This window comes from Oreochromis niloticus, linkage group LG18 (assembly GCF_001858045.2).
Source record: "Oreochromis niloticus isolate F11D_XX linkage group LG18, O_niloticus_UMD_NMBU, whole genome shotgun sequence".
NCBI classification, from domain to species: Eukaryota; Metazoa; Chordata; class Actinopteri; order Cichliformes; family Cichlidae; genus Oreochromis; species Oreochromis niloticus.
Genome location: NC_031982.2, coordinates 18,035,732 through 18,092,202, shown reverse-complemented (window position 1 = coordinate 18,092,202; position 56,471 = coordinate 18,035,732). Strand labels below are relative to the sequence as shown.

The 56,471-nt window shown below is 40.2% G+C and overlaps 3 protein-coding genes and 3 long non-coding RNA genes across 10 annotated transcripts; 4 read left to right on the top strand and 2 right to left on the bottom strand.

The window, feature by feature from the left end:
* Positions 1–2,905: 2,905 nt before the first annotated feature.
* Positions 2,906–26,132, bottom strand: LOC112842952 (uncharacterized). 2 transcript variants are annotated; one of them, XR_003215038.1, is made up of 4 exons: positions 26,041–26,132; positions 16,597–16,731; positions 5,572–5,611; positions 2,906–4,462 (listed from the first exon to the last, which is right to left on the bottom strand). It is a non-coding gene; the product is annotated as an uncharacterized LOC112842952 (long non-coding RNA). The 2 variants fall into 2 exon arrangements; XR_003215037.1 differs by lacking the exon at positions 16,597–16,731 and having other exon boundaries at positions 25,909–26,126.
* Positions 26,133–26,844: 712 nt separating this feature from the next.
* LOC112842951 (uncharacterized) lies at positions 26,845–29,449 on the top strand. The gene is made up of 3 exons (XR_003215036.1): positions 26,845–26,998; positions 27,097–27,164; positions 27,426–29,449. It is a non-coding gene; the product is annotated as an uncharacterized LOC112842951 (long non-coding RNA).
* Positions 29,450–30,085: 636 nt separating this feature from the next.
* LOC109195355 (uncharacterized) lies at positions 30,086–33,486 on the bottom strand. The gene is made up of 5 exons (XR_002056984.2): positions 33,014–33,486; positions 32,214–32,292; positions 31,468–31,625; positions 31,016–31,102; positions 30,086–30,632 (listed from the first exon to the last, which is right to left on the bottom strand). It is a non-coding gene; the product is annotated as an uncharacterized LOC109195355 (long non-coding RNA).
* Positions 33,487–35,340: 1,854 nt separating this feature from the next.
* On the top strand, positions 35,341–47,683 carry prkacbb (protein kinase, cAMP-dependent, catalytic, beta b). Of its 2 annotated transcripts, XM_025900595.1 has the most exons (11): positions 35,341–35,811; positions 39,209–39,217; positions 39,842–39,903; positions 39,982–40,110; positions 40,394–40,492; positions 40,590–40,672; positions 40,787–40,913; positions 41,003–41,098; positions 42,719–42,841; positions 42,980–43,144; positions 46,275–47,683. In XM_025900595.1, the coding sequence occupies exons 1-11, from the start codon at positions 35,766–35,768 to the stop codon at positions 46,398–46,400; spliced, it is 1,065 nt and encodes a 354-aa protein (XP_025756380.1). In that variant the 5' UTR covers positions 35,341–35,765; the 3' UTR covers positions 46,401–47,683. The 2 variants fall into 2 exon arrangements, with proteins under 2 accessions (XP_025756380.1, XP_003438161.1); XM_003438113.5 differs by lacking the exon at positions 39,209–39,217 and having other exon boundaries at positions 35,346–35,811.
* A 711-nt stretch (positions 47,684–48,394) lies between these two features.
* On the top strand, positions 48,395–50,286 carry exosc4 (exosome component 4). The gene is made up of 3 exons (XM_003438114.5): positions 48,395–48,649; positions 49,454–49,660; positions 49,760–50,286. Exons 1-3 carry the CDS (start codon positions 48,479–48,481, stop codon positions 50,117–50,119), a joined length of 738 nt encoding a protein of 245 aa, XP_003438162.1. The 5' UTR covers positions 48,395–48,478; the 3' UTR covers positions 50,120–50,286.
* Positions 50,287–50,885: 599 nt separating this feature from the next.
* gpaa1 (glycosylphosphatidylinositol anchor attachment 1) lies at positions 50,886–55,614 on the top strand. Of its 3 annotated transcripts, none has more exons than XM_005476381.2 (13): positions 50,886–51,010; positions 51,358–51,478; positions 51,571–51,750; positions 51,890–52,001; positions 52,117–52,264; positions 52,356–52,457; positions 52,546–52,742; positions 52,851–53,047; positions 53,154–53,307; positions 53,420–53,491; positions 53,594–53,790; positions 54,417–54,587; positions 54,676–55,614. In XM_005476381.2, the coding sequence occupies exons 2-13, from the start codon at positions 51,405–51,407 to the stop codon at positions 54,917–54,919; spliced, it is 1,848 nt and encodes a 615-aa protein (XP_005476438.1). In that variant the 5' UTR covers positions 50,886–51,010; positions 51,358–51,404; the 3' UTR covers positions 54,920–55,614. The 3 variants fall into 3 exon arrangements, with proteins under 3 accessions (XP_005476438.1, XP_003437924.1, XP_005476439.1); XM_003437876.3 differs by having other exon boundaries at positions 50,895–51,010; positions 53,597–53,790; XM_005476382.4 differs by lacking the exon at positions 50,886–51,010 and adding an exon at positions 51,108–51,259.
* The last annotated feature ends 857 nt before the right edge of the window (positions 55,615–56,471 follow it).

Below are 56,471 nucleotides of genomic sequence, written 5' to 3'. Positions count from 1 at the left end.
AGTTGATGACCTGCTCGCGGTTCACCGGGAACGAGTCCGCACCCTCTGCGAAAGCCGTCTTATGATAAACGCCGGAGAACCGACGTGACGAGCTCGCAGCGGGACTTCACACGAGACGAACCCTTAGGGACAGGCACGCGTGATGCAACTGCGAGGATGGCTTCCCCGCCTGTGTTTCATAACAGGCGAAATTGAGATGAATGGGTGTGCTGAGCTCCCTTTGCCAAGCATAAGGCTCAGTTTTGCATGATGCATATATATTGGTTCATTATCACTAAGTCACCTGTGCTCTGCATTAGCTCTCTCACCCCATTATCTTAAGGAACATTGGATTTTGAAATAGAACAATATATAAATGATCCTGTACTTTCAGGCTGTTTGTGCTTGTGTGCCTGCATGTGTTGGGGTGGGGTGTGGGGGGGTGTTCTTTATACAAAGATCAGCATTTCCCGGGCACTCCTTATCCTGCTGCGATGATTTCCGACCATTCATCCTCTTCAAAGATATTCCTTCCACCTTTGACTTTTCATTGAGCTGCTGACATTACCATCTCTCATTATCTGATTATATTATGATGCAGCGTATTAGCCATGCAGTGTTTGTGTTGCAAATGAAAAAGTTGTCAAAGTTTGTTGGAGATGAAAGTGCTTCATTTATCAACTCATCTTTTATCTGTTCGTAGTCAAAGCCCAGCTTCCATGGGGCAGTGGCAAATGAAGGCGCAATAAGGCTCAGTCCGAGAAGACATTACCGTGTTTTCATTTGGAACTGTTTGATGTTCCAGCCTCTGGTGATTTGGACATTATTTCATGTCCATCATCAAAAAGACATCAAACAAGATGCTGCATTCAAAATCAGATCACAGAGCCTCAGCCGAAATATGGTGTGCTTGTGTGTGTGTGTGTGTGCACTGGCTGCCTATATACTGTATATTGTGTGAGTACTTAGAAATGAGGTACATTTTTTTTCTTAACAAATTCCCCCCAAAACCTTTCTCAGAGCTAACATGAATAGGATGTTTACAGAGCCAGCTTTTTTGACCCGCTCCACCAAAGTCTGTCTTTTGGAAAGGAGGGGGAAAAAAGCATTATTATTAAAATTAAAACACATTCTTGCAGACAATGTTTATATTCTTGGATAGCAATCTTTGTTCTTTAGCTAGTGCAGAAACTATGCATGATTATATTATCGCAACCACAATGCAGGAGGAGAGTTGTGTGTCCTCGGGGCCTCTGTAAATGTACAGCTTGCATTCCTCCACATTTCACTGCTCTGCAGCATGAAGATAAAGAACATCTGAACCGCTCCTGCTTCTGCTGCCACCCATCCCACCGAACAGCGCCGCACCGCCTTGGCTCACTCAGCTTCTCTGTGTGACACAAACCTGCCTGCAAAACAAGGCAAAATCAAGCTGCCTTGCATTTTTATGCTGGTGGAGGATAGATGTGAAAGGTGTGTTGAATAAGAGTGGAAAAAAAAGAAAAATCTGTTTTTCCTGTGCAGTTTATGGCACTTTAACCTGTGATTAAGCTGTGATTCTCTTTTTAAAATTTTTTTATTTTAGCCTCTTGACATTTCTAGCTTGTTGTTTTAAAGCTTGTTAGAAAATTACCACAACTAGCCCTCATCAGTCCCAGCAGAGGCCCATTTAAATGAAATATGGACTTTCACTCAACTTTAACAAATAAAAGCTATTATGAGAGATTAAGACTTTTGGCTTAAAATATGCTCAAGAGTCCCTTTTCCTGGGTCTGGCTCAGAAAGCCTGTATATAATTTGCAGGGAAGGAAAGAAATGGAGTGTGTTTCAGACCGAGTCAGGGAGGCTGAAGAGGAGAAAGCGAAGGGGAGCGATGGTGAGACAGACGGCGAGCAGCAGCAGTCTAACATGTCAGAAACAATCTGAGTCTGAGCCCCGCAGTTGTAAAACTGTCATACCTCGTAGGAAACACCAGCAGTGACCTCAGAATTGGGCTAAGGTAGCCTGTCACACCCATTATATAGTAAACACTCTGTAGAGGGCTGTGTTTTTGTTGGGTTGTCTCCCTTAAAGTAATATCAATACATTCCCGGGAGGCACAAACACAACACACGACTGCCATTAATCAAACAGTCAAGAAAGGAATTTTCCCATATTTAAGCAATTGGTCCCACATTTTTTGGCCATTTGAGACAAAACATAATGATTGTAATTATTTTTTATCTTTCTGTTTTTTTCTTTTTTAAATCTAGGACTAGAAAGGTGAATGTGTGAGAAAGCATATCTCGCTGGAGTTCAGACGTGAAAAAAATAAACACATTTTTGAAGATAAAATGTAGCCGATTCTGCTGTGTGTCCCAGTTCAAAGTGTCGTTTGATTTGGCAATTCAGAGAAACAGTATTTTCAAAAGACAGCACAGAGAGTATGGAGGACCAAATCTGCCAAAATCTCAACCGAATAAAATGCTTGAAAAATAAAAATGCGAGTGTGAGTTTGTGAACAACTGGCACAAGGTTTACCCTTTAATGCACTGTGAAGGACAACCATGCATGAATAGGTCCGAGGGAAACCATATAGGTGAAAGTATAAAGAAAAAATAATCGATTAGGAGAACTGAAAAAATAAATAAAATAGAAAAATGCAGGAAAATTAATGCAAAGGTAAATAATGCAGAGGCATATTTTATGTTATAAATGACAATAAAGACAAGATTTTATTAATGCATACAGTTATTTTAAAATAGATTTGTTTTTAATTATTAAATAATAAATATAATTCATGTAATAATTTCTACATTAATTTGTTTAATTAAATAAAATTTTTTACATCATGTTTAAGTCAAAATTAACAGCTTATTATCTCAAAATGTCAACTTCATAACTCAAGATTTTTAAATACTAATTTGAAATTTCAACTTACATTTTTTAATTTCTTTTTTTTTTCCAGTGGCAAATATAAGCCTCCATACTGAAAATTTTGTTTCCTCATCATATCATTTAAAAGCCTTGTTCTTATTTGAAATCACATATATTTCTCATGTATGGCAGCCATTTATATTCATTTTCTGACTGAAAGCGTGCCCTGCTTTTGTTTGCCGCCAACTTCGCAGTTGGAATACCGAGACATTTTATAGCATTAAACTGCAGGGTGCCTTTATTTAAAAAAGGCTTTCATTCCCACCCAGGATTGTACCCAGCCTAGTCTGCATGTGAAATACAGTGGTACAGTAACATGTGGAGATAATTATGAAGCTAAGATAATCAATGTCATGCTTGAAGTTACATAGATGCCTAAAGCAATGTTTTCTTGAGCCACTAGTTTGAAAATCAAAGTGATGGGTTTAAAAAAAAAGAAAGAAAAGAAAAGAAAAAGAAAGCTTGGCCCTGGCTTTGAAACTATACCGAGCTGCGATGAACTGAGCTACTACACACGGTGACATGCTTTATTATTGCCTTCTTGTAGCCACTAAATGACCTTTTATGCAGACTACATCAACAAGGGTTCATATTCCAGCAAAATATTTGGTTTAGGAGTTAAGAAAGACACACATGCTCCAAACCACCCGCAAACGCATTAAAACACAAGAAAAACGAGGACAGAGTAATAAAAATGCTTCATTGTGACATTTGTTTTGGAAATATTTTGTTATCTAAACTTCCTGTCAGAGTCAGTTTGGGCGCACGGTTTGATGCTCAGGGAAAACGTCCTGACACTTTTATGGAGGTACAGATCAAATTTCAGAAGGAAGCTCCTCAGTTGTTGCAGCTTCCTACTATCAGCGTGCCCCAGAGCAAGGCGAGGAAGATGCAGAGCTGTGAGCCTCGCTTCTAAGGAGCCCCAGATCTCCGAGCCAATTAGAAGAAAGCATGTCCCCAGACGTGGGGGGACTTTTTCTTTTCTGGCACAAGAGTACAAAAGCGGAGAGGCTACTAGTTTCACGGTATTTAACCCTGATTTGCTCAGAACGAGAGGATAACTTGTGTAAAAAGATGACTTTTTAAGTAAAATAAGCCATAGAAAATCTGCTGGTACTGCTGGGCTGATATGACTTTAGCTTGAGTCTTTTATATCTGACAATAGAAGGCAATAAGAATAAGAGACACGAGTGACAATTAGGATCCACAGTTTTTTTTATTTCTAAATATTTTGCTGTTTTGAAGCTAGTAGTTTCTGTGCACGAAACACAAGAAAAGGTTTATTTCTCATGTATTTTTTATGCTAAATCCCCGAGGATATTAGACTGTGTTTCACATTATTTCACACCACTATAAATACCAAAGCCCTTAATGCAAAATAACCAGGCTGTATTTCTTTCCCACCTAACACGCTACATGAATAACTATTCATTCTGCATTTTTACCCGACAAAAGCGTTGCGTTGAAAGGTTGCTCGCATACTATGGGCACCCTGACAAGAGGCCTGCAGTTCAGTCCACTTGACGTCTCCTCCAGTGGCTCCACGGTTTCTCCATGTGGTGAATGACTGTGTGAAAAAAAAAGAGAGACCCAGAGCTCTTAGTGAAAAGCAAGTATCCTCAGTTGACTCACTAGTCTTGCTGGTTTTCCTGAAGAGGAATGATTTAAAAATGTAAGACATATAACACTGCTAAATAAATAATAAATACAGGGGCAAATATCCTCTCTGTTGTTCTGAAGCAGTTCCTTCATCTCTCTGCTATTTTTTTCTTTTCCATTTGTGCAATGCAAGAAAGAAAAAACCATTCAGAAGCCGACAGCAGAAAAACCATTATGGAAAGTCACTCTGAGCTGTTGCTCTGTGTTCTCTGTTCTGTGTGAGCTCACACTCAAAAAAGCTCCAGGCAGCCCAAAAAAATCTCCCAAGTTTTCACCCTCCACATGTCTTTCACATTTCAGTCTTTGTAAAGCGCAGAGCAACACTTGTTCCTGCCTTGGTCACATTACTCCTTCTTTTTTTCTACCCCCCCTTACTATCCATAAATAAACTTTTTCATGGACATGCATTTTAGCACATTAGCTGCATTTCAAGAACTCACATCTTGTTTGGCACAGCCAAAAAGAAAGGGCAGGAAGGGTCCTTTCAGTAAATGCATAAAGGAAAATCCCACACTGCGCTCAGGGCCTCTGCAGTGAACCCTCTGTTCCTTTCCTTATCGCTTTGCTTCGTCTACACCCTGAAAGGTCTTGACTCGAGTCTGCTTCGAGAGTGCCGAGAATGTGAATACTCGGTATCGAGACGTTTAGAGAGGGAAAAAATTATGGTGGGAATAAGAAGAGTAGACGGCGGTGGCAAAAGTTTTCTCTCCTCTCATAAAAAAGAAAGATTAATAAACAGCATGTTGCCCTGATAGTGAGCTGTTTTTCTACCTGCTGCAAACCTGACCAGTATCTCAAAAACAGGAAATATCACACATGATGAGTTTTTGCTGCTAGTGTGGCTATGTGATTGAAATATCCCAGAAACTACTGAAAGTTACTGCAGAAAAATGGGAAGTTACCAGGTTTCATATTATAACAGGATGTAACACCTTCATTTGAAGTTTTCCTGTGTTTTACCATTAGACTTTTATTTTGAAGGATGCCTTCATGAAATATACTGCCAAAATACCTTACCTTGATGTAACAGCAGTCAGCAGATACTGAGGTCATCAGCCTTTCAGTAAGAAAAAAATCACACCAAAAATTAAAGTCAGTAATTGTTCGATGTTTCTTTAAATTTTCTGAGCAGCATAAAGTGTCTAAAAAGTCCAGTAACAATACAACCACGATGGGAAATGAACGTTCACATTTTATTTAATAACAGCAGTTTAACAGACTTCATTGTGGAATTTAAAAGTTTTTACACACCGAGTTTATCCCATTTATTTATTTATTTGTGTGTGTTTGTGTGTATGTGGTGGTGATGGTTTAGGGTTTTTTTTCAGAACCACTCTTATTTAGTGTTTTTTTCCATTTTATTTATATTCGTCATGACTGGATCAAGCTGCTGTCTGGATCAAGCTGCTGTCTGGACTTGGATTCTGGATTTGGACTGAGCTGGACCGAGCTGGCAGTTTGGTTTGGTTTCCAGCTGTGTTTTGCTGTAACTTCACATGTGGTTTCCTTTGATTTTTGTATTGCTGTGGCATAAAAATCAAATGCCAAAATACATGTCAACATGACATACTCTGGCTTCGCCAAACATGTAGCTGCTGCGCTTTAGCTCTAACTATGTATTTCTGTGATCCCCTGGCTTTCCCTCTCGCTGCGCCATGCGGCTGGCATCTGTTTTTAGTAAAATATCTTAATAACTACTACATTGTTATGAAATTCATGATTTTACCCCTGGTACTTTTGAACTTGGATTTGTTTTTTTCCCCATAATTGCCCCCCTTGTGATCAGCTGTTACAGTGATCTCTTTATACTTCGGCTCAGCTTTATCGTAAAGCTGCATTAGATTTGCTAAATTCTAATAAAGCGAATCAAATATTGTCAGCCTGACTAATTAGCAAACATCTGCTAACACTCTGAGCTAAGATAGTAAATATGGTCGGCATCGTCCTCGCTAAACGTCAACATGTTGTCACTGTCACTCTGGGTAAGTTAGCCTGCTGGCATTAGCATTAAGTCACTGCAGCGCGCCGACTACAATTTTCCAAACATGCCTGCTGTAATCTTTAAACCCTGGTGCAATAATATGAAACATTTGCTCATATAAGAGTAATTATCTTCACATATGAGAAAATACAAGCGATGAAAAATTCCTCAGATAGCTTAAAGTGTTACTGGCGCTTGTTTGCGGCCTCTTTCTTGGTGACTTAGGGGTTTAATATGCCTTTTTTTCCCATCTAAAGTGACCTTAAAACTATATCTGCTTTTTCTCTTTGCACGTCCGTGTTGCCAGAGGATTGTACTTGACCCTTCCTTGATTTTCAGACAGCATTGCTTGTTTTCCCTGGTGGATTTTTTTTCTTTTTTGAGGGGGGTGGGGGGCTGGGTTAACTGTCGTTTAATGCACCGTTAAAAGGCTGCAGCTGGAAAAGTGAACAGGAACATTTTTAACAACCTCACAAAGCCCCTAAAGCCTAAACCCAGAGCTGTCTCTGACCACCTCACGCAAAAGAGGAAGCCGTCCCTCAAACCGCCAGGCTCCAAATGCTGCATGTCAATCTTCCTCGGCGCGGAGAGGCAGTGGTCATTTCACTTTCATTTCTCTGACCGAGCCTATCAACTATTTATTCTGAAAGCTTCTCCTGACCATGGAAGAAATGTACTGACATAATTCAAGTTTGGACAAGGGTTCTGTGAGATATGGTGAAGACCTTGAAGGCATCCAGGAGAAATGGGGAGGACAGGACTTGTGTTTTAGTTTATTTCCACAGGGGGAAGAGGGGAGGATGGGGAAGTGATCTGCCCTGGATGTACCTGTATTTTCAGGAGGACCTGCAAATCCTGAAGGAGAAGTTTTAAAAAAATCATCATAAAGACAATAGATAGCTGGGCTGCATCCTTAAGTTGTACCATTTGATAATATATCTGTCTGAAAAATGAATCAGCTCATCTGGGGAGGGAAGCAATGATTTCTGTTGCTTGTCTTTGTGTATGGTAGCACGCACAATCTGCCCCCGGGCCAATTAAAGGCAAAGAGGAAACATTTAGAGTGACTGAAGCACGCACTCGACGTGATAAGAAAAACTTTAAAGTGTGTAAAAAGAAAAAATCAAACTGTGAGACGCAGACAATGTGGTAAACACGCCAACCAGGGGTGCCATCGTTCATATTAGATCCGGGACCCCGGAGTATCATCGTGCGTTATGAGTTCAGCATTAATTGCTGCCTTTGGGAATGTTTGTTCTTGACGTAATTACTTGTCAGAGGGGGAACCTTGACTTTCGATGAAGCGTGAGCTGCAGAGGAGCGTCTTTTGTGACAAATAATTCAGGTTTTTAACAAGACAGAGTCGATTCCCTGCTCTATAAAACAAGAGAAAGAGAGAAAAAGAGGGAATTTGCTCCTCTGCTAGTGGTGCTTACAGTAATGGCAGCTCGAGCAAAGACCCGGCCAGAAATGAGGTGATTTTATAAACCAGCTCATTAGCTGATGAACAGATATTTGGATGTTTCTTTTTTTATTAGTACGAATGCCAAATATGTTCATTTCTGAATATTTGTTGCTTCTCTTTCTTTTGGAGGTTTGGGGAGTCTGAAGATATGAAACTGGACTTCTGCTCAAGGGTGATGTTTCTAAAAAAATGTTTAAAATGAGTCCAATCAACCTAAAATGATTAAAAGAACCAAGTGATAAATATGGGAATATGAGAATGAGAGCTAGTGGAGGGCTTTATTGCCTATGAAAAGAATACAATAAATAGCAGCACCAGTCCATAGTGCTGCTTCAAGAAAGTCAAACAAACGCAGCAAGAATCATTTTCAGACTCAGGCAAACATAATTAGTTTAAAATAAAGACGTTCTATAATTTAATAGACTGCTCTGCCTGAAATGGAGCTAAAACTGTACACAAACAAGTTTTTGATGTCAGATTTGAGTGTCACTTTTCACATTTATTGCTCTGCTTGACCGTTTGACAAGCGTGTGCACGCGCGTCAACACTCTGGAACAGTCACTCATGCGCATGCACACACGCAGGCACACATGCCCTGTTGGACTCAGAAGCCTTGCGACCGTCATGTCCATCTTTTCAAACACTGTCCAGACAGGAGAAAAACCTTGGCCATCAGCTCTCCTCTCTGAACCTGTCCATCACTGTCACTCTGGATCAGTGGTGCAGAACTCATCCTTCCTCTCCCGCTGGTCCCCGCCGGACTGGACTTGCTCAGCCTAGCCCCTCATATCGCTGTCAGGAGTCCCAACTGACAGCCTGCTGCTGCAGCTGATTCCAGTTTGTTGGCCCTGCTATGGGCTGATGCCAGCAATCTGTGCTTTGGCAGTGGGTGGCCGTCTGCTAAGGCGAGGCTTTGATAGGTACAATGATGGAGTTATTCATATGGGCATCTTAACACCCCTCGAAAGCACTATCATATGCATGAAATAGCAACGTGTTGGAATGACAATCCCTGACTTTGACGTGAGAATGCTCAAATCCTGCAGTTCACAGGCAGAGGTGGTGATGTGGGTAAAACACGCACACATGCTGCAGTGTCTCAACTTCTCGACCAGACCGGATGTCACACCAGTTCCCGCGTCTGTGCGAGAGTAAAGGCCTTTTCTTTCTCCCTCTCTCTGCACCACATGTGTGAATTCTATCGTAATGGCTGGGGTTTCCAGAGAACTCTGGATCTTTCAAACAAACCACAACAGGCAGTAAGACCCAGCTTCTCAGCCTCCCACAGAGACAGGGACAGTCAGTGGAGAAGTGAGAGTGGGGATTGGAATTTAATTACAGCCTTAAAGCCCTCAGAGTCCAATATGAGAGAGAGGGATGAGACATAAATCTACAGGGGTGCCTTTGTTTGTACGGTGGCTACAACAAGAAAATCATTCAAAACCCACTGTGGAGACACAGAAGTCTGTAGTACAGCGGTTCAAAGTTTGACGAATGAACAACTGGGATTTCAAAGACTGTCATTCACTCATTCATCCCAGCTTTCTTTAATTAAAGTGCCCATTCTTGCCTATTATGGAAAACAGTGCTTCAATAAACGGCTGGAAGTAACAAAGACAAATATAGATTTGATTGCACGCCCTTGGGCAAAGTGCCAACCGCTCTGTTCGACTGCATGTAAAAGTTCTGTTGAAATTTCAACAACTGCCAGAAAAAAAAATGGAAAACTATTTTAAGTGTTTACTAAACTATTGCTGACATGCAATAGCAGAGATTGATGACTAAAAAATCAATCCACCTTTTTTTCCACATGGCTTCGAACAAACGCAATTCTATTGTGTCCAAGTGAGGGAACATGGACGTACTATTACAAGGGAACCTACGGCCTTATGATTAGATTCAAAGCTGCTTTGGCTCTTACATCAAGGGGCTTTTCTGGGCTGCAGATTGGCCAGACTGGCGGCAGAGCATAGAATCTGCAGAGTGAGTTAAAAGTCACAGGCCTGCTCCCAGTCCATTGTATTTCAGCCAGGGTGGGGCGCGGAGGATGAAAACCAGATTGGGTGCTCCACATACTGTTCCACATACAGCATGAAGAATAAGACCCGAAGGACGCTCTGTGTCTCTTTCTCCTTCGCTTCACATTTGTAAGAGAGATGCAGCGAGGAAGTGTTGTTTTAAGACTTAACCGGACTCTGCTGTGATATGTGTGACAGAGAACATTTAAGGGTTGTATTCACAATTGAGTGTCTTGCAGTGGAACCGCGGAGAAAAGGAGAAAAAAAAAAATCTGGCTTGTGGCTCTGTGAGAGGCAGTCAGGGGGTGGGGCACCCTCTAGTGCAGAAATCCAGATGTAGGTCACTGCCAAAAAATTCCAAAATCCTGATGTTCTGGCCAACAGGGAGGCTACAAAACCTTCTCCATGTAAATAACGTCAGCAAATCACCCCCTACAATCCGTTCCATAAAAAATCTGGAGACATTTAAGCTGAGACAGCCATGAGAATACAAACCGCATGTCTTCTTCTGTTAGGGTTTCTTAAATCACCTAAGCTCCGTTAAAACAAAATATAAGGGTAGAATTTGACGGGGGACGAATCAGGCGGTAGGCGCTGGGGTATGACGTTTGCGAAGCTTATATAGTGAAGAAGTTGGGATATCCTACATGTCAACCATGATTGCTTTTGGCAGTAATATCATGCAAATCTATCTCTTCAAACTGACAGGGTTTGCTCAACAAATTGCTACAAAACACTGCTTTCATTTCGTTTGCCTGGACAAAAGTCTTCAAGTATCTCTTTGAGTAATTGAATAGAGTTGTGAGGCGAAGTTTCCACTGATGTGACTGGCCTTGGTCGAGCCCGAGATAGAAATGTCTCAGTCCTTGGCGTTTGAACTAACAGGATGAGTCTGGAAAGGCCGCGTGGAGGCTCTGAGACGAAGCATGTGAACAAGTCTAAAAGAACAATTCTCCTCACCGAGGGAGAAAGCCTGAAAAAATTAACACTATAAAATTGTGTCCCTAGTGGGTGCATGCCGATTCCACCCGTTTTCTATTCTTTTTGTGTAATCGCAGCCATGTGCGCGTCATCGTTCCCTCATTTCAACCAACTCCACCACCGACTCTTTATCCATTTTTCTGACACATGCGATCTCTTTCAGCAAACTTTAATGCCTTTTTTCTCTCTCCAGAAGCTATGAGGTGTTACCGTCCAGATGTTTAAGCCTCAGTTCAGTCAGAGGCGTTCTGATTAGGACATAGCTTTTAAAGATCTAGCTGAAATGTAGCTACGTGTGAGATGGCGGTGAGAAATATGGAAACGTTAAAGAATTGGGAGAGCGATGCACATAAATGTTTATGTCACTCTATAGACTTAATAGTTACTTGGGGCTGCCACCTCCTAGTCTGCCATTTTCTCTCCATAAAAATCGCAGCAGAATGACATCTGGACTTCATGCAGCATGCTGATTTAATACTTCAGGCATCGGGATGGTTTTCACTACCTATCTGCATTAAAACTCAATAATGTTTTCACTCGCTAGCCATTCCAGTGAGAAAATATCCCCAGTAAGGCTGCAAATGACAATTGTCTTCAAAATCTACAACGTTAGTGAAAATACCGTACTTTCCGAACTATAAGGCGCACTTAAAATCCTTCAATTTTCACAAAAATCTACACTGGGCCTTATAATCCGGTGCGCTTATGTATGAATTCTGGTTGTGCTTACTGACCTCGAATCGATTTTATGTGGAACACGGCGCTCAAAAATCTGTCAAAAAATGTTTTAGCACGACTTTGGTAAGCTACGAAGCCGCACCTCTTGATGGATTGTCGGAGCATTACGGCTACTGTAGTCAGGAACCTCGAGGCGTAATCCGGGTCCAAAACTCCGTCCGCTTCAGGTCTCAAAGTCAAACGAACACTGTGACATCACTGAGAGTTAAAAACTGTCTAAATTCTTTCATAATAAAATGATCAGCATTGCTGCTTTACCAGGTGTAAAATTAAGTTTAACATCCAGGCATCCATGAAAACAGAATTTATTAAATTTAACGGAGATAGAAGTTAGCAGGAAGTTAGCTCGCTAGTTTCCACCTAAACATGATATAGCATGTTCTGACTGAGAGATTTCTGAAAAAAATAAAACGTACAGCTCTGCTATCACTTCCAACATAAATTAAGACAGAAAAATAAACAGAAGTGACTTTTGTCGGGTTACTGAAGTTGGACTAGCACATAATGATGTGCTACGTCATCGCTAGCGACACAGCTATGTTAGCATAATAGAAACACAGTGAAGCTGGAGGATTAATGCTAATTTTTTTCCACTCGATAAAAGTTAACTTGAGGAGCTGCGAGAGAATTCAGCATTAATGAATCAACTGAGTTATCTGACTGTTTTGCTTTGCTTAATGCGCCTTATAATCCAGTGCACCTTGTGAAAACAGACCCGTTCATCGACAGTGCGCCTTATGGTCCAAAAAATATGGTAAAGAGAAACCCCAACAATCAGTCGACCCCCTATGAGCAAGCACTTGGTGAAAGTGGGAAGGAAAAACTCACTTCCAGCAGAATCAGGGCTGGCGAGGAGCAGCCATCTGCCGCCTCCAGTTGAGGGTGAAATAATTTATTTTATGACCAAAAGGCCAAAAGTCACCTACACCAAATTTAAAATGCCTTACATGCTTTCCATTGCATATTTTGTCACCAACAACAAACCTGTAGCGTACATCAACTATTGTTGCAGATTAATTTTCTGTTTATCAACTGACCTACCAACAGAGTTGGTCTGAACTCATATTCAAGTCCACATTGTTTGAATTATTAGAAACAATGAGGACATGCCGCTGAGAAATGTTGTTTTCAGACATTTTAAATCTAATTTTTTATTGAAGGACCAACAAAATTCATCTAACCTTCTTTTGGGGTTTGGGGCAATAAAATCAAAAACTATTCACATTACAGGGACATGACAGGACTGCTTTTTCTTTTCCTCTCTCACGTCAAAAACCTCTGTTTAATTCTAATAAATAATATAATATTTTTAACAAATGGTTGTACAAATACCATTTTACAAACTTCTTGAGTTAATTACGGACAGACACAGAGACTTCTGGCGTGTTTGCATAACATTACGGCTGTGCACAATTTCACTCCCCCCACCCCATGATGAAAATCCCCTGTGAACTCAGCTCTAAACAAAGTGTAAAGGCTGGCAGTACACACATGACGTGTATGAACTTTGACATGTCAACATGACTGGTTGTATTTATCCCCGAACAGCCTGCGACTGACCAGCCACGTAAGACCGCTGCACCAGTCACCGAGGTTAATTAACTATCTGGAAACTATTTCGGCCCTGCCAAGTTTGTGTCACTTCAGGTATGTCTCCATTTAATGCCTTCCGCTCTAAGTATGCGCGGCTGGTGCTGGCTCTGAGCGCTTTTCCGTTGTGTGGAATTATAATGACGGGACAGAAAAGGCAATAATGTGGGCACAGACTCAAAAAGGTTTCACTCAAAGGGTTCCCAAAGAGCATGTGTGTGTTTTGCCAAAAAAAAGAATGAAAACATTAAAATTATACCCTCGCCTCTTTTACATTAGCATTGCCATCCAACATACAACCTGCAAAACAAAGGATAAGAAACCTGAATATTAATATTTTACCTTTTTATATAAAACCCTATTAAGTTATTAAAATATTTATTTTTGAACAAACAATCATTTATATTGCAATACATACTTTGCATAGAAGCAAACCAGCTGTAGTTGTTGTGGTTAAAGCAAATGGAAAAAGGGGTTTTGCAGTGATTACTCACAATGTGTAGCCTGCCTTCATTCATTCTTCATCTAAGTCAATTCCAGATTTAAATAATAAAAAAAACCCCAGCCTCACTAAACTGACAACACACAAGCAATTGTACATTTCAGGTCCTAATCGAATCCACTGACTAATCATTCACATTTTGGGTTGACATCAATCTAGCAGAACCTGCTTCAGCAGCAGCAGCAGCCTCCCATGAGATATTTCCTGTAACTGCACCATGATGAGGAGGAACATTCTTAAGATTTCTCCCTGCTAAACTCCGTCTTTTTCTCAGTATTTCTGGCTTGCCTTTATTTACCCTAAACCTGTTCAGGTCATGCCACAGTATCTTTATTTATTTAAGGTCACCAGTCTGTCTGAACCTGACTTTTTTTTTTCCTTTTCACATCCTGTTACTGATTTTGTTGTGTCGTTTGGTCGCTCGTCTTGTTGCACCACCCAAGAGCTCCTAAGCTCAGGTCATGGACCATTACCCTGACATTTTCTGTAAAATTTCTTGATACAAATTTAATAAAGCGTTGAAGATCTTTGCCAAAAAAGTTCAACCTTTGTCTCAGCAATCCATAAAACATTGTCCCAAAGATTTCTGAAGGTGTTTTGCTTCTATCGCCTCCTTTGCACACCGCAGGTCGTGTGCTCTGTGATCGTTCAAAGGTGCTCACACCTGGGAGAGCAGCAAAATTCCTGAATTTTCTCTATTTGACATGAAATGTATTTCTGTGAACCAGAAAGGTGTACTGAAAATGAGATTAAATGGTTAGTGAGCTATGTTGTTTAACTTAAAGTCAGAGTTTTATGTGTTATGAAAGTGGCTCTCTTTTTACCTGGTTAAATCACCGTGGTAACTGATGCTGAGCGCAGTGCCACATTTTAACGGATCGTTTTTTTTCCAGCACGTTTTAAGCACTATGTAGATTCTCCGTTGTGGGAATATGTTATATATGTGGAAGTTGTTAAGATGTACATCCACCAAATAACTGACTGTAAAGTTACGACAGCGTAAACTGTGCGTGGCATTGTCACATTCAGCTAGTGATGCAAAAAATGTATACATGTTTCATACATGGTTCTAATCTGCTGTTAAGTCTGTTTTACAGCTGGAAATGCACAGATTAGAAAAACTGATCAGGTTATTTATCACCAAAATTACAGATCAATCAATAAAATTATTTTCACTTTGATTTATCAACAAACAAAATCAATTTCTACGTCTCCTCTATTAGATGATGGAACACTAACCTGCAATGTTTAAATGTATCAAGAACATTTTCAGAGCTGTTATCTGCAACTTGTCGCATTAGAATAAAAAATCCAGCAGCATTAAAATAATTAACTCAAGTTAAAAATGTTTATTTTTCTGCTCCGTGCGCTAAACCCAGAGATTATTTCTGCTGCATTAATTGTCTATCTAATTTGCAGCAGTGTTGCATTTTACTGTTATAACTTTAGACGCTGGCTGAATTTAGCTGCCATCAATTTACATACTGGTCTGAAATTAAAATGGTAATAAAATTTTTTTTATAGATTTTTATCACCTTTTCATCGTCATCATCATCTGATAACATCTCTGGTTGGAGAAGGTTTATTTTCTGCAAAAGAAAAGCCATATGATGCGTGAAATGTTCCTTTTTAATGTGAGCATGTCCAAAGTCTGAAACAGAAAGCCTGGCTTAAGAGAGGATGTTGGTGACCACCGTTGTGACACCTGTTATCTCTGACTTGGATTTTAGGTTTTGCAGAACCATCTAAGACAAAGAACGGTCGCACTACACCTCTCTGGCCATGAGAAATGCATCTTTTTCCAGCTTCTTGCATCTCTGTAATGCTTCTTTAACAGCGCCCTAAAAGTTGGTGTGAGGCACGGTTATGACCTATCTTTGGTGAGAAGAACAGACTCTGTATGTCTGTATTCACAGCCCACACTTACAGTGTCAGCTCCTTAACTGGAACACTTGACTCCAAGTAGCTTTTGGAAAAGTCATTAGCCGAGAGGCTCACCTACTTTTTTTCCAGCCTGGAATTGATTGTGCATGTGAGATCACCCGAGATAACTTTTGTTAAAGCCAAATGTCTTCAGTGGGTTTTTTTCTTTCTTTCTTTCTTTCTTTTTTTGAGTGGAAATGAAAAAAAAATTATCTTCATGAATGACAAAATAAGAAACTAAAATGCAACTCCAGTGAAAAAGAAAGAAAGAGAGAAACTAGAATATGTTATACTGGTCTAAAATTAATTGGTTGTTACAATGTTGAATATTAAATATATTTATTTCAATTGTTTTATCAACATCTGTAAAGACAATTAATCTGCTGTTTTAAAATAATTTTTGTTTTAACCACCTTAATAGACATAAAACAGCTGAAAACCATCCAGTAAGCTAAACTAGTGCCCCCTATTTGTGTAGGTTCCACGTTTTATTATCAGCTCAATAATTAAAGACTAGCCCACCTTAAAACCCTGAACCCTTTTCTCAGCAAACAGTGAATCTGTGCTATCTTTTCTCATTGCTGCAACTCGTATCCCATCAGGGGTCTTAAAAGAAGGGCTCTCGGGCTTCCGTTGGGTAAAGATGAAGGATATTTTTCTATGTTAGTAAATCAAAAATCATAATAATCACTTCTGTAGCTTGTAGTTTGTCTCAAAGGCAACAAACAGACATATTAAACTGCTCTTTGGCGTCTACATTCACGCCGGATCTTATTTGTTTAGTGCATTAGCATACCCAAACACTGCATGAAACCCAGTTGTCATATTGTTGCATTTGCTTTACCTGTGATGTGTTGAGATGTCTTCTGTTGTTATTGCGGCGCAATTCGGCGGGGGACATCAAAGCCTCGGTTTTTTCATGTAAAACAGCAGAAGGCTCTCAGAGACTTCATATCTGTAGCTCAGTCAATTGCCGCCACTCCAGGATGGAATTTATTCCACAACAACAGAAGATACGGACATGTCATAGTGTCAAATTTATCTGCAGATACAGTGATGCTCTACAAATATGAATTCATCATAATGTTAAATTAAATATCTCTGTGCGGAAGGCTTCTGACATGTAACCAGCCTCTGTCTGCGAGTGTTTCTGCATATCAAACAGGCAAGCTGATATTGCACAGACTATTACGCTATTATTGACAGCATTCACACTTTCATGCATTACATAAAACATTCAAACATCAAAAGAGGTGTGCTCCCTGTGCATTCAGCTTTGCGATTATACGATCGCCACAGGATGTGCTGCAGAAACAGCCTAACCAAGTGTGCTTATGCAGGGTGCAGCAAAAGTCCCTTTACTCGGTGTTTCTGACACTCACACTAACTTTCAGAAATAACTGAGGCCGCAGTGAGATTAAAATCGAAGAAACAGCACTGTTTTGTTTTCCTTTCTGTGAAATAATTTAATGTTTAACATTCAAGTGCGCCTGTGTGTGTGTGTGAGCGGAGCTAGGAGGGCAGATAAATTCTGGTACATGGGTGGAACTGGATTATTGCCAACAAGTTCAAATTGAAGACTATTTTTGCATTGTTCACTGTGAGTGATTGCTGAGTGTGAGGCATTAGTTATGCTGACTGCGGAGCCATAAATAATATTTTACTGTGGTGCGGATGTGTGTGTCTGTTAGCGTGACATCTGGGTTTTAATTCTCAGAGAAAAATCCCATATCTGCATGATCCTACTAACGCAAGCCATCTGAAGAGAATACAGATGAGAGATGGTCCCTCTGTTCTCCCAGAACCTCCTTCAACAACACAGCATAGCAACATACACAGTGACCTTGGCTGATTAAACATTCCTCTCTGGTTTGGATTCAGAAGAGAGAGAGAGAGGAAAAAAGCAGCCTTTCCTATGTCTCTATAGTGTGTCTATAGCGTGTCGCTACAAGGTGCTGCACAGTGAGACTGGGTTTCAAATGAATTATTTTAATAGTGGAGTGGTTCCTTGTGCTTTTGCACCGGGCTTGTTTGTGCTCTCATATATATGACACGAGGGATACGAGTGTGCATATTTGCAGATAAATATGATTTCATTGCACGTGGCCTGTGGGATTTATTATCATCACTCATTTTAATGAGGTAGCAACTGATAGGGTAACAAGATCACTAAGAGTAATGTTCCACGGGGAGAGTGCAAAGACCGCCACCAGATGGTTTGGTTGGGAATGACCGGAATACCAAACAGGCTTTACAAACAGAATCATTTTACTTGCAAGGTTAGGCTGCATAATTTCTGCCATGTTTACAGAAATAGACTTGAAACAGCCTATTAGAGGGTTTGAGCCAAAAGTGGAAAGCAAAACGGATGATGTAGCACACTCCAGTTCATGCCACATCCTCTAGAAACACATGTGATTTATACACACGGTGAGTGAACAGAGCCCTTTCACATGAATGCCACATTGGACTAATATCTACAAGAAAATGACGTTGTTTAGAAGCCGCTGCTGAGTGCATGCTAAGTGTCTGAATCACAACATTTCACTCGTGGATCGCTACAGATACACTAAGGCATCATGTGGGCCAGACTGATCCCAGGTTTAATTTCATAGCAAATTGGTGGCTCTTTGAAGCCTCCGGTTACCACATGGTGACACTGGAAATGGTCTATTTAATACCTGTTATATTGTCACTAGACCCACCAGTCCTTCAGCTGCCCCAAGCCCTCTGTGAGACTGGAGAGGAACAAAGGGAATATGAATTAAGTCTGTAACCGAGCTGGCCCCTGGCATACGTCTGAATTCAGCAGTGCTTTATGAGCCTTTCATCTGATTCCGGTCTGATAATTCTTGGTCTTAATTACAATGGTATGAGGCAGACCTTAGCTGGAAAAAGATGTTGAACATAGGAAGCAGAACTATCAAGAGGGTTATAAAAAAAAAAAACCTGAGATGAGCTAAGAATACCGCTCCCACATTCTTGATTTATAAAGGGAAAGTTGGAGTCAAGTTGAATATGGTGAGATCAGAAAGCACTCCTGGAATCAACCATGTCTTCAGCGCTATGTGTGAGGAAGCCTGTGCAGACTTCTCAGCTCTGATTTTAAAGCAATTTAACAACACATTCCCCGCTGAACACTCGTATCGCGGGCCAGAACTCATGTCCTCTCTCTCATGTCCAAGACAAAAAAAAATGTAGAGCTATTCGAAAACTGCAATAATGTGAACGGAGCTAGATCCAGAAACAGTCACATCTTATTAAAGCAGACACAGAGCATGAACTGCGTGTTTGCAATGGCTAAATATTTAGAGCAGCGGCAGCAGACATTTTATTTGCTTGAAACACACAAGCACAGTCTGTTGTGCTCATGCCAAAAAGTAATTTATTCAGTACTCAGGAAACTAAGGAGTGGAAAAATAGAACAATAGAAAAGTTATAAACTGAACTGTCATAACTGAAGAAGCTCTATTGATAAGACTAATAGTAAAAATAATACAAGACAAGGCTGAAGATAAAAATAAGCAGCAACTTGTGTATTACTGGGAGAGTTAAATTCGAGTTAGAAATCTTCCCGCAGTATGGACCTGATAAGACCATTATCAGCTGCACTGTCATTTTCAGTTTGACCTATCTTTTGGGAACAAACCAACCAAAAAAACCCCCCCAAAACATAGTTTGATCTAATTAAATTGTACATTTAGATACCATGGAGATATTCAAGGACAGCAAACATAGCAAAATACCGCTATGAGTCACCTGGAGTGAAAGCTTTTGCAAACCAAGCAAGACTGCAGCCAAAAAGAAAAAAGGGACCAAAAAAAAAAAAAAACTTCAAACAGATTGATGAAACATCATCAAAATGAAAGTTCCCCCTCAGCGGGCTCATCTCTGCTCTCACAGACATTATAAGCACTCGAAAAGATGCTGTCTGTGGAATTGACAAGCAGGGCCAGGTCGGCTGTTTGATCTCACTCGTAATCATTACGATGCTCCTAATTGATACAAGTTTGTCCCTTGCCGCTGCAAGTCCGGGTAAAACATTTGATCCACGCGGTAAATCTCTCCCTGAGAGGTCTCCCGGTCTACCTGTCACCTCTATCTCTGAGGCAAATGGAAATGGGTGAGGCTGCTGGGTCATATGCAGAGTCTATATGTTTCTACATAAAAGTGTTTGCCCATTTACTGTGAATATTTCATGCTGCTGCCGACTGCTTCCCAAAGCATACCGCAGTTTTTAACACCGATCAATGTGTTTCATTCTTTCCGTGGAGCCACTGTTTACTGTCGAGTGCAGTTTGAAAATGAACTTGCAGATCTTAAAATCTTGCTCCGGACAGTTAATCTATAGGAGCAAATACTCTTAGATATTTATGAATTATTGAGCCATTGTACTGTATCGCGGTGCGATAATACAAATTATTTACCTGCGGAACCTTTGAATGGAATGAAACATAATGAAAAAGAAGACAAATACAATATTCGTTAAAGTAACATCCAATTCAACACATCCCAAAAACAATTCAGGTTCATAGAATACATTATCATTAATGCAACAGCTACTAAAAATAAAGCTGAATGCCCAGGGTGGTGGATTAACTTTCTCAAGCAAGGCTGCGTGCTCTGATATAGATTTTCATACCACACTGAAATAAACTGAAACCAGTAGCTGTCTGCGAGGAAGAAAAAACGCATCCATCAATCTAAAACCACATGGGCAAATGTCGAGGAGGTCAAATGTCAAAGGCTGAAAAGTTAAGGAGGCCTGACTTTTGAAATATGGTGAAGCATCAATAGATTTCTGTAGCCACTGTTATATAGTATAGGTGGGGATTGACTGATTGATTGATTCTCTTGTTTGAATGTGCACTGGCTCTTGTCTGCATTTCTCATATGGAGGTAGCAGCACCACTAGAGGAAATTTGGAGTAATAGAGTTCGTGCTCAATTTAAAAAAAAAAAAAAAAGTTAATTGAAAAATGATATCATTCCTGCATAATTCCTAAAAATACCGAAACAATAATTAATTCAATTCTGCAAGTTCAACAAACCACATTTAACCACTTTTGATGCAGTCTCTAGTTGTCAAAGCCATTCAACTGCAATAAAACCGCACAAAAAGGGAAAGCAACAAATGTAATTCCTTCATATCTGGATTCAAAATGGATTCATGGTTGAAATGTAGCAGTGCGACTCAAAACATGGAGAAAAATAGCAACCCACTTATTTATGTAAGGCCTCCTTTTCTGTAATAACCGATCAAAACAAAGCAATGAAAAAGACTGTGTCTGGAAAAGAGATCACTGCGGTCGCCTCCCTGCTGCTCATAATGACAAAGCACAGTAAACTGCAAACACATGTTTCTCACAAATGTTTAAGCGCAACTTTCGCAATTTAGTAACGAATTTTAAATATTTCAAATGCATTACTTTACTTTATGGAGAAGGATTAGGGCCACTTAAAAAAAAACTTTGGGGCTGTGAATTTTTTCTTTTTTTGAATTCTGAGAAAAAAGACACATTTCTGACAAAAAGTACATTTATCTATTTTATTATCTATATAAACTTTAATCTCCCAATTCTGACCTTTTTAAAAAAAAATATTTTTGACTTTTATCTTAGAAAAGGTGAATTCTGACTTTTGTTGTGACTTTAATTGTCCAAGTTTGGAGAAAACTTTAATCTCTGAATCCTGATTTTTTCAGTGTTCTGCAAAAAAAAAAAAGTAAATAGATTTATTTATGTAGCACCTTTTAAGATAGAAATAAATAAATAAATAAAATGAACAGAAACTTAAGCTCAGAATTTTGAGTCTTTTTTTTTTTATCTGTCTTTAATTTCAACATCTTGACTTTTTTATATTTCTATTTAAATAGTTTGATTTTGTGACATATTTGAACTCTTTCATATATATTTATGGCTTAAAAACATATATGATTTAAAAAAACTTTAAGAAAAAACTTTCCCTCATAATATGACTACTACACTTGTACTAGCCGACCACTCCAAGGTGGGTATCTGTTCAGTATTTTTCCTTCTAAAATCTGAAAAGGGCTAAAATACTGAATAACATAAAAGTTCACTGGGAGTAAAAATGCTCAATGTCAAACATCTGCAGCCTGTAGAGGACTTTAATATTTTTATACCACTTTGAAAGAAGAAAGGAAATTAGAAATGAACCCAAAATATTTTAATTAGTTATTACATTTTTAAAGGGATAACTGGGTGACTTATTACGTTTGAGAAGTAACCCAATCCTCTATAGCGTAATCTATTCTGTGTGGGAAAGTGGGTCAAAACAACTCTGCTATGATGGAGCCCTGCACGAGCCCCATGGTTACACTCTTTCATGTAAAACCATACATGAGTCATGATAAATCATTTGTCATGACAATCTTGTACAGCCAAACCCCGCACCATAAATGATTATGACCAGTGTCATGTCTTATCAGTATTGGCATTACACAGGCTTTACAGCGCGATGGCTCAGGTTTAATATTATCATAGGTCATTTACTGTGCTGTTTGCATTGCTTTGAAGGATTTACGTCCGGCCTACTCACTGTCCAGTTTTCAGTCAAAGGGGCTTATGTCTGCCCCAGAAGAGGAAAGATTGGGGATGGAAACAGTTGAGTCGAGGGTAACACTTTTGCTCAGTCGGGGCGGAGTGGGGGGAGCCAGACATTTAAAAGAGCTTACTGCTGTAGCTTTCACTCTGGCTTTGATTGTCTTTGCTTTGATCTGGTTTTGGGGCGGCCATGTTGTGCAGTGTTATCCTCCCATAATCTCTGCCATCGCTGAAACACTGCAGTGGAAAAAAACACTGACAGGGTTTCTGTGTCTCTGCACTGGGCAATATTTTCACCCTGCACAGTAAGCATGAAGCACCTTATCTATTAATAAAAGCTCGGGGAAGAAACACTTCTGAGGAAACCCTGAATACATCCTAGAAAAAAAATATAGTTTATTCGTCTGAGGAAGAAAATATTGCAGTTATTTGAAATGAAACAAGCAGGATTCTGGCAAGGTGACCCAGAACGCTTTCTTACTTTGCACTTGGACTTCCACGCGCACGCCCTGTTTTGTTAATGAATAAACCTTCCACTTAATCAAATGCAACATTGCTTTCCCTTCAGCAACTAAAACAGTGCACAACAGAGGAGCTCTTATGTGCTGCTTTCTAAGGGGGAAATTTTAGAGTGCTAGCTCTAAAGCAGAACTTCAAAGGGATATTGTGCATCTATCCCAAATTAGCTGCCTTTGCAACTGTCTGAGCACTTTGAGACCATCCTCTGTTGGTAAGAATACATTATCTTGCGGTTGGGAAATTACAGGCATTTGTGTAGTAGTGCACCATGCTAAAGGACAAAAAACTTGAATATTTCCCACATAAAGACACAAAGGAGACCGAGTACAGTGAACAGAGAACCAATAGAGAAAAGCCCTTATGGTTTTCAGATCAACATTCCCAGACAGACGTGTTGTAAATATATGATACCTCTTCATGCCCAGTGCTCACCCTGCTTGGAGCTAACACAGGAAGAGGGTGCCAAGCTGCAAATACAAGCATCAATACTTGATGGCTGTAAAACTAAAACGGGAAGTGAACATACAAAATGTGTCCTGCATTCTTGCAGCTCATGTCTGACATTTTATCACTGTAATAAAAATGTTAAATAAAGGCTGATAAAAAAAAAAAAGGACCACATGTCAGTTCACAAGCGGTCTTTGCAACAGGTTATTTAAGCCTCTTGTTTGGGGTCCAAAGTACATATTCAGCAAAAATATATTCAGTGGGAGAGCTGTCACGTTTGTTGACACACACTTGGAAGACCTTCGGCAGTTTGCACTTGATTTGTATCACCTGCATGTCATTAAACCATGAGCATTTGCTAGCAATGTGAGCTACAATAAAGACAGGACCTACATCATACTGAAATATCTGATCGGACCGCAGCTGAGCACAATACGACACAGTCTTTGGCGCTGTTTTTTTTTAATCTTAATTACATAAACAAATGCATGATTAAAAGTTGTACCGAAGCTCTGCGCCAGCTGTTTGAGGCAAGCTGACACAGCTGTATACATGTGTCTTTGCACACTAAATCAAATGTCCCATTGTGCTCATCTGGAGTGAATTAGGGGGTGAGAGGGAGGGGCACGTCGAGGCTTTGATATACAGAGGAGGAAATGGGTAATGTCCTGGAACCACATGCAACATCCTAATAGGAGCTGGTGACTGATAAGAGGGAGATAACCAGAACATCCGTGTCTGTCTGCTACCTGTGACCTTTTTCTTTCTCCCTTTAACCAGCTCAAAACGTTAGAATAATGCAGATTTTAACATATTTAAGCATACACATTGATCAGTTTGCCCTCATTTCATGTGAGGCTTAATAGTAGCAATAATCACTCCCAAGCTCACCACTCATGCCCCCTGCCTAAAGAAGAATAGGCGATTTTTAAGCAAAATGAGTCCAATAATTTCACTCCCTAGGTTTTAGCGGCCACAAAATGATTGCAGCGAATGTGGTATTCCAATGCTGTTGGTTTAAATCCCAGCAAGTGGAAGGAAATTTAGGGATTCAGTGACTACCAGGAGCTGGAGAGCTGCAAATATCACACACCCTACTCCCTATAAATTCAGCTGATGTGCTGTGGACGACGGCACTCAAGCCTCAACCACTGGAGTAGAGCTGGTCGGTTGCCAACAGAGGAAATCTGTGGTTGTACTAGGCAGCTCCTGTGTGAATGTGTAGCAGGGCGTGTCTGAAATACAGCCACTCTACCCAATATTTCAATTGCTTGGACAAATAAGCGCCTAGAATAGAATTATCATTGTTTCACAATGTCATCAAATGAGTCGAGAGTCGCGGTTAAAGTATAATTACAATAATCATTGTGGCTATTGCTGTGATTAAGATAAAAGAAGGCTGAAAGAATGCAGCATACTCTCCAGTCACAGGTCTGAGGCGATCAAATCTGAAAACAGGGAAGATATGGCTTTTCATTCATTCATTTAAGGGCATAAATCATTCCCTTTGAAGCGCAGCCGAGACTGTTTGCAAGAAACATAAGAAAGCCAATATGGAGAGCAGCTGGTCAATCGAGATGAATATGACCTGCTGTTTGCTGAGAAGAAAAGAGAAAGAAAGGGAAAAAACGAGGAGGTAAAAGAGTGAAAACAGATGAACGCTCCATTCAATAACCAAAATATCTCTTTACGTGCTTGCACGCAATTTCTATGAAAAACACGATGAGGCACCACATTTTCAGAGAGAAAAACTCTTGGATAGCTATCAATCCACAAAAAACACTTCTTTTTTTAACCATCAGACATGCCACAGCTCTGTAAGGACACACTGTCACATGTTTGTTGCAGAAAGTGCAACTTACTTTGGCCACAAGAGAAAGCCTTGTTTGTAAGTCTTAAATTCACACAGCAGACAAGCACCAAACTTTACATCAGCCAAATGCAATATAAGCAGACTCACTGAACCGAGTTTGCAAAGCTGACCGCAATGAACTAAAATCAAAAAATTAAATCAACTCCCTCTGACTGTGGTCAAGGCAAAACATGAGTGCACAGAGAATTGGCTCGGGTGTTTATCACAGGTTATGCGGCAGAGGTCTGCTGCCCTCTTGTGTAGTGAAGGATAATTACAGCTTAAAGTTTGGCCTGATGCAATCCCGAGAGACAGAGCATAGTAAAAGCTGTATTTAATGTCACACAGTAAAAGCTACTGTTGGCTGCTCCCCTCATTCACAAGGGGTCACCCCAGCAGGTAGCTCCCATTATCTTGCTGTTCCTGCAACAAACCCCGAGGGATTTGTGTCCCCTCCCAGGATCAAAACAGGGATCTTTCACTCAATGGGCAAACGTGCAACACACTGCCCTAGGAGCCACTCACACAGTTTTATCTGTATTCTTATGTCAGTCACTCTGTTGTCTTCAGCGACTTTGCAAAATCTGCTGGAACACATTTGCGAGATAAAGCACATAAATTTGGTTTTCATCTTGCAAAAATAATGCACACGTTCACATTTCCAGGCGTCCAAGATATATTTAAAATTAAACAATTGAGGCAGCAAGGTCTTGGATTTGAATCCACCAGCCGGTTGGCTGTGTGTGTGTGTTTTTGTGTGGAGTTTTACATACTCTGTTTGCGTGGGTTTCATCCAGGTACTTATGCTTCCTCCCACAGTCCAAGCTCAGTAAACCCATTAGAAGAACTGGTGATTCTAAATTGGTGATAGGTGTGAATGTTGGTGTGAATGGTTATAGGTCTACCTTTGTCCTGCAGTAGACTGGCAACATGTCCAGACTTTACCGCACTTTTTTGCCATACGGCAGCTGGGATCGTCTCCAAACTCCTCGTGACCCTGAATTGGATAAGCGTAAGAAAATAGAAGGATGAAACAATCGATGCAAGAATAATAAAATTCAAACAACCAGCCTGTTTGGTTAACTGAACAACAACAATCTTTAATAAAAGGTCACAGTAGATATATGGTCATAGTTAGAAACACAAATGGAATATCTGTGTCTGGAAAAGCAGCGCAATGACTTGCACTGAGCTGCATTTGAATGCCAAAGATGGCACAAATATTTCACTGTAAATGTAAACAGGATAAATTCCACACAGGGATAAGAGTTCAAACTAATCTTTTAGTTGTCAGTAATAAAATAAGTAGTGGTGGGAATAGCAAAAATCCCTTTTCTTAATTTCTTAGCTAGCAATAATTGATTTCATTTAAAAAAAAGTTGAAAGATAGCAGAATAAAATTGGTTTGTAGGTTTTCCAGCATTTTAACATATGCTATAAGTTGCATAACAGCCCCCTGAAATGCAATCCAAAGGTGAATACACGTAAACCTAACTGTGGATCACTGCAGCGACAACAAATGGTGGGGATATCTGGTTACAGTATGCAGGAAGGCTGCAGTCGAACAGGAAAAGCCAATCATCAGACACCTTATCAAAATATGACAGCTGGCTGAGTCTGTCAGTGAAGGGGGGAACCTCCCACCCCACATGCTGGCGATAATAAGACCCTTGATATCTGCACTAAGCCAAGCAGTGAGTTCTGCCATCTCAACCACCTCTGCTATTGGTCTTAACAACAACAAGGCGGGAAGGGTTTTGGGATGTGATCATTAGAACAGTAAGCAACACTGCAGAAGTGGAAAAAAGTATTTGCATTCTTTAAAAAACAAAGTTGCACATATAGTATCACAGGATATAAAAGGTGAATTGTAAAGCTTTAAATACGTCACATTTCTGCTGTCAGAGACATGCAGGTGGAATACAGAAGTCTCTAAAAGCTGCTGTTTTTCTTTTGCAAAGGAAACTTTCTTACTCCTTGGGCTTGTGATGAATTTTGGGCCTAACATTGGTGAACTGAGACATGTCTGGTAATTCTTGGTGATCTCTGTGTGTCATCGTCTTGACTTTACAAACAGTTATATGGTTCAGTTTACTGCTGTGCCCTTTTGGCTCCTCCTGTTTGCCTTCTGTTCTCGACAGAAGTCCTCCATTTATAAATTTTGATCAGGATTAGTAAATGTGATGGAGGACTGATTTGCTTTGCGTATGATTTGAATAATAGTGTGCAGACAAGCAATCCTTGAACTTTTCTCGGAGCTTACTTTGCTTTTCTTTGACATTTTTTGCAGGTTTTAATCAACCACCTCCAAGGTTATTCTTCAGGGCTGCATAAAGTAATTTATATTTAAGTTAAAAAATCCTTTAAAGCAATTGCATGTGCTGTAAAGAGCAGGCATTTTGGATCTGTAGTCTGGTGTCTGCTGTTACTGTAAACAGCTCTTTTGGCGCCCTTGGGTAACGGAAAGTCTGCTAAATTCAAGACTGAAGGACACCTAAATGTCACTGACCCCTTTTGTAAGCTTTTGGTGGCCACACCCAAAGCTCTATCCTGATTGGAGGCTTCCAGGTGATTTCTGTCCAACAATCATATTGATGGCTACCTGGGGGCCTTCAGGAGATTTCGTGTGAGAAGACGATCTCGCCAAGTGAGATGTTGTCAGGAGAGCAGAGAAAATGCATAGAAGAGAAAACCCTTCAGGCAGTCGTTGGAAAAACCATCCATCCCCTGAGGAATGCTGGTCTCTGCCAGAGAAAACAACATAGAGCAATCTTTGTGTTTGAAACAAAAGCCTGGGCTTTCCCATAACAATGCCAAATCATCTGTATCCACTATTCCCTTGAGATCCACCTCTAGTGTGACAATAAACACGAACTTGCCCCCAAGAAAGTGAGAAAAGGCTAACATTTCCACTGAATCCAGTGATACAAAACAAACAAACATGGACAGGTGGGTTGGGTCAAAAGACCTCTTCCCCTTCGCAGAGTTGCCTGATACCTTGATGAGGATGGATTTTCTCTTCCTTCTGCTTCCTGAGGCAAAGGGGTGCAAATGAGTCAGTCTTCCAAGTAAGGAATATTTGCACTCCTCAGGAACAATCTTCTTAGTGCTCATGCATCTTGTAAAGACGTAGTTTGCCTATGACAGGCTAAAATGAAGGACAGCAAGGCGATATGCTTGCCCTTGAAGGACAATGTAAACATATTCCTTGTGTTTTGGAAGAATGGAAGTACAAAATATTTTTTTTAATCTATGGAGGCAAACCACTAGCCTGAAATAAACACCTAAAAAGATTCTGATCTTTTCTTCTTCCTGTGTCAGAATATATGTCGAATAAAATGCTTTTTCAGCTTCTGCCCTCAAAATAACTGACCAGCCAGTGTTTGATAGCAATCATCAGACTCCCATGATGTCATATGACAGCAAGGCTGGATACCAAATGCTCTGCTTCGCTGGTCATCACTCCAAAGACATGGATTACTTCCTCACTTCCTCTAATAATCTTCCTGCATGCTGTAGTTGTGACATTCTTGGCAGCGCTGCCATAATTATTTAAAGAAGGCTATCGCTTACCAAAGATTAAAGCATGAGACAACAGGCTTGTTCCTAAGAAGCAAGACACTGATCCAGGTCGCGTATATGGAAACCAGGAAATCTGAACTGTGAACAAGCCACAGGAAATGATCCAAACTCCAAGCAGACCGACTTTCAAAGATGCACACAGATACGCATCTAAATAGGAACATCACCATACAGTTAGTCTGTCACACTGAATACCCAGTGTGGATCTGAAGCTGATGTAGGCCTGAGGTAAACTGCAAAGCTTGGATCAGATTCTCCAACCATTCTGCTAGTTCACAGCACAGATAAATAAGCAAAGACAGACGCTATTATCTAGCCCTTTTCTCTTCTACTTCTTCCAGCTGCTCTATTTGGGTTCACCACAGATGTACTCATTTCTGATTTTGTCCATTCTAGTCAATGAAGACCTCCAGCTCAGCCTCTTGTCTTTTTGTCAGTACCACTGTCTACAAACCATACATCATAGCCGGTCTCACTACTATCTTCCCTTTCACTTCTGCTGCTATCTTTCTGTCACAAATCACCCCAGACACTCATCTCCACCCACTCCACCCAGCATTCACACTCTTTTTCTCCTCTCTTGTGAACTATCTGTCGCTATGTATGGTTGACCACCTGATGTATTCCAACCCCCACCTTGAACTTATTTTTCACTCCAACCAAAGCAACATCACACACATAAAGACTTTTATCTAAAATTCACAGTCCAGTGGGTACATCAAGGACAACTCGGGGTTCTGTATCTTGTTCACAGTTACTACACTGTAAAAAAGAAAATGTTGAGAAAACGTAAAATTTCAAGGCAACATGATGCAAGAGATTTTTGAGTTTTCTCAACTTTCGCCAACTGTTGTTGACTCAACTAAGGTTTACAAGTTCTGCCAACTTGGATCTTCTTGTTCACCTAATTAGGATAATCCTGGAAGTCTAACGAAGAAATTCTGGTTTCAATGCCATGTATTTCTGCCTTCACCAAACACAGATATTCTTGTTGAGTAATCATACAATTCTTACTCCAGTGAGTTGAAAATTTACCTATATAAACAAAGGAAAATGTATGTTGTTATTATACTTGAAAAAACACTTAATAGATATAGAATAAAACAAAGCACAATTCAATGTTATCTAAAAGCTTATTTATTTTGTTCAACAGTCTTTTCAGTACATTTCAGAATGTCATGGGTAGTAGGGTGAATTTCTGTTAAAAAAAACAAAAAGAAAGAAAGAAAAGAAATAACAAACAAACAAAAACGTGTTGCCAGTTTCTTTTGGGTGCTTTGAGCACCCCAGCAGAGACGTTAAAATTCCAGAGTCCAGAACCAAAAAAGAAAAGTGTCCAGCAACTTAATAATTCATGCACACACACCCTGACCGTCTTGTAAAAGCTGAACATAACTATTGCACATTAAATAGGGTAGTGCTACAAACGATTGCCTATGCACCCAGACATTGACATTTTACACAGGCTTACTATGATGAACTATGGAAGTTAAAAGTTCTTAGAAATGTTACCATCAATGAAGAGGAAACTAACACTATAACAAATCTTTTAAAATACTACAAGACAAATTTTCACCATATATTCTCAACAATACAGATTCATCTGACTAAAATTTACATTTCGAATAATGATTTATCCACTTCACCTTCATATTGTCCGACCAGGCCAAAATAAGATGGCCTGAATTGCTTCAAAGGTAAAACTCATCTGCTTTGGATAATCAATGTTGAGGGCATACAGAAGGCCAAAGAGGTGTGCCAGAGCAGTAGAGAGATCTGGAATGTTATGTAGCACAATGTCCCCTTCCAACACAACTGCATGTTCTCGCACAGACGTATCAGCATCGTCATCTTGTAGGATGGTGAGGATGGCAACTGATGCACTGTTCAACACGGGTTCCAAAATGTCAGTGTCCTGAAGAAAAGTAAAATATGAATTATTGAAAGCTAAGAAAAACTAAAGACAAAACAAATTTCTAAAGATTTTAACTTTAACCTCTATACCATGCTGGTCGTTTGACCCATGGAGGTTTTAAGAAGAAAAAGCTTATTTTCTTTTAATTAATGCCACCTTGTGAGTTTTGTACAAAAATATTTTCTGCTATGGAACAACCACTAACAATGCCCAGCTGCTGCTCAGCAGAAAAAAAAAGGAGTGAGAGTTATGACAACTGCAGTCCCCACTATAAAATTATCTGGACTGCACTGAGAAAGTGTACATTTCCATTTTGGATAAACTCATCCTTTAAAAACATCTCATAGCAATTAGTTTTACTTGCATTACTTTTTTGTACTTACTAAGCACTTCAGGAAAACCTCTGTTGCATCTTCTCTTGAGGAAAATGGGCAGGCCTCTCAGTGCCCGTTGGACACAGTGTTGGATGTCTAAAGAGTATTCAGTGGAAAACAAGAATTTCAATTAGTGAAGTAACATGGTGTACTATACACAATGCAAAATCAGAACTCTCATAGTAATGTAAGTAAAGCACAGGTCAGACCCAGCAACACGCAAAACGTACAACCCCCCCCCCCAAAAAAAACAACAACAACACCATGTTAACAATTTTACTTTTGTTTTACAAATTAAATAAAATACTGCCAAATAAGAACAAAGCAATGACTCATGACATTCATTTTTACTGACATATCCACTGATGTGTTTTGTTTGAAGCCAACATCTTTTTCAGTTTCTGTTAAGAGAAAAGTATACTCTCTTCTAAAAATGTCAGATAAAGGAGCACTTCACTCACCTGTTCATCAAGTTTATCCAGGAGGTCTTCCATCTCCTCACCAAGAGCTCCCTTCTTAGACCAGTACAGTTTCAGCAGGCCAGGCACAACTTTGTCAAGGGATGCATTGAAGGTCCCCAGGAGGTCTTTGCTTGTGATCCGATGAAATTTTCAGATATCTAAACAATACATTCACCAAAATATTGTCATTTATTCAGCACAGAAAATTCCTGGGTAGCTGTCTTGGACAGTCTGCACCATGTTATATGCCTGACTGTGTTATCAACAGCAAAGCCTACTTCAAAAATCTCTCATGAATACGTCTTTTGCACAGGAATAGAAACACCCCCCACAAAACCCAGTATCAATATGAAAATACATATTATGTTCTAAGTTGCACCAAAATCTGTGACCAATCAGATTCTGTGACCTGCCTTAGTATTCTTTCCCTTACAATCTCAGGCTATAGAAGTCCTATTTCTAGCACAAAAAGAAAAAAAATACATGCTAAGTCAAAATTATGTGATTGCCTTTCTGTTTCACAATTTCGATTTAGCATGGGGACTCTTGTACTGGCAGAAATGTTCAGGGTAAGGATTTCAATATAACACTGGCAAGGGCCTTGACTGGAGTGGTAGCACAAGATAATAAAGTTGGCCAATGCATTACCCCAGCAAATACCGTACTGCTTCAATATAGTCAATCTAGTATAAATCATGCCCAATTTGAATAATAATTAAATTATAAATGAATTAGGACAGTCTTACCTCCTCAGAGGAAAACAGCGCAGGTCATCTCTCCTGGACCTCAGATACCATAGGCTGACACTCCACGACCTCTCTCCGCCTGAGAGAAAATGTTTGCAATAATGAAACATTTCAATATAATGTAGAAAAAAAACGAGAAAAAAGTTACGGATCGGACTCCCCGATCCTTACTGCGCATGTGCAAAGTCGGACCGTACAGATCGCGTCTACCCGTGGAATTGTACATAAAATCAATACTCCACCAACAAAAAGGCTCTCAAAACAATACAATACTTTTCCACAGCTTTGAAGGATGGGTCAGGTGTATCCTTCGTGGCCCACCCTATGCCAGAATTCATAGCGCGGCCCAGCCGATTCTAGTTTCAAACAATGGCGGCAGCCACTTAGTTTTAATATTACTCTTATTACTCTTTCTGGGTCACAAAGTAAACTTTTAAGGTATTTTCAGGCGAGAATGTAGCTGTGTAAATTTCAAATATCCGCTCAGTTTATTAAGACAACACATTTTTGCAAAAATGCTTCTACGTTTTCGGAGACGTCTGTTACCACCAGCTTCGATAGCTAGCTGGGGATTCAAGGCTCGCTAGAGCAGCGAGAACAGCGAACTCCTGGCATATCATTTTCAACCCCCCGCGCGGTCCTTCGCTAGCTTAAACATGATATATAAGTCCCTTAGATGACTTAAATATGTTATTGTTTGGCTTTTTTTCAGTGCTTTACTCGTTCCACCCTCCTGGGTCCTCAGGAGGATGCAGCCTAGCGCTTGTAGAAAATCCTAATAACAGATGTCGTTAGCTTACCTGCTAGGGCAAATGGCCGGCAGCTCCCGCACCTGTCCAAAAAATGGTCAAATAATACACTCCAACTTCAGACCAGGTAAAATCCGTAATGGTCGAAAAATTGTAATTTTCATCCAACTTTGGCCACGTTTGTTCAAAGTTTCTTAGCAGGTTTTCAGTTCAGAACACATCGTCAAACCACTATCACACAGTCTGCTCAGACTCGTTTGGTCTAGTTCAAACTTATTCAGACCACGACGTGTGCCAGTCACCTACGGGGTTTCCCACCGGTTCCCAACTCGACTCAAAAAATCTACTCAAAAGTTGATAATCTTTGTTATGCTCGCTAGAAAATCTTAGTTAGGACAACAATGGAAGAAATTTGTTGGGCAGACAAGCTATTTTAGGTTGTAAATGGAAAGTTTTATTTCTAAGTCAGTTTAATTTGAAAACTTTACTCAAATCAACAATTACTAGTTATCGTTTTTACAGTGTACAACACATGGACAGAAGGAGCTCGCGATCAATCCGCAGACCTTCTGATTGGTAGATGACCTGCCTACCACCTGAGCCACAGCTGCCCTAAACTGACCACACCACACATCTCACCTCTGTTACGCTGTCCTCACCTCCTACATCACCCTCACATACTTCTCTGCCCCTCCAGACTTCTTCCTGTAGTACCACAGTTCCTCCCTTGGCACCCGATCTTCTGTTTTCTGATTTTTCCTATATTAGAAAGTCCATATGAGACTCACGTTACCACAGGAAGATTAAGTAGTTACCAGAAGTTACCTTTACTAAAAATGAAAAAGGAATAAAACAAAAAAGAAATGCAGGATTTTTTTTCATCTATCATCCTAAAGCCAAGCTGCACTGTGCCTCGCAAAAGCACAATGCACTTGCTTCCCTTCAGATCTGCAGGCAAAGAACAAAACCCTGACACAGATGTTACAGAGGGAAAAGAAGCAAGAAGATCAAGGAGGTCTTATACCATCCACCACGTGGTATTTATACCTGCGAGGCACATGTAGCTGAATGGAGCAAAGCGAGCCACATCTTGTCAGAAAACAATGAGACAGCTGCAGTGGTTGTAACTACAGGTATGCTTATTAAAGATGTACTTACAAAACAACGTATTATTGATTATTTCAACTGTTTGCAGTTCAGAAAAAGCTGTGACGATAGATAGTTAGATAGATAGATTGTTTTTAGTCTTGCATTTTTTATTTGTTTTGTGTTATGTTTTACTCTATTTCTTGTGTTATTTATGGTATTATTATTTTATTTATAAAATAAATATCCTGTCCTAATATGGGTATTTTGAGGAAGGTTTAAACTAGATTTTATAATACAAAAATTTATGAAGACAGCTTGGGGCGTCTAAATGTATGTTTTTAAATCGCTTTTAAATTCCTTTCTGTACCTGTAATTTGTCCAAATCTTAGTTCGATAGAAAAACATACTTTACTCTAAGAAATTGAAATCTAGCCTAGTCTGAAATGTTTTACAGATAGATAGAAATATAAAGTTTAAAGTAGATTACAAACAGTCCTCTATGTACTTGACAAATCTGTAAAAATGTAAACGAAATGTTCTGCATATTTGAGTTTATCTTATCTGTTTTCAGAGTATTTTATATTATTTATTTTTAATTTTTTAATTTTTTTTATTTTATGTATGACAAATGCCAGAGGCAAGATTTAGAAAAATCACAAACAGAACTTTTTAAAAGCAGTTGACTTTCAGTCTATAGACAAAGGCCGTAGACTGAACAAATACCAAAATTCAGGATATTTCATCTATATATTTTTTTGTTTTGTTTTCCAAGTTCACAAAATCGTTTCACTTATTTTTTTTTCTTAACTTACTTTTTTGAAATTTACTTTACACTTTTTTTTTTTTTTTTTTTTTTTAACATTTCTAGTTTTTATTATTTTGTTCGGTTAAATTAAAACCAATCTTGTTTTAGTTTTTTGTCTACTTTCAGTTAACTATAAAAACCTTGGTTATTTTGATAGAAAAACAACATGGTTTTAACATAATTTTCCCTTTCTTTTTCAGTTAAATATAATAATAATAATAATAATATGTGATTTATTACTACTATATTTGTGATACTATATCTGTCTATCGAATCGCGTGCTCGTCATGTATAAATCACAGGCATAGAAATAAACATTTGAAGCTGTGCAATGAACTTGTCAAAGCAGATGTGCAGCTGACATGGTGTAAGGGAACACTAAAAGTTAGGCTCTGACCGCACAAATGAAATAAAGACTCATTCTTCTAAAGTCAGACAAAGAGCACTCTAACGGTATCCCACATCTGCGAAATACAATCGCCGCGATGCTCCAAAAACGCGGAAGCATGCCTGGTTTGGCATCTGCTCAGAGCCATCTGTGGCCAATCCAAGCCCCTGAGTGCTCCGTGAACGCAGCTGAGTGCTGGTGACGGTTCTCGGGAGCAGCTTAGTCAGAAACAGGAGTGACCGCTAGCTTCATGACAGCCGCGCAGACATCAGTGAACTAGCGGGAGCGGAACATCTTTCGCAGGGAAGAAGGAGCGGGAGAGACAGAGGGAGAGCGAGGGGGCAGCTGGAAGGAAAGGAGGGGCGGCTACTGGACTTTGCTTTCCTCGCGTTTTAAACCGAGTAAACACTCGCATCGATTTCGGGCTAGCCTCTTTTGAAGACCTCGAAAACATAAGCTGGAAGGTTAGCTAGCCGCCGCCATCTCTTCTCAGTCGGAGCGACCGCCGTGTCTTCCACACCATGGGGAACGCTGCCACCGCCAAGAAGGGCAACGAGCTAGAGAGCGGTGAGTGCGAGCTGTCGTTTGAACTCAGCAGTGTTATTGTGTTGCGTTTAGTCATCTCAACAAGATGCCATGAAGCAGTCAGCTAGCCTGTTATAACTAAAAACTGTTTAAACTACCGGCCAGAGTAAAGCAAGGGAGGGCCGTCCGTCCGTCATCGCCCCCCGCACATTCCCACATTGCACCGACGCTGAAAGCACTCTCCGTTTAGCTAGAAAAATGAGCATGAAGGATTGTTTTTGTGGTTCTGCAAATATATATCTAGTTTTTAAAATAGTGGGGCTATTGAAGGTAGCTATAGCTCCAAGAAGACCCCAGGATTGTTGTGGTTTTTGGCATTCAGGGGGGTGGGGAAGGGGAGCCCTGGCAGTGTAAACAGACTATTAAAGCCTGTTAAGTAGCCAGGAAAGCAGTGCGTGTCTATTAATGGATCTCTATGGTCATTTCAAATGTTAAAAAGGCGGTTTGCATGCAAACTGGAGCACAAGAAAGCCTGGAAGAGCAGCTAGCCTGCTAACTTTAGCTTTAAGTGGTGGTGGTGGTAGTGGTGGGGGGGATTATCCCTCAGAAGGCCCCTGTCATTTCATTGCCTCTTGATGGTTGTAGCTTTCCAGGGCCTTCACACACTCATCAGTGACTTGTATTTGTCTCATGTCAAAATCCCTGCTTAAATGAGTAAAAATCCTAAGCCTTAGCATCACCTCGCCACCTCTTTTGTTGTGTCATCTCGAGCTTTATAATGCTGTGGCTCTTGCTGCATATTTGACTGCAGGCTTCTTCTCAACAATAACAACAGCAGCTAGTTGTATGAAGACAGAAAGTTTTCACAGATGGTCTTAAATCTGCGGCAATAAACCGCAGGCTCTTGGGTAATTGTTAAATAAATAGACAGTAAATTTTATCTGAAGGCAGCGTAGGATTGTTCCTGCCCCGGGCTCTTCACTGCCACATTTTATTCTGGGCTGCATAAACAGCAGCATGACCAAATATGGTGAAGAAATGACAAATGCCCTCTTTCCATTCATAAAGCCTGGACCTGCTGCCGTCTTCCCAGCATTAGGGCCGCACGCTCCCCAGAAAGCACACTTTAATCATGTCACTCATTTGTTTAGAGTCCCATTGCTAATCTTACTGTGGTAAAGGTCCATAAGGGCTCACTTCTCACACTCAGTGTCATTGACTGGAGCAGCTTGTCATCAGACCTTCGTCAGAGGATAAGGGGTATTACAAGCTTTGAAAGGTTTGACGTAGCTCGGACTAGGCCAGTGTTACTTTGTGCTCATATGCTTTTATATGTGCAGCTGGTCATCACTGAGCATCCCCTTGCTCTTAAATAATAAAAAAAAAATCCTCCTGTATCTGGCTACAAACAAAAACACGCCCAGTGCATTTTCTTACTCTTAAAAAAAAACAACACAAAACCGAGAACCATCTGTGTTGAGTTGTACACTGAGTTTGTTTAAGGTAATGCCACTTTATGATGCAGTGATTACGTTCCTCTGAGATTTATTGACCTGTAGAGAGACACCAGACAGGCCCGGTGCACAGTGCCAAGCAGACGTACTCAGGCAGACGGAGATGATCAGATCAGCTATATTATCTATACTGCCAAGCATTTCCGCTGAATGCAACTATGATCCCTAGATCCTGGGCCATAGCTAACTGTTAAACCCATTTAAGCTGACACTGTGCTCCGAGGGGCAGATTTGTCTGGAGTGTAGCCGCCCTGATAAGACGACCTGGTTACCCACAGAGCTGCACGTTACCTGTGTTTACTGTACATTGATGCAACGAGCTGGACCGGTTGGAAGAGCACCGACATGGTCACACTTGGACGGAGAGATTAAACACTTGCCATCATGACACCTGTTTTATTTCACAGTGCGCGTGTACTGTAGTGTAACTGGATAAGCCAACATAACTCAACCATGTCATGCTTGTGTGGAGTTTGGCATTGATCTCACAAAGGGCTTGTCAACTGTGCTAACTTTACTCTATAGATACGCAGCATTGCAAAGAGTATTGAAGATTTAAACTGAACAGGCCTAAACCTCACAGTTTGTTTTTTTTAACCCCCCGCACTGAATTAGAGTTGAGACAGTGTATTCCTCAAGTTTTTGGTATAATTTTTAGATGCTTCATTTATTTCTCCAACAAGCTGGATATTTTTTCTAATGTATTTGCAGAACTTGGAATTGGAATTTATGCTTAGTTTGTGATGGGTTATTTAAGCAAGGGTAAAAATGTATCATTTCTTTAACTTTGACCTCTGTAGTTTGGGGCATTATTTTCTTATTTTTAACAGATTAAAGTTTATAAAAGGTCATACTAGAGCTAAGAAAAGTAATTAAGAGAATAGATGATACAAGTTGGCAACACTAGAATATGCAGTGAAACGAAATTTGGTTTTGCAGCTCCACAGATGTTTTAGTTAAAAGTATAAAAATGCATATAAATGGCAACAAAAAACACAAAACGATAACAATAATCACTCAGTGCTACAACAATATTGCACAGTGGTTCAGCAGGATGAGTGATGTGGCATCTGCAACAGCATCTGCTGTGAAAATGTATAATGGATGATATACAGGGCACTGTTAAATCCAAATAAAATCTGTATGCTATGACTTGCCAGTCAATATATCCAATGGAAACTGAAAAACTGTATTATTTTCCCTCATAAAAAATGCTTGTGTTTAACTTGATACCAACAGCACGCTTTAAAAAGTTTGTGAAGGAGGATGTTTACTGCTGTATTGTATCACCTCTTTGTTTTTACAGCCCACTGGAAGAGTTTGGGAACTAAGGAGACCGACTGCTGTTGTTTTGAAAGGGTGCTGGAAGTGACTCAGATAGCACGTCTGAGTCTTAGAAACCAGAACCTCATTTGATAAAACCACTATACTCATGTTAAAGACAAAAAAATCCATATGTCTTAGTGTCCATAGAGTTTATCAACAAAAAGTTATTGCTAAAAACCTTCAGTTCCAACATTGAGGTAGCCACTTATTACTGTACCATAGCTGTTCTTTTTTCAGTGGGAGTGAAAAAAGAAAGATGCTTTAAATAAAAAACATTTGTAGTTCAGATTAGATTTGTAATGTTTTTATCTTTGCTACAGAGGATTATCTTTTCAGGCTGATCTAGCATGCATGGCTGAATTTTTGATACACCTTTTTTTTAAACACCATAGTAGGCAGTCAGTCTCTTCTTCGATTCCTCACGTGACTCTCGACTCTGTTTTCATTCCTGTTGCTTCTATTCACTACACATGCTTCATGTTTGTTGACATGTTATACTTGTTTTTATGTACATGAACTCTATATTTCTCTCTGTCTTCTCTTCTCTATCACGTCATCCGTGTGGGTGATTGTTCCTGCAAAACCTTGGTGATCAATAGAGACCTTTGGTATGCTAAATTCCTCCAAAGATGACCAGAATGGCAGAACAGAATTGGTCTTATTGTGAAAACTTGCTAGATGTGCTTGCTTTTTACTTTGTCCTGCTTTGAAAATAATTCAGTGTTTTTTGTTATCTGCATTCTCTCAATCTGGATATCTCCTGTCTGCTGTGTGTCCCATACATTGGTTTGTCTATGCTTACCATTTTATGCTGTGTTTGGTAGCCTTCCCACAAACTCCTTGTAAGTGATGCACAAGATGCTCAGAGAAACTTTTCCCTCTCATTTCTGAGTGCTGTGGTCCTCTTACCGTTTTTAGTAAGGCTACAAAATAACAGAGAACTGAGTGTCTTGGAATGCATCATTAGTCTGCTTGTTGTGGATGTTGCTGTCTTGTGTTTGTATTTTTTTCCCCCTCTTTAAACTAAAGTATGTGATACTTTTAATATACCGTTTTAATTCATATCCAGATGAGAGTTGATTGCCCGTATTGTTCTCCTCATTTGTTCCTTTCCCTTCTATAACAATGCCCTTTGTTCTTTTTGCCAAATATAACTTTTGTACTCATAAGCCAAGCTCTTTTGGCATAAAGAAGTGTGTTCTGACCGCCTGTCTGTGCTCTTTATCTTTTAGTTAAAGAGTTTCTAGCCAAAGCCAAAGAAGATTTCTTACGGAAATGGGAATGCCCACCACAGGTCAGAATCTCGAAAAGTTGAACTTGCTATTTAAAGACTTGGCACACGAAGCAGGCTAACACAATGTTGTTTCAACAGAGCACGACGTGCCTAGATGACTTTGACAGATTAAAGACGCTGGGTACCGGCTCGTTCGGTAGAGTCATGCTGGTGAAGCACAAAGGAACAGAGCAATACTTTGCCATGAAAATACTGGACAAGCAGAAGGTCAGTGGCAACACTGTCAAACAGACAGTAGTGTTGACATGAGCGGTAACCACGCAGTGACGATAAAAGTGAGGTGGCGCTAAACACATCCAACAAATGGCTGCTAATCTTCTTAAAAAAATGACATTATAACCCGTTCTTGTTGTATTAAAAGGGTTACTGGGGGACACAAGTAAAATAAATTATAACTAAAAGCTGCCTTTGCTTTCAGTGTTCAGCCGCGTCTGTTGCTAATGTTTGTGAGATTTGCCCGGCAAGGTCATCTTATCTCTTTATCTGTCAGGTGGTGAAACTCAAGCAAATAGAACACACATTAAATGAGAAGAGGATATTACAGGCAGTGAGCTTCCCCTTTCTCGTCAAACTTGAGTACGCATTTAAGGTACAGTATGATTTTTGGCATTATGTAATTAAAATTCCTTTATTTGAGTCTCAGTAAAATTAAAGTGTGTTTTTTGGCCGCTCCCCTCTTGTTTTAGGACAACTCCAATTTGTACATGGTAATGGAGTATGTTCCTGGTGGTGAGATGTTCTCACACCTAAGACGAATTGGACGGTTCAGGTTAGTTTTCTTCTGCAGTCTCCTGCGGTTTTGATTCGTCATATAGATTTTCTGATAGTACTCGCGCGTGTTTGTTTACGACTCTAAACCGAATTATCTCTGCTTCCCTTCCAGTGAACCACATGCGCGGTTTTATGCCGCCCAGATAGTGCTGACATTTGAATACCTCCATTCACTAGATCTCATATACAGAGATCTGAAACCTGAGAATCTTCTCATTGACCACCACGGCTACATTCAGGTGAGCTAGAACACAGATCAATACACCATTCTGCTGTGTTTTCTGTGTGTCCACACTCGCTGAATAAACAATGTGCTACTGACTTCCAGGTGACAGATTTTGGATTTGCTAAGCGAGTAAAAGGCAGGACATGGACGTTGTGTGGGACGCCGGAGTACCTGGCTCCGGAAATCATACTCAGCAAAGTATGGACGTCATTTTGTAACTTTACTTTTTCATTACTTTTCTGCACGGCATCAAAGCTTTTTTTCTTACTTGAGTCATTATTTGATTAATATTGAAAATCAGTGATGCCACACAGAAATGTTGAAGCAAAATAACATCAAGCTGCTGTTGTGTGACTACAAAGGAAGAAAAGGTTTACAGCTCATCTTTTAAAAGGCTTTTCTGTAGGACTGCGACCAACTTCATCACCGGTTCCTTTCTAGACATGTAGGTGAGCTTTAAGTGCCCGCTGCGCCTCAGTGGAAGTGGACCTACTGCCTGTGTAGATAAGAAGGGCACATTCTAACAACACAAAGCTTTTAGTTACAGGTGATACAGTAATAAAAACTCCTGGGCAACTTTAGGTACAGATCTCCATTTGGCTTCAGAACTGACTGAATTCTTCACTTTATATAGATTCTGTTCTCATAAAGGGATGGACATGGTAAGCAACAATACTCTGTGATGTTTAAACGATGCTCAATTGGTACTCAGAGGCTCAAAGTGTGCCAAGGAAATATCCCCCACGTCATTACACTACCACCAGCAGCCTGATACAAGGCTGGATGAATCCATGCTTTCATGTTGTTTTCACTAAAACCTGACCAAATTTTGGAGCAGAAATCGAGACTCATCAGACCAGGCAACATTTTTCCATCTGCTATTATTCAGTTTTGGTGAACCGGTGTGATTTATAGCCTCAGTTTCTTGTTCTTAGCTGACAGGAGTGGCACCAGGTGTCCTCTTCTGCTGTTATAGCCAATCTGCTTCAAGGTTCAGTGAGTTTTGAATGCAGTTGCTGTTGATTTCTCATTCCCTTCTGGCCTTTGGCATCAACAAGACATTTTTACACAGAGAACTGCTGCTTTCTGCATAGTTTCCCTTTGTCAAACCATTCTCTGTAAACGCTAGAGTTGGTTGTGTGGGATAATCCCAGGAGATCAGTTTCTCAAATCCTCAGACCAGCCTGCCTGGCACCAACAACTATATTACGGTCTAAGTCACTTAAAACACCCTTCTTTCCCATTCTGATGCTCAGTTTGAACTTCAGTAGGTTGTCCTGACCGTGCATAAATGAATTGAGATGTGCAGTATGATTGGGTGATTCAACATTTGCGTTAATGAACAGTTTTGAGCACGTTTATGAGTACCGTTTCATTTCTGCTAATGGATGCTTGTAAAGCCTAAACACTGGTCTGTAGATGAGTCATATTTTACAAAAGTTTCTATGACAAAAAATAAAAATCATCATTAAAAGAAAAGGACTGTAGCAGGAATTTATCTAGAGAGGGAAAAGAATTGTCTGTGCTTGCTATACAAATGTCTTATTTCTATATACAAAGTTCCAGTTTTCTAACTGCAGGTCAGAGTAAAATTAGTGGTGAAATACAGATTCTTACAATGCAACTAACCAAAGCTCCTCGGTGTTATTATCCAAGTGGAGCTGCGGGAGCCATTTGGAAGTTTTCTCAAGTGATAAATTATAATGAGAAAGTCTTAAATGTCTTAAAAACAGCCTACTTTTTCTCCAATTATATACTATAAGTATTTTTCTTCTTGTGTGTTTTCTGTTATATTAACATGTGTTATGTTCGTTTTAGGGCTATAACAAAGCTGTGGATTGGTGGGCCCTTGGAGTCCTCATCTATGAAATGGCAGCTGGCTACCCTCCTTTCTTTGCAGATCAGCCTATTCAGATCTATGAGAAGATTGTGTCTGGAAAGGTAAGAAGCTGCTTCTTTTGGAAATGCCAACATGATGGCATGAGGAGCAACGGCCATGCATGATAGCTAAGTTAAATTAAATGTGCACGACTGCTTTAACTACTAGAAATGAAATCCTAACACTTGCAGTCTTTTCAGGTTCGGTTCCCGTCCCACTTCAGCTCCGATTTAAAGGACCTGTTGAGAAACCTGCTGCAGGTGGATCTGACCAAACGCTACGGCAACTTGAAGAATGGAGTCAATGACATCAAGGGACACAAATGGTTCGCCACAACAGACTGGATCGCAATCTATGAGAGAAAGGCAAGATACCAAACACACATTAAAGTGACACCATACAGAATTAGCTCGTAGAGTTAATTATATATCGATTTACACACATATTTATTTATTTTCTAGAAAGTTTCCAAATACTCTTCAATCAGTTTTACTACACGGTCCTTTCTGATTGTCGTTACTTAGCTGTTGCATGCACAGTATTTACTTAATATATTTATTTCATTTTTTTAACTGGCCAGTAAAAAGGTGTGGGGTTTTTTCACTTGGAAATCACCCAGCTTCACTGCAGATGGTGCCACATGCCAGTTTGCAGGCGTGACAGTGATAATGGACTGTTTGGATAAATCTAATTAGTTATTTAGCTTGGGCTTAAATCTTATTGACTTCCTTTAGTTTAGCTTAATATGCAAGCATTATGTTTTTGTTTTTTTACTTTGTTTTTGCACTCTTCTACCTGTGATTTGTTATAAGATGAAAATAAGCAGCGTTCTCTGTTTAAGTTAGTCCAGTAAAACTCCAGAGCAGTTCCTCATGAGCAGAGTTGCTTCTTGGGGTTTTGTGGCATAAAAGCAAGATAAAGAGCTACAAAAAGGAAGAGAAGCTGTTTTGTATTTACAGTGAAGTTGGAGCCTTTTCTTTGTGGACAGAAATTCAGTTGCTTTGCCTTTAGTATATTGCTGTATGACAGTGTTAGAATGTAATATCTTGGGCCAGTCACTGTGTAGTCTCACTGTAAGTTGGCAAGCGCCCATGCTGAGATTTTATGAAGACAATGTCTCAGTCCCAGTGAATAAATATCCTATTTGAATATTCTAGTCCAGCTCGTTTAAGCATATTTTGTTATTTTTGCAGAGGTCGTTTCTTCTCTTTGATCATTTTGTTTTAATATGTGTTTCATGATTTAATAATTATGGAAAAAAGTAGACATCTGACTATGACCAAATGATCCGATTAATCATATAGCATTTGTTTCTGGATCCTGGCTAATGTCACATGCTTCTGCGTGTAAGGTTATTCTCTGACATGTAGTAAATCCAGAGCAGAGGGAGTTGAACTGGCAACTCTGAAAAAATGCCACAGTTTTTGTCTTTAAGATATACACGTTGTGTTGTACTGAGTGCATCATTGAAAGTAGTGTTCAGTAAGTGATGTATTAAAGCATTACAGATGCAACTCTGCTGTTTGAGAAAATCGTCCAATCACAGTTTGTCTTTAGTCTCAGTTATGTGCATTATGTATTTGAATAAGCTGCAATCATATGACTCATGTTAAATAATGGGTAAAATTAATGTGCAAACACAGTACAAAGAGCAAGTTAAAAGAAAGTTAAATATAGATTATATAAATGATTATATTAATTTTATCAAAGATAATGCTTTGTCCGAAGAGGTCAATTTACAGTGTTTGCCAGATGGCTAATTTGACTGTTGTCCACAAGCCGGATGCAAACAAACAAAAAAATAAATAAAACATAAACACTGAATGACTTAAATTCAGCGCATCATTTAGAAGAAAAATAAATATTAATAAAAATTAAAGTAGAACTTTATGCATAGTTGAGTCAGTGAGGCACGGCACCCACTTTTAGCTTTTGTAAAATTCCTGTTAATTAAAACATCTTTGCAGACAAATATTTCAGTGACCTAAGTGCGTCTCCTAGAAGCAAAATGTGAAGTTTTTCACTCCAGTACCAGGGATATGAATGAAGCTTGGAGTACCAAGTGCCCGACAACTCTGAGATCATTTGCCATTTCCCCTGCAACGTTTTGCATACAGGGCAGGTATTACCACTTTGGAAAAATAATTGCGCTGGGGATAACGGCTCTTTTGTCCCCGTATGTTGATCATTTTCCAGAAGCCTGCATTACTTACCCTGTTTTTTTTTTTTTTTAACTCACATATCTTTGGTTAAATTAATGTGGCTACTTTTGTGATTTCAGTGTGTCTTTGTGAGCCAGACGTATATTCATACGGAGGCTTATTTTTACAAACGTCTGAGTTGATGTTGGAAAATTCTTGCTAGCAGCCATTGCGTTGTTTTTCCTTAGCCTTCATGCATTAATTATCCTGCAGTTTGTGATTTGTTTTCAATAAGGTACTTGTGCTGCTTTGCAGCACAGACACAATATGACTTGGCTGACGTTGCTTGCCCTACATCCAAAGTATTTCCAAACTATGAATGATGATCCGCTTCTAGGGACAAGCTCCACGTCGTGCTGCGCCAGACATTTAAATTTTGTTTCGATGGTCTGTTATCTGGAGTATATCACCCCAGTCAAGTGCTTTCAGGAAATGTGATGCTGAACAGTTATGGGAAGCCAAACTCTCATATGATTGAGATTAAAATTTGAGTCATTGTGCAGCCCTAGTTAAAATGTAACTATACAAAATCCTGTTAAATTAGAGGGGACAAAGATGAAAGTACAAGCGATACCAGAGGTACCCATTAACCTGTAACATATTTGATACATACAGTTTTTCATCATCATTGTGATTCTGCTGTTTTGTTTTTTCCCCCCCATAAAACCTAAATAAATTGGACAATACATTTTTAAACGATAAATTTCAAAAATTGTCAGAAGATTCGATGAACAAATTATCTGAATGATTTCATGGTTAGGGCTTTAAAGGTTTAACTCTTTGTTATGCATCAGCTGGTTTGTAAAGTGTATGTCTGATTATTTATGAAGGCACAAGTGTCTGTATCTGTGGTGTGGAAGCTCTTCAGATCAGATGCTTTGAGGATGATTTTTAAGATGGGATTAAGATGTCTAATGAAAGGATTCATGCTTTTGTGCTTTGTTCTACTCAGGATGTGAATAAAGTAGTTTTAGGAATGAAAAGCAGACTTGAGAGGGAAATTTAGATGTGTGTGCTCTCGTATCTGCACACCTGGTGAATTGTTACACAAACTGCAGTTGCCAGTTTTTGTTAAGTTATTAAAAACTGCCTCCATTGTAGAGGAAGAGGCTTCACCAGCTATCTGACAAGCACATCGTTTAAGTTGACAGCATTTGGGGTTTGCCAGGACAACAAATGCTGTCTAGATTCACTGTAATACAATACAGTCTTGCCTGCTCTACTGACAAGCCAGTGTAGGCATAAATATAATATAATCCCACCCAGTAAAACAAGTCTTTCTGTTCTTCTGCAGGTTGAAGCTCCATTCATACCAAAGTGTAGAGGCCCGGGGGACACGAGCAACTTCGACGACTACGAGGAGGAGGAAATCCGCGTTTCTTTAACGGAAAAATGCGCGAAGGAGTTTGCAGAGTTTTAGGACGTGAGAACATGGATATATCAGGGAAAATAAGGGGATCTTTGCACTCTTCTGAAGACTTGGGATGGAGCAGAGACCATCTTTTTCAGATCTACTACATAGTCCCTTCATTCCACAAGGCTGAATGAGGTCGCCATGATCCTTGGGTGCCGATAACCTGTCACCGTCACGTACACCTGCATATTAAAGCAGACACATCACTTTTCTCTTTCTTTTTGTTGTTTTTTTTGTACTTATCCTTTTTTTTTTTTTTACTTTGAAGCAGTTAGTCTTGGATGTTGTTATCCCCTATAAAAATGTGATATTTTTCAATTTATGAGGAAAAACTGACAGTGGCCAATAATGATACACACATTGTGGGTTGTAGGGATTCCCCTCCAGTTGTCAGCAATGTACATTAAGAGTGTGCATCACATTTAGATTTTGTCTTAGGTGCAAATCTGTCCAGACATTTGACAACTTTGACTGTTTAAAGGATGACCAAATGGGAAAACGCTAGGTGACACAAGAAGAGAGGTCCTTTCCATTCTTTGCTTTAAGCCTTAGAGAGCCAAATCCTTAGATGAGCCCCCCTCACCCCCATGTTCACTGTCTCCTTTGTATCGTGACCCAGGCACAGCAAGCCATGCAGAAAAGGACAAACCTTGTTACATTAGTAAAAATGTAAAATCCACTTGTTTGTTTGATCTGTTTGGGTCCGCTAGTTACATGTAAAGTTTGATATGTTACAATATTTTGTCGCTGTGTCAAACATTATAATCATATTGTCCCCATCGGGCCTGCTTATAAAGACCCTCATTACATGTCTGTGGAACAACGTGACCTCGGTAAAAGGGAGTAAAGAGAAATCCTTTTAGGGTTTTAACTTTTATGTAAAGCTGAGAGGGTCAGTGTGAATAGTGTTGCAGCTCCGCGCCTCAACATTTAGTGAATCTTTAAAAAAAAAAAAAGTATAATGTACTCAATGAAAGATGTTTTAAAATCTTTGAACAGGAATGCATAAAAGAAAGGATATTTACCATATTCTCCCTGTTATCGCCCCAAAGAGATTTCTTTATTTCATTCTTGTCAAAGAATGTAGATTTGCAACTTATAGGTATGCATATTTGAAAGCTTGATTTCAGTTTTCCTCACAATACACTGGCTAAAATGAAGACTGCTCCTTTGTATCACATGTAACCCTGTTATTGTTAAGCTCATTACATCATACGTATATGCATTGTTTCATATATGTTTTTATTTATACACATTAGAGATGCTAATAAATTTTATTTTTAAAAGTGTTGGAATTTTCTTGCACCCTTTCTTCCATCGTGGATTGCGGATCCTACTGTGTGATCTGGGTAGTATCAAAAGTCCAGAGGCCTCAAGAGAAGATATTTTATTTTAGACGTTTTAAGCAAGTTTGTATCACAGTGAGCACTATGGATTCCTGATTTGGCATCTTGGTATGAACAGCTTAATTACACATAACTTGAATACAGGTGAATACATGTTAGCTTTTTAGAAGTGGGCTGGGGCTTTTTCCATGTGACTAAGGGGTAAAAGACTTGGTGCTACCTGGACAGATCAGTAGTCTGTTAAAGAGCTCACACAAAGACGCATTCAGCCATTACACCTTTGGTCAATTTAAAATCACAAGTTAACCAATGCACGTGAGGAAGCTGGAGAGAAACCACACAAGCATTATGGAAACGTGAACTCATCAGAGAAAGGCCCTGTCTAGCTGGTGGTTTAAACCCAGGACCTTGCTGTGAGCCAGCAGTGCTAACCACTATATTTCTGTATTTGTTGTAACTGACAATCCATCACTACATATTTGGACCACAACACTGTATATAAAAGATGACCATAGCCACCAGTTACGTGAAACCAGAGTATTAAACACAATGAAAACGGTTTATTGTGGATACTAACTCTGCTTCTCATGGTTTCCGCTCTGGCTGTTTTTCTTTTCCGGAAGTTGTCGTTCGGTTTGGACCTATGGTGTTGCCGTAGGTACTCGGCGTATGGGTAATGTAGTGTAGCAGGAGACACGTGGGACGCTGCGTTTCCGTTCATTCGAAGTTTACGGAAACATGGCGGGCCTGGAACTGCTGTCTGACCAAGGATACCGTTTAGATGGAAGAAAAGCCACCGAGCTGCGGAAGCTTCAGGCCCGTATGGGTGTGTTCACTCAGGCCGACGGCTCTGCGTATTTAGAGCAGGGGAACACCAAAGCTCTGGCCGTGGTGTACGGTCCCCACGAAGTAAGTGCCGCGGATGGAGGGGAGGGTTAGTGGGGATAAACAATAAAATGCATTTGATTATGGTCATCACACCAGTGACATAAAGTCGCCACATTTTGATATAATATAGTGTAAATACCTGAGAAAGGGGAATTTTCAGCGAGATCTTTTGCTTGTAGCAGTACTTGCACAGTGTAGTATCATTATTAAATTATTGCTCAAAGCAGACCAGATGTGTAGGAAGTTTTATTTAAGGCTCAACAGCATGAAGTATTAATTGAAATCAAAGTTATGATAACATATACATTCTCTAGACACTTGATTGGGTACACCTTGGCCCATGGTATGAATTCAACAACACTTTTCCACTTGAGTTTTTTAGTCCATATTGAGATAATAGCATCACACAGTGGCTGCTGATTTGTTGGTTGCACATCCATAATATTAATCTCCTGTTATGCCTTTGGAATGAGAAATGGTGATTCTAGAGGTCATTTGAGAATATTCAAGAAACCTGTTTGAGGTGATTTGAGGTGTGTGATGTGGGGTGTTATCCTGCTGGAAGCAAACATCACAAGATGTGGTCATAAAGGGATGGACACAGTCAGCAACAATAATCAGGTTGACTGTGTGCAAATGATACGTTTATATTCCAAGTATATTTGCGTTAACAAGCCGTCGAACAAGTGCACCAAAAAAAGTGTCCAGTTGGTGTATATTGCAGCATTTCTTTATGTTCAGTGCAGTTAACATTGTCCCAGTGTTTAAGCACAGTAACGTCCAGTCCAAGCTGTACATCAGTTCTTACGTGTCGTTTTCCTCCAGATGCGAGGTTCCCGAAGTCGGACTCTTCATGATCGAGCAGTTATCAACTGTCAGTATAGCATGGCCACGTTCAGCACAGCGGAGAGGAAGAGACGACCACACGGAGACCGCAAATCCACTGAGATGAGCCTCCACCTGAAGCAGACGTTTGAGGCTGCTGTGATGACCCAGCTGTACCCTCGCTCTCAAATTGATATCTATGTCAAGGTTCGTGTTGGACTGACACTTCATCTGGTGAGAGGTATTATAGGTATTATAGATTTCTTTGTAATTGTTCACAAACACGTTTCCATCGTCTTCCAACAGATTCTGCAGTCAGACGGAGGGAATTACAGCGTGTGCGTGAATGCTGCCACACTGGCAGTGATTGACGCTGGCATCCCTATGCGGGACTATGTGTGTGCCTGCACTGTAGGGTTTGTGGATGAGACCCCCCTCGCTGACCTGTGCTATGCGGAGGAAAGTGGAGGCGTGAGCTCATTGGCTTTAGCGCTTCTGCCCCGAGGTGGACAGATCGCTCTGCTGCAGATGGATGCCAGACTGCATCAGGATCACCTCGAGACTCTGATTGAAGCTGCAATGACTGCTTGTAAAGGTGTGAGCAAAGTGCTGGATGAGGTGGTGAGGCAGCATCTTCAAGAAGCCTCGGTGCTCACTGGAGAGTGACGTGGGACGGCAGCAGGAACATGTGGACTCCGAGTGCAGCTTGAAAGTGTTATTGGACTTTAAATATTTACAAATGATATTAACGTTTAATTCATTTATATCAGTCACTGAATACTGTTGTATGTATGTGATAAATGTAATAATAAATATTTTAGTCATGCATCGTTTCCTTATTGGTTGTTTATTTGTGAGTGAGGTATTCAAACTTGTCTACTTATACGACGTCTGCTCCTGCAGCTTCACCTCTCCACCTGCCTCCCAGCCATTGAAACATGTATCCTCTCTTGTTTCTACTGACCTTCTCTCCAGGACACACCTCCATCACCCCCGGTTATCTTCCCCACCTGCTCCCTACTCTCTATGATGGAAGCTTGTTTGTCCAACTCAAAATTTTTGAGATTTTAACCCTTTCTGGTTACTAAGTATCTTGAAATGTTGACTTACTTCTGAGCTCACACATTTTGAGATATATATTTCCACTGGCAGAAACAAGCTACCACATTGATGTTCTACATTTTATAGCAATAAATAATAATTTAAAAAACTATGTTTTAAACTAAATACACGAGTAAAGTCACTCTGTATTAAGGTAAGCTAAATGAAAACTACGAGCTTTAAGCATTTAAGAAAAATTTTAAGGGAAGTTTTAAACATGTACCTTATAACGTATAACATGTACCTAATAACGATGAAACGGGTTATTCATCCAGTATTTTCAATATTTCTTTGTGTCGTTTTATTTTGTTTTACTTTATTTTATTTTAACTTGCTTGAGCGGAAGTCGGTGCGCCGCGGTAATGTTCCCGCAGGAACAAGGAAATCGAAAACGTCCAGCAGCGGCTTCTGCGATAAAGCCCCACCTCTGAAGGTGGATGTGACCAGTGGACACAGGTGGGTTTTTTATATATATTCTGCAAAATAATAAAAAAATTTGTTAAAGCTCTTTAAAAAAAAAAAAAAAAAAAAAGCTTTTTCAGCGTATAGCGGGTTTAAACATTTACCACTCAGCGAAACCGTCCTGCTTGCTTGCTAGCTCGCTGCACCAGGCTAACCTCAGCTGTCAGTAGATGCTCTGACAATGGATCCCAGGAAGCAATTTCTCAGCTCGATATAAAGGCGTGATTACCGCAGCGTCGAATGGTCATAAATGTCTTCATATCGATGTGTATTCCTCAGCGGTAGTTATCCTTACGGATTGTTAACAAATCATATTTAAATTGTCTGTGTGTTTCCTTCAGGATCCGCCAGTAAATCCAGGCTTTGGAGTAACGTTACAGCTGATAATATGGGGCTGCTATCTGACCCAAACAGAAGACGGGCTTTGATCAGTATGCTGACTCGCCTCAATGCCCCAATCTGGTGAGTTTTAGTCAGTGTGAAACGTCTGCCTACTTTCGTTTAGCTCTCTCTCTCTCTCTCTCTCTATTAATATTACTTCTGTCTTGTTTTAGTGTGGTCTGCTACTTTGCCGGTGTGGCTTGGTTCATGGGTTTGGCCTTTGAGCCGTTCACTCTGCGGACATACATGTCAGAGAATGCCATGGGCTCTACCATGGTGGAGGAGCGCTTTCCAGCTGGGGAGAGAGCGTTGGCCACCGGGAGGGAGTTTGCAGCCCATAAGAAGAAAGTTGGGTAAGGTTTACTATAGACTTGTGCTTGTGGGTCTTTATGCAGTTTGTTCCTAGTTTTTTGTTGTTATTTGAAACTCAAGTCTCGGTAGAAGTCTGATCGTTTTTACAGTAATCTTGTTTGACTATTTGCGTCTCTGCAGTGGGATGCCAGTGGACTGGCTCGTGAAGAATATGCAGGATCGAGGACTGGAAGTGTTTACTCAGAGCTTCTCTCGCACACTACCCTTCCCTGATGAAAACAAAGAGAGATATGTGAGTTTATCGTGGAAAACTGATTTTGTTCTCAGCAAGAGACAGACTGGTTTTTGCACAATCTTTATGAATATTTAATGACTTATCCTTTGGTGCTGTCTCCTCTTCTTGGCAGATTGTAAAAGGCACAAATGTATATGGTATCCTTCGAGCTCCTAGAGCTCCACGGACTGAAGCCCTGGTGCTGAGTGCTCCCTGCAGCCCAGGTGATAGCAACAACCAGGCTGTGGGACTGCTTCTCGGCTTGGCTCAGTACTTCAGAAGTGAGTACAGCACCCATTCCCCTCTCCTTCTCCACAATTTGAATGATGCTGTTTGCTTTTCTTGGTTTAATGAATGTTGTTTTTTTAATAGATCAGATTTACTGGGCCAAGGACATCATCTTCCTTGTCAATGAGCATGATTTGATTGGTATGCAGGCCTGGTTGGAGGGCTACCATCACACCAACACTACAGGTGATCAAACACGTGTATCTAGTTACAGTAAAATAAAGGAATGAGATGTATAACTAAGTTAACTTTACTGTTGAAATGGTTCATCCAGGTATGTCGTGGTCTCCATTACAAGGCCGTGGTGGATCAATCCAGGCAGCACTGTCCCTGGAGCTTAGCAGTGATGTCATCACCAGTTTGGACCTGGTACTGGAAGGTCTCAATGGCCAGTTACCCAACCTGGACTTAGCAAACCTCTTCTATGCCTTCTGTCAGAAGATAGGAGTTCTTTGCACCATTCAGGGCAAGGTAAAGGCTTATAAACAGACGCACTCTGCTCTGTGTGTGGTTAGCAGAGTGCTAAGACTATGTGTTGAAGAGTCGTTATGTAGCTTTTCTTTGTGGATGTGTTTATAGCTGCAAAGGAACGATTGGGATAGCGTGTCGGGGTACAGCCACGCAGTCCAGACCATGATGCTAATGGTGATGAAGCAGGCCAGTGGGCGGCCCTGGGGAGACCACGGCCTGTTTCTGCGCTACCACATCGAAGCTGCAACCATCAAGGGTGTCAACAGCTTCCGGCAGTACAAGACTGACGCCACTACCATCGGCAGGTCAGAGATGGTGTATACTGCTTTTGTTTATATTTAAGGCTTTTATGTTCTGCTTGTAATTTGACACTTTTATGATCTTTTTTTTGTCTAAATGAATGTCCTGCAGGCTGCTGGAAGGAATGTATCGTAAGCTGAATAACCTCCTGGAGCGCCTGCACCAGTCCTACTTCTTCTACCTCATGCCGTCACTCTCTCACTTTGTCTCTATTGGATACTACATGCCAGCCTTTGGCCTGCTCGCCGTTATTCTGCTGCTGCGTGTATCCTGAAATAAAAATGAAATGAAATGTATAAAAGAAACCTAATAACAGCTGAGAGCAGGGTGGGAACACATTCAACCTTCAGAGTTTTTTTTCCTTGACTGTAATACAGGCGTTAGACTTGTGGGTTCAACTCAATACTCCACCATCGACAACAGAGGATGGAGTTGCTGACATTGATCAGGTTAGACACACGTGCTACGACAAACTCATCAAAACTGAACCTGAATTTTGCTGGCTTAAGTCTGGTTAATCAACACTTTAATAAAAATCTGCTTCCTCCCAGCAGTCCAGTCCAGGAGTGCTGTCGGTGTTGACTCCTCTGGTGATCAGCCACCTGACAGGAGTTGCTCTGTACGCGCTGCCGATCCGTTTTCAGGAGACTGCTGTTGAACATTTTCCTGTGTCTGAGACCGAGGCTGTGGTCCTGACAGCAATTGCTATTTACACAGCAGGCCTGGCTTTGCCACATAACACACACAGGTACTACATAATGTGTGTGTGTGCGTGTGTGTGAATTGATTTTTCTTGTAAGCCTTCATTGGTAATTTTATTAGATACACCTGTCCTACTGCTTGTTAACACAAATATTTAATCAATCAATCAGATGATAGTAAGAAGTGCTTTGTCTGAGTATTTCACAAACTGCCCACACAACCATCTCTAGGGTTTACAGAGAATGGTCAGAAAAAGAGAGAAGAATATCCAGTGAGCGGCAGTTCCTGACGTCAGAGTAGAGTGACTCGAGGAGGGCGAAACATTAATGTACAAACTATGAAACTGAGTTTTCAGTATGAGCACAAATTCAAATCATTTAGGGTTCTCACACTGAGTTATGTATGCATCAGTGCACACACTTAAGCGACCAGAAACCGCAGAAAGTCAGTAGCACTTGGTAACTTTAAGTTAAAAAAGGTGACGGCGACTTAAAATTTGTGGGGCCCGAATGAGTCGATCAACTAAAGTGAGCTTCCTGTGTGGATTACCCCTCAAAGTTCAGTACATAAACTTAAATTGTAAACATGTCAAAACATTAATTTTAGTTGATTATGAGACAATGGCTAACTTGACGCGGGAGATTAAGTGAGCTGTTGTGTTGTTTGTTGCAGACTGCTGTCGGGGGAGGGCACGGAGCAGGGCTGGAGAGTGCTGAAGCTCATCGCGGTGCTGTATCTGGCTGTGCTGCTGGGCTGCACTGCCCTCATCAACTTCTCCTTAGGCTTCATTCTGGCTCTCACCCTGGTGCCGTTAGCTGCCTTTGTCACACCCCACGTTCCAAAGTAAACACCCGCACAGACACTTTGGCCTTCATAGCCCCCTATCACCATACAGAACTAAAACTGTGTTCTGCTCTTTTTCTCTCTCCAGGGTTTTGTCAGCGTTCATCTTGGTCATCCTCAGCCCAGCTTGCACGCTCCTGTTTTCAGTCTTTTTCTTTCAAGAGCTGCAAGAAATGCCTGTCAGCTTCCAAGATGGGTGGTTGCTGTATCTATCAGTCATTTCACAGGGGATCCTGGACCACTCCCTGTATGGATCTCTAGTCTACCCACTCATAGCCTTGCTGGTTTATCCATGCTGGCTGCTTTTCTGGAACATCCTCTTCTGGAAGTAGCCCACAGGTCCACTGAAGAGTCTCGTGAGTGCGACCGCCCTCCGAAATGTTCTCAGGTTTGTCATTGCTGGGTGAATGTGAAGAATTATCAGTTGAATCCACTGGAGAGGAAAAAACAATGTACTGTAGTTGCCTTGGAAAAGACGCAGCAACTCCAACTCCATGTTTGGACATTTGGTTATTACGTTTACTCGAAGTATTTCAGTCTTTTAAACATCAGAGGCATTTCTGAGTCACCAAAACTATTTGAAAGTGAGCAAAATGAACTGATTTCTACTTAACATCAGTCTCAGAATTATACAGTATAGGTGCATGAAGGGGATGAGTTTTTCCCAATAACTATAAAAGTCACGGTTGGGTTGATTTGTGTAAAAAGAGATTTTGATTAAAGACTTTTTTGGGGATTTCTTCTAAAGGTTTTTTTGGGGGGGATACATAAAGAATAATACTGTGCTCTCTCTCTCTCTTTTTTTTTTAATCATACAGGATGCTAAACATTGACTCGGTACCAACATATAAAACAGTGATATAATGGTAGAAACCATTTTGGCCGTCTGCCTCTTTTTAAAATGTTTGTCTGCATTGGAACAAGCCATCACTACATCTAATATTTTTATACTTGTTGAAACTTTGGTTTGTGTTTATTTCATATTTATGGCTGCCAAAAATAAAATACATTTTGACACCTTCCTGTATTATCACTGCACATACGTACAGCTTATTTACTACGGCAATGTAAATACATAAAAACGTTCCATTAGGACGGGGGTGTTCACGAATTTTATATCATTTACTGTGTCACAGAATTATTCAACTTTGTAATCTGTAATATAATAAACATGGATGAAAAATAGATTTTTTTTCAATGTTGAAAAACACTAAAAAGATTGAAATGACCTGTTGGCACAGATTAAGAGGACTTTCACAAAGTCCTTCCCTGTACAAACATCGGGAGGTTTTACAGAGAACAGTCAAAGACAAAATACCCAGTGAGGTGCAGTTCTCTGGTTAAACATGCCTGCTTGATGCTAGAGGTTGGAGAAGAATGACCACACTGCTTCAAGATGATAGGAAAGGAACAGACACAGAAATAACCACATTACAGCCAAGGTATGCAGAAGAGCAGCGGTCCTCAACCCCAGGGCCGCTCCGTGAGTCGTTTGGTAGCAGGCCGCGAAAGTTGAGAGTGTGAAATTTATGGTTTTCAGGGTTTTTCTGTTTTTATCGTTATTTTTTTTAATTGTTTACTTGGTTTCCCTGCGTCTTTTTCCTGTGTGTTATGAATAAATTTTTTTTTTTTTTTTTTTTTTTGGGTACCGGTACTGTTTATTTTGTTGTATTTATCCACGACACCTTAAAGGCTGGTCCATGAAAATATTGTTGGACATAAACCGGTCCGTGGTGCAAAAAGGGTTGGGGACTGCTGCAGAAGAGCATCTTGAGCCTTGAAGCTGATGGGCTACAGCAGCAGAAGATCACACCAGGTTCTGTTCACCTACGAGCAGGAAGCTGATGCTATGATTCACACCGCAGCCTTCCTGAGTATTGATGC

Bases quoted from the DNA above. Each gene is read 5' to 3' on its own strand.
- prkacbb (XM_025900595.1), top strand. From the start codon at position 35,766: ATGGGGAACGCTGCCACCGCCAAGAAGGGCAACGAGCTAGAGAGCG. The intron at 40,111-40,393 runs GTCAGTGGCAAC...TTTATCTGTCAG, and splicing joins AAATACTGGACAAGCAGAAG to GTGGTGAAACTCAAGCAAAT. The intron at 40,673-40,786 runs GTTAGTTTTCTT...CTTCCCTTCCAG, and splicing joins AGACGAATTGGACGGTTCAG to TGAACCACATGCGCGGTTTT.
- exosc4 (XM_003438114.5), top strand. From the start codon at position 48,479: ATGGCGGGCCTGGAACTGCTGTCTGACCAAGGATACCGTTTAGATGGA. The intron at 48,650-49,453 runs GTAAGTGCCGCG...GTTTTCCTCCAG, and splicing joins TGGTGTACGGTCCCCACGAA to ATGCGAGGTTCCCGAAGTCG. The intron at 49,661-49,759 runs GTTCGTGTTGGA...GTCTTCCAACAG, and splicing joins AAATTGATATCTATGTCAAG to ATTCTGCAGTCAGACGGAGG.
- gpaa1 (XM_005476381.2), top strand. From the start codon at position 51,405: ATGGGGCTGCTATCTGACCCAAACAGAAGACGGGCTTTGATCAGTATG. The intron at 53,048-53,153 runs GTCAGAGATGGT...AATGTCCTGCAG, and splicing joins GACGCCACTACCATCGGCAG to GCTGCTGGAAGGAATGTATC. The intron at 53,492-53,593 runs GTTAGACACACG...GCTTCCTCCCAG, and splicing joins GAGTTGCTGACATTGATCAG to CAGTCCAGTCCAGGAGTGCT.